General features: G+C 32.8%; 2 long non-coding RNA genes and 1 pseudogene across 3 annotated transcripts; 1 reads left to right on the top strand and 2 right to left on the bottom strand.

The window, feature by feature from the left end:
- Positions 1-23799: 23799 nt before the first annotated feature.
- LOC114740201 (transcriptional corepressor LEUNIG-like) lies at positions 23800-42140 on the bottom strand (annotated as a pseudogene).
- LOC114740202 (uncharacterized) lies at positions 40680-55798 on the top strand. Its single transcript, XR_003739673.1, has 3 exons — positions 40680-40863; positions 48863-48870; positions 55789-55798. It is a non-coding gene; the product is annotated as an uncharacterized LOC114740202 (long non-coding RNA).
- A 10895-nt stretch (positions 55799-66693) lies between these two features.
- On the bottom strand, positions 66694-71297 carry LOC114740200 (uncharacterized). Of its 2 annotated transcripts, XR_003739671.1 has the most exons (4): positions 71193-71297; positions 70968-71103; positions 67319-67408; positions 66694-67196 (listed from the first exon to the last, which is right to left on the bottom strand). It is a non-coding gene; the product is annotated as an uncharacterized LOC114740200 (long non-coding RNA). The 2 variants fall into 2 exon arrangements; XR_003739672.1 differs by lacking the exons at positions 70968-71103; positions 71193-71297 and adding an exon at positions 68071-68434 and having other exon boundaries at positions 66711-67196.
- Positions 71298-72089: the final 792 nt, after the last annotated feature.

Below are 72089 nucleotides of genomic sequence, written 5' to 3'. Positions count from 1 at the left end.
CTACTTTACCTCATACATGTAGCACTCTAACAGACAATAGCCAAGGCACATAAAGCAAGGAGTATAGCTACATAATCATCATCATCCTCATCATTTAGTTCAACCACATAATAGCACATGAAATTGCATAGCAATCAATGCACATTCAACATTAAGGTCAATTAAATCTTACTACCTTAATCCAATACTCTTTGATTTTCTTGTTCTCTTATCTTGCTTCCACAAATGCCAAACCCTAACATGGCAATCCAAAAAAATGGCAGGAAGAATCATTAACCATTCCACATAAGAATCAATAACATAACTCAAGAAACTCCTAAACCCCTTAAAGCTTCCATCTTTGTTTCTTGAATTTTTAGAGTGGGTTTCCATAAACCCTAAAAATTCCCTGTTGGCTCATTCCTACATGATTTTTCATGTAGATTCCAAATATCTACTTAGATTTAACAAAATAAATTTCCTTCTTTCAGTTTCAGCTTGGCCGAACCATTAGGGTTCCTTAACCAAAAATTTCAACTTTGATTCTATGGCTTCCAACACTTGTTCTTTAGGTTTACCCTACACTATTTTTCATTTTGAACACAATGGAAGCCTGAAAACTTTGAAAAACTCATCCTAGGGTCCAGATCTAGCTTTGGCTGAAATGAAACTCAAGCAACATGGCAAAGAAAATACTTCAAAATTAACCTACAACCACTTGTAACCACTAGGATCTATCATGCTTTGAAGTGTTCTAACAAGATTGAACCATAAAACTTCCTCCTCTACAATATATATGTTTCGGCCAGCAGCAAAAGAGAAGGGAAACTATAATTTTCAACCATACAACTCAAGCACAAGGTGAAGAACAACTTAAGACTAAAAACTAACCTTGAATCCTTGATTAAGTGACCAAAGTTGATAGATTTTCCTTGGTTCTCCTTCAAAACCCTCTCTTTTCTCTCTTCCTCTCACCTTGGTCGAAATATGATCTGAATATGGGGAAAGAAAAGCTCATTCAATGCATACAAAATATCCCACCAACCATTATTAATGTTATGCCAAGTGTTATAAGCCTACTTAGTCTTAATCCTCTCTCTTAATTAACTTAAATCATAATGTAATTAAACTCCAAAGTCAAGATCCTCTCCATTGGTAGCTTGACACTTGGAAAGCTTTAATTACCATCCATTGAAGGCTTGACAAGTGGCGACTTATGGGCCAAGCAAAGTGCAAGACTCCGATTAACACTTTATCGGTGCACGTCTATTTCGGGTTTAACTTCTTTTCTATAATTACAGTACTCTGGCCTTTGTAATTATTTTCTGTCAGATCCATAAATTATTCTCTTCATTTTTGCCTTCCCAAATTGCCCTCTTTGTCTCAAATTTAATTTCCCAATAATTAAATAAAAAGGAAAACTATTTTCCTTCTCTTTAGCGATTTTTCCTCTTTTCAAAGGAATTGGGAAAAATCTTGGATACTTGGGGGTCTTCTTTTAATTTCATAATCTCTTATAATTTCTTGGGATGTCATAGGAATTTTCTCAGGATTTTATTCTCCTTAAAAATGTTTATTTGGAATTTTCCAAATAAAGGACCTTAAACTAGCTTAAATTGCCCTTAAATTCCTTTGTAATTTCTCTAAGGGTAATTTTTTCATAAAACAAATTTTATAATCCCATATAATTTTCAAGGAATATTGTCCTTATTTTTCCTTAATTTTTTGAGGCTTGGAAATATTTTTTCCATAATTATTCTTGACCAATTTTCCTTAATTAGTCAAACTTTCTATAATTGGCTTGGAAAATTATAATAATTATTTTCTACCAAAATTCTTCTATTTCTCCTTGTCATTTTTGACCCTTAATTATTTAGGAATATTCCTATTCTGTAAATGCCATATTACTGGATGTGATATAAACTCTACGTAAGATTAAATTATAATAAAAGAGCATTATAATACAATCTTTAAGTTGAAATCATGTGTCACCAAAGCATGTACATTAATATTAGATAAAATGATATATTATAATTTTATTGCGAACAACTATTTACAAACTCATGGGTATATATTAATATATGAGTGGGAAGCTATTGACAAGTTAGTAATTATCGGTTGATTAATAAATTTATAGGATAGTATAATCTCCACATAAGATGAAATTAGAAAAAATTCTTCTACTCTTTTGTGATAATTTGATGTTATGTGATGGTTATATTATCTTATAAATTTAATTGTTAACAAACACTCTTTGACTTGTCGGTAGCTTTCCATTGTCTTGTTAATTCGTACCCATAAGTTTGTTAATGGTTGTCCATAACAAAATTATGATATAAACCCATTATTTCATCTGATATTCATGTGCATGCTTTGGTCACACATGTTTTGACCTTAAAAATTATTATATAATACTCCTGTAATAATTTGATCTCATGTAAAGATTATATTATTTCATTAATTTAGTTGTCAATTGACACCCTTTGACTTATCAATAGCTTCTCATTGACTTGTTAATCCATGCCTATAAGCTTGTCAGTTGGGATAGGGACAATGATGTAATTTTTTATGTAGAATATATTACTCTCAAATCCCATAGAACCTCTTATTTATTTTGAGATTTCTAAAGATCTTAGATTAATAAATTATGTTGTTTAGGAACTGTGTGAAATTAAAAAAAAAAAAAAAGGTTTCTCGCAAAGTAGCCTTGCTGGGTGCAATTTAAATTCAAATTTAACATTTTCTTGTTCCATACTTGTATTCGCAAAACTTGTCTAAACATTTGGTTCGATCTTTGGTTCATAGCATTTATTTATTTGATTTTTTTATACGCATTTGTTTATTTGTAGACGGGCCGAAGAGTTATTATCGCGTAACCCAAATAAATCATGAGAGCCTGCGAGCACATTGCATGCACAAACCCACATACTCCACATAGGATTTATTTGAATTAGCACTAGAAAAAATAACTTACTTTTAATTTGATTTTTAGAAAAATCAGATTGGATAAAAGTTAAATTGGGTAATGTGATTTATGTTTGAATTGACTTTTATAAAAGTTAGTTTTTAAAGTAGAAAAGTTGCTTGGATTATAATTGAATAAGTAAGTTTAGTTTGTAGAATGACCAAAATGAGTATGATTTTTTATTAAATAATTAAAAATAATTAAAAATATGAATTTACAAAATATAATAATTTTAAATTGTTATTATAATAAGAAGAAATTATATTTAATGAATGAAATAAATTTAAATTAGAAATCGTAATAATGGGAAAATTTTTAAACCAAATAATATTATATAATTAATTGGACGATATACTATGTATGATTTATGTATAGATAAGATGAAAAATAATAAAGTAGTAAAATGAATTTTATTAAATAATATTATCCCCGGTCCTTAATATAAAAATTATTTAGAAATTTAATTTGGTTACAAATATAAGATCTTAATATATTTGTCTTCAATATTTATCTATTTTGCCCCTAACTAATCCTTATGCTATAGTGATTATACATGTTAATAAGTTTTCATTAAGAGGTAGCTTTCAATGCACATGATTTATGGGACTATTTTATGAAAAATAACATCCATTTATTACATATAATTAATTAAATTAATTTTTTTTAATATTTATAAATTAGTTATATTTTGTACTAGGAAGAGTATAAGTCTAAGTTTGAATATAAGTAAGATAGTATAATGTGATTTAAGATAAATTCTTTTAAAGGAGTGTGGGATGCAACTTTTTTTTTTTTTCCATCTTCTCTCTACTTTTCAAAAGTGATAACCTCTAAATTTTTGCTTCTGACTTACGGTAGCTTTTCATCCAAAAGTTAACTTGTTTTAACGCCATTACAAACAGTCAATCTGCTCCGTCATGCGTTTTGACTCAATAAGTTACTTTTGTTCCATGGAAACGCTAAAGCAAACAGAAACAAGCCCATAGTAGGCATGGGTGAGCATGTAAGAGGTTCTTTTCTTTTTTGTTTTTTTTTCATAAACACTTTAATCATCAAGCATCCCTAGCGTGCATCTACTAATTATGGAGTCGAAGACTGTTTGGTCTAGATGCGCCCTTAATGGCACCAGGTTTGGGGTTTGATTTCCACTCATATTAATCAGGCTCTATGCTTGTCGTCCAAATCCACAAAAAAGAGAGCTACAAACTATGGAGTGAAAAAGCTTAAACTGCTGAAAACCAACTACCAACAGTAGAACCTTTCACAAGAGTTTTTTTAATAATACTGAAGACTTTACTAATCAAAATATCCAACTAGTACTATCCTCCTTCATCAAGATCTACCCCTCTCGGGAAAGGTGGAGATTGATCAAGGGAACAAAAACTAGCTTTCATGTCATGAGAAGCTCTTGCCAACTTATCAGCAGAGGAATTGTTCACTCTATCACTATGTAAAGTAAGAACTTGCTATTCTCTATGGACACTACTCCTAACATCATCAACCAAGTTCCTAAAAGGATGATCACTATCGCATCCTCTAAAACAGAAATTAATTGCCTCAATACAATCAGAGTACACTACAATATTCTTCAGCCTTTTTCCAACAAATACTGAGACCATTAATGATACCAATCAGCTTAGCAATGGGCTGAAGGAACCGATGAAAGTTTGCACATGAATCCACCAATCCATCTGTTTTCCTCGTCATTTATAACACCCCCAAAAGCACTTCTTCCATTAGTAAGTACCGAGCCATCAGCCATCAATTTGACACGACTTGTTGGGAGAGTAAATAGAATAGGATTCTTCGAAGAGCCCTCTCTACAGAAGCTGCATTGTTCAACTAGGTCTTTATCCTAACAAGATCTTAAAAAGGTATCCTGTGCAGTAGACTGATTATTTCCACTGAATGATCAAACAATTTGTTGCATCTAGCCACCCAAATATGCCAACAAAGACAACCAAAAAGAACATTCCAACTGATTTTCTTTGCGTTGTTGTTTCCCACTTCATGAGATAGATTCCATCTAAGCCACTCAATGCCCTGTAAGGAGAAGGTCAGCCAAAAAGTGGGGTCAATGATAGACTGCCATCCGAGTCTCGCGTTTCTCTAAGCAAATGCATTGAATCCTCGTCAGTCATGTATTCAAAAGGACAGTTAGCGTTGTTTGAAATGCACCTTCTCTTGCGTAGCTCAGTTGTATGTGCCTGTCATGTGCAAAGAACCAGATGAAATTTTTGATTTTCTCTGGGATCTTCCACTTCCATACCATCTTCCAAATGTTATCTATCTCTGTCCTTGTACCTGCAGTCAGAAAATTATAAGCAAATTTAACTGAAAACACACTGTTAGTGGATAGTTTCTAAAGAAATTTATCCTCTCCTCTCCTCACTAGTAGGTATGCACACACGATACGATTTACCATATCATTTGAAAACCAATGCTGAAGCTTCGCAATGTTTTGGTTACCATTAAGGTCAATACAATCCCTAACTTTTTCCTTCCTGTTAATGTAACCTTCCCATCCAGGAATAAGATCAATGAGGGTACAATTCATGTTTGACCAATTTTCGAACCAAAAAGAGGTTGAGAGACCATGCCTAACTTTCTTGCCAAGTCCTACCTTAAATTGATTCCACACTTCACAAATGCCCTTCCATGACCGTGAAGCCAATAAATTAAAAATATGGTATGCAGATCCGAATCGGACCAGCCGGTTCAGCCTACAAATCAGTGAATCGGCCAGGTAACAAGTTTAATTGACTATGCAAATCAAAGTCACATTGGCTCGGTTAAACTGGACTAACTCGAGATCAACCTAATTAACCCGCCTGAGTTGGTGGGTTCACCTGCTTTCTTTTTTTTTTGAAAAAAATTATTTTGAGCTAAAAACTTTTTCTTCTCTTTTAAGCTATTGATAATGATTAGTTTAGTGATTAATAGATTATAAGGGGGAATATTTTGCTATCATATATCTATTTTGATAGTTTGCTAGAGTTACTAGATTAATGTATGGTGATTTTTTTTAATATGATACTCTACTATGACGTCAACTTGTCAAATAAATTGTAAGTATATAATTATTTTATTTGTAATTCAAAGTAATGAACCAATATTTAGTTCTTAGATGATATGATAAAAATTTAAATTATTTTTTAATTTTTTTATTTCTCACCGGTTTGATCCCCAGGTTGACTCCAGTTTAACCTATTAACTCTTGACTCACTATCTTGATCGGTTAACTGACCCATCTGGTTTTCAGTACCTTGATTAAAAACCAGACTGGACCAAATGGTTGGACCGGTTCTGTTGGTGATCGGAGCCACTTTAAGCCACGATTTGGACCAAAACCCAGCATTAAACTGAGAACCAAAGTGGTTTTGCAAAAATCAGATAGCCTGAATCTGTTATGCACTATGGAGTTGTGGGTTGAAAAAAAAACTAGATCTGACTTGAGACCAAACAAACCAAAGAAGAAGAAAGGAGGTTAGAGAAATGGAAGAACATAGCATTAAAGGAGGGGGGAAAAACAACCTCAAAATACTCAGATCCTCCAAGATTGCAAGCTGTGATGGCCATGAACGAGAAAAATGAAAGCTGCGATGGCTTGAGAGTTGAAGCATTGACATTTGACAAGGAAATGGTCGCCTAAATGTCTGGTGGTATGAAATTGCTAAGAGAGAAAAGTTGCTTTGACTACTGTAAAGTAATAAAAGTAAATAACCTTCATCTAATGCCTGCCATTGTCACACATGTCTATCAAGGGGTCATTTTAATATAAAGTTATATATATTTAGTATATTACTTTCTAAGTTTTGTGATTTGAGATATATTAATATTATGTGAGCTTGCTAACTCATTATAAAATTGAGATTTTTAAGTTTTTTGTTAACTTGTTTAAGAATTTTACATTTTATTTCTTATACCTATGTTTTCATATAGGTATACAATATTAATTTTATTTAATTATTATGTCATTGCTCTCATCGGTTTAATATTTGATTCGATTTTTAAAACATTATGTGAAGCATTTCTTTTACTTACTTCAAGTTTATCCAAGTTATTGCACTTGTTCTTTGATCTTAAAACTTTTACCTAGAGAGATTCATTATCTGTGAGCAGTTTCCAACAAAGCTTAAATATGAAAGAGTAATTATGCCTTCTTAAATTTCTGATCCCTAGTCCTCCTGTCTTCCTGTCCAGGTTAACTTGATCCCAGGAAATAAGATGTACCTTCTAAAAATTTTGGTCTTCCCCCCACTAAAAAACTTCTGATTTGCTTTTACAACTCATTCACAAGGTGTTTCGGCAACAGCATGGATTGCAGGTGATAAAAGGGAATGCTATTCAGCACCGATTTGATCAACGTGGCACTTCCTGCTAGGGCAAGGGATCCCTTTTTCCATTTTGACAACTTAATACCGGTGTGCTCCAAGATGGGTGCAAACATGAATAATGAAGCTCTATTGTGCAAGAGGGGGATTCCCAAGTATTTTCCCAAGTCCCCAGTAAGACTAACCCCCATTCTGTTGCTCAGTTCTTGGGCTCTAGAGAAGTGAACATTCTTGGAAAAGTAGATTTTGGTTTTATTTGAATTCATATTTTCTCCAAAAGCAACACAAAACTTATTTATACAACTGATCATCTCATCTACCTGGCTGGTCAAAACTTCCCAGAAAGAAATAAAAACTAAATCATTAGCAAAGAACAGATGGGATGTTGGAGGACCCCTTGCATTAAGATGCATAGGAGTCCAACTACATTCATTAATAGAGTCACTGATGATATGATGAAGCTATTCCATACAAAGAATGAAAATATGAGGAGAGATGGGGTCTCTTTACCAAATGCCCTTGGATGGGTGGAAATCCTCTAAAGCCTCGCCATTCCAAAGAACTGTGAAAATAGAAGAAGTGATGCATTCCATGATGATGTTGGATAAAGATTCTTCTAAGCCTGCCTCTCTAATAGTATTATCAATGAAAGACCATTCCAGATAGTGATAACTCTTTTCCAAGTCAACTTTCATAGCCATCCACCCTTCCTGTCCAGTCTTAGATCTCATAGATAAAGCTATGCCAATGGTTATTTGGTTCAGTTTTAGTCTAGAAACTGAAATAACCAATCACCGAATTACAATATTTTTAAGCACCAAACCTAACTGAACCTCTATCACTAACCAAATAGAAACCTAATCGAAATATTTCGGTTCGGTTCAGTTGGTTCATTCAGTTAATGCTACTAACTTTTTCCCCTGTTTAAACCCGCCATAAAATCCCAAGTGTGAGGGAGATGAGGAGATATGCATAGCCACAGTAGCAGAGATTGTAGAGAAGAGCAGAAGCATCAATATGAAGATGAAATGGAGAAGAAAAGTGGAGATGAAGCATCAAGTAGACACCGCAAAGAATAAGAGCAAAAGCATCAATATATTGTTTTTGAAGAGAGAGAGAGAGGGGTGCTATTGTGTCATTAATGAAGAGTAAGAGACTGTGAGGGAGAGGGCAACAATGAAGAGTAAAGGAGTGTGAGGGAGACGGCATTCTACCTAAGATCGATGAGTGAGAAGATGATGGTATTGTTTTTGAAATTGAGAGGACGCTGGGAGGAGGCTGCGGTAGGAGAGAATGAGAGATGATGAGCTATCTTACATTAGCTTAGGGTTTGAGATATATTGGGTTGGGTTAAGAAGCATCCCTTGGGCCTGTTAGTTGATGGCTAACTTAGTTTCATATTATATATAATATTATATACCTTGGCAAAAAAAAAAAAAGCATGCACACATATATTTCGGTTTTTTGGTTTAAAACCAAATTTTTTTTAATAAATCGAACCGAAAACTGAACACTGAAATTTAATAAATAAAAACTGAAACCGAAACCTAACACCATAACTGAATGGAAAAACCAAAAATACATTCAGTTCAGTCCGGTTATTGGTTTTGGTTTGGTTTTGCTCACTCTTACTCATGGAATGGATAACTTCTTATGCTATAATAATTTGTCACTGCTCTGTTTGCCTACAATAGAACTGGATTGGTGGTTTCCTATGATTTTTGGGATAATGCTCTTCAATTTTTTACTAATCAACTTAGTCACAATTTTATAACTCACATTACATAGGGAAATGGGGCAGAAGTCTTTTATGGTACTTAGGCAACCAGCTTTTGGAATAAGTACCTGATTTGTCTGGTTTACCGAATGCATTTGCTCAGGCTCCCCAAACATACCCTTAACAATTTCATAGATTGAATCCCTTGTAACATTCCACGTTTCCTGATAGAAGAACGCTTGAATACCATCTGGCATTGGCGCTTTGAAGCCCCCCAAATTGAACACTGCACCTTTAATCTCCTCAGTAGTGATCCCAACTGAGAGAATTATTTTATCATTTTCACACAAAGGAGAAAAACCACTGCAATTTACCACTGTATGAGTAGAAGATTGCTCTCGGCTAAACAGCTTTTTGTAATGGTCTAGAGCTAAAAACTTCAACCCTTGTTGGTCAAAAATCCAAACGCCCTGCTCGCTCTGAAGGCCCTCTATTTGATTTTTCCTTCTTTTAATGATTATAGAATCATGGAAGAATTTTGTATTTTTATCACACCATCTAAGCCAATTGCATCTAGCCCTTTGAAACCACATTAGTTCTTCTTGGTTGAGAACTTTATTGTACTCCTTCCACAACTGTTTTTCTGTTTGTAGAAGATATTGGCTATCCCTATGCCCTCTGGCTCTTTCCACTCTCGTTATTCTGTTCAAATAGTATACTTCCTAGGGATATTGCCAAGTCGGTTTCTACTCCAATTCTCGGCTTCCTGCGTGAAGACTTGGATTTTTTCTTTCCAGGACCCTTCACTCCAACTAATTTGAACTACATCAAGAAAATCTTCTTCAAGGAACCACGCTGCTTGGCATTTGAAAGAATATTTGGCCCGTCATTGTTCAATGGAGGTAGAGGAACTAATAAGAGGCCTATGATCAGGCCCCAACTTGCACAAGTGGAAGAGTTTGCAGAAAGGGAATAAATCATTCCAACTATTATTCACAAAAGCCTGGTCAATTTTTTCCTTCATAAGATTGCGTTCCCAAGTGTATTTCTCCCCTACTGCATCCATAACCATTAAGTTAGTATCGTCAATGCACTCATTAAAGTGTCTCATAGCTCTGAAATTAGGTTGGGCTGCTCCAATTTTATCATTAGCTGAAAGATAAGCATTAAAATCACCGGCAAGTAATTACGGCTCATTAATCTGATCACTCAACTTGGACAAGTCATTCCAGAGATCCTTCCTTTTAGTAACACAAGGTTCAGCATAAATATTAGTAAACAGAAAGTTGAGATCGTTACTGCTCTCATGAACTCTGATATGGAAGTACTGGGTGGATGAACAGGTATACTGCACAGAAAACTCATTTTCATTCCATAAAGCCCAAATGTCTCTAGCATGACCGGTTGATTCGACCCTTGTCCAATTACTAAACCTAAGTTTGCTTACCACTTTAGAAGCTTTATCCCCACTCACTCGGGTCTCCAAAACAACTATAAGACCCTTTTGCAAGATTTTAATGACTATGAATTTAAAAAATATTCTTTTGAATTTATTGATTTATTGATAAAATTTCAATCGAATTTATTGAAGTAACAACCTTCCTATTCCTAGATAGATCCATGGCAAGCCTTAGCTAATTGATTCTTGTTGTTCATAAATAGTCTAACAATTTGATTGCCATAACATGCTTGACGAATTCTTGTCTTTTATATCTATTAATTATTCCTTCTTGTTGCTTATATTTAGGGCAAAAAATAGTATTAATTAGCACTACCTCCGCTCCTTAATATAAGAATTTATTAATTTTTATTTTAATCCTAAATATACGACCCCAATCCACTTTGTCTCTCATATTTATGTATTTTTTTCAAAGTAATCCTTCTAATAATGGTAGTTCTAGCTTATACACTTGATTAGTAAGGATATTTTAGAAAAGACAATACATATTTATTACAAATAACTAACTTAACTTGTTTCTTTAATTTCTTCAAATTAGTCAACTAGCTCTTATAATTAGGACCGAAGGTAATATTTGATTAAAAATGATTAAAGACTTGTTTTTAATACTATTTTGTTTTCATCAAAATATATTATTCAATTCCTTCAGCTAAGTAAGGAAAGTCTAGACTTCCTACGAGTTAAGCCATAGCCCAGACTTCCCAACAAAGTATATCATTAGTCTTTCCAGTAAGGTTAAAAATATAAAGAACGTGGAGTTCAAAGTTTTTATAAATGGATCCCCTACCTTGCCATCTCTTTTCGCTACAAAAAAACAACTATTACCGACAGAATTAGCGATGGTAATTATTTCGGAACTAATTTTTGATGGATTATTGATAAAAATTCTGTCGCTAAATTTAGTAATGGAATTCGCTAAATTTAGTAATGGAATTAGCAAAGGAATTTTTTTCTGTCAGAAATTAGCCACGGAATTACAACGGAATTTTTTTCATTAGAAATTTCCGTTACTAATTCTGTGGCTAAAATTTTATAATTAAAATTAGCCACGGAATTTTTTTCATCGGAAATTTTTGTTGCTAATTCTGTGGCTAAAATTTTATAATTAAAATTGGCCACATAATTTTTTTTGTCAGAAATTTTCGTCACTAATTTCGTAGCTAAAATTTTATAATTAAAATTTGTGACAAAATAATTTTCCGTCGCTAATTTAGTAACAGAATTAGCGACAGAAAATTATTCCATTGCTAAAATTTTATAATTAAAATTCATCATGGAATTTTTTTGGTCGGAAATTTCCATCGCTAATTCTGTGGCTAAAATTTTATAATTAAAATTTCCGATGGAATAATTTTCTGTCGCGAATTTTGTGACTAAAATTTTATAATTAAAATTATTTAATTTTTTTATATAGAATAATCTATTAGATTTTATTATGGTAGCCATTTTTTGAATAAAAAGATTTTTTTACTGATTATAAAATGATTTTTATCAAATATATAAAACAAATATAGATAATATAATATAATATAATATAATATAATAAATATATAATTAAATTATATATCTTCTGAATGTTAAATAAAAAAATTAAATTTAAAAAATATATTAATGAAAAAATTATTTAAGATTTAAAATTCCAAATTAGTGTCATTAGAAATTAATATGATATTAAAAATATTTTTTTAAAAATAAAGCATTATAAAATAAATAGTAAAATAAATATCTAAAAATTATTTTGTTACAAAAATAGTTATGATTAAAATTATCATATAGTTTATTTTTAGTTTCTAATAATATATATGTGTATATATAACTGTTTGTGTAAGAGAATATTATATATATTTAATTTTACATAATAAGTCAGTAAGTTTATTGCAGCTTAACTGGTGAAGCCGTGCGTGTGTACAAATGAGGTCATTGATTCGAGCCGTGAAGAAGTCACTTTGAGGAGAAATTATATGGTGGCGGCATGTGGCGATATAAGGTGGCATGTGAGATGGCGACATGTGGCAATGGAGGTGAGGTGGCAGGTGGTAGAGGTGCCATGTGGCATTTTAATTTTTTAAAAAAAATATGTTAATTGGTGACAGAATTAGCGACGGAAATTATCCATGGCTAATTAAGGACGGGAATTCTGTCGGTAATTAGAGACGGAAAAATTCCATCGCTAATTCTACCAGTAATTAGCCACGGAATTTCAATTCTGTCAGTAATTAGCGACGAAATTGAAATTCTGTCGCTAATCCAATTAGTGACAGAAGAATTAGCGGCAAAATAAATTCTGTTGCTAATATGATTCTGTCACTATTCCGTTACTAAATTCCATCGCTAATCACATGTTTTTTTGGTAATGGTTGATTCGCATCCTGATACTCAGATAAAAAGATGCCGCTAATTGCTTAATAGATGGTGTGGAAAAATTTAAAAACTAGAAGCACTGTATAATGTTGTTGCATCAAGATTCCAAGGAACCAAAAGAAAAACGGTGTCAAAAAGGTTGAAGCAGAATTTTATACTATAACAATGAGTAATCCACCACCATTAACTTTTGATTCTTAATCCCAAAGCTACTACTCTTTCTCTTTTTATACTACCTCCGATCCTTAATATAAAACTCAGTTAATTAATTTGAGGACATTAAAGAGGTTACCAAATTACTTAATTATAACATATATTATATTATTTCTTTAAAATACTTATGTGTATCATTATATTATTTGTCAGTTTATAAATGAGAGAAATTTGTTTTGATAAAAATGATAAATATAAATATTTTAAAGTAATTTTGTAACTTTCTTAATCCCCAAAATTGGTTAGTTGAGCCTTATATTAAAAATTGAAGGTAGTATAATATTTAGAGAAGGAAGTTGTCTCTCCAACATTATGACCAAAGTGAAAACATGAGCAGTCAGATGTTGCTAGTGGAAACAGTTTTGCAAGCTGTGTCCAGCAATATCTATTTTAATGTATTGTATATTTCTGTAAGTTAAAAATCTATAATCCATTAAAATGCAATAATTTTAAAAATTATAAAGAACATAAAACATAACTTATATTTTTTAATATGTTGGCAAAAAAATATATTTTTCAATATAATTTATATAACGCTTTATGTTAAAAATTTGATAAAAAATTTATGGATCTTCAAAGTAGTTCCTTAATTATGTCCAAATTGAATAATATTTTGTATAAATCATTTTCCTCTTATGCAACTTAATTTTCTTTTTGTATATGCGCAAGTTTTTTTTTTAAACATTAAAAACATATTGCTTTGATGAAAGGGTTTGTTTTTTTAATTTATTTTTTTTTCTGGTAGATGAGCCAAATGATTATTATTACCTCCTATCCTTAATGTAAGAGCTAATTGACTAATTTGAATAGATTATAAAAATTAGTTAAGTTAGTTATTTATAATAAATAGTTTTTTTAAACTATCTTTGTTAATTAAGTGTATTAGCTAGAATTACAATTATAAAAAGACTATCTTAACAAAAATAGATAAACATAAGAAATAAAATAAATTATGATTTTATATTTAAAATTAAAATAAAAATCAAATTAGTTTTATATTAAGAAGAGGAGAGAGTACGATGTAAACTAAACAAACCGTGAAATCTTATGAAACAGTAGATATCATGACGCATATCAAGCAATGCCCCAGACCCATGAAATACATTGGACGAGGGGTCCACACCCACGTGCCCCACATATGAGGGTGTAAATGTCACAGGCTTTTTTGTTTCCTATTTTTTTTTGAGCTAGTTAAAGGGTTAATTAGTTTTAGTCTTAATTATAAGATCACTTTATCTCTCATGTATATTACTTTCGCTCAATTAATTTACCTAACTTATAAGCTGGATAACCATTTGTAGTCTTAAACATGATCTGACATAGAAAGAAATATTTTAAAACGAATCCAGTATCCTCTAAATTCACATAAAAAAAGAGCACAATATGGTTAGAGATTTTTCCTTAATTAGAAGCCTCCTTGATATGTGCAATTAATGGAAATATTTGAGTTAAAATACTATAAATTTGAAAGACAATAAATTGAGATTTTATATTTAGGGTCAAAGTAACCCTATCTAGTTCTTATAATTAGAACTGTGGTATTTAGTTTCGTGTATTTTTTTCGTTTTTGTCAACGCTATCCTTGCGTCTGTATGTTAATATTTAGTCCGTTGCACAAAACAAGATATAGGAAAATGTTGGTGACAAAAAATCTCGCAGAGTAGTGTTGCTGAAGTTTGCAATTTAATTTCGAATTTAATTTAGGCCCACTCATGATTCCATTCCATTCCCTCCATTTTGGGCTTCTTTCCTAGGCAAGCAAACGGCACCTAATCAATCCATTATTAATTATATCCCGTAAAAAAAAAAAAACCTAATCAATCCATTATTAATTATATCCTGCAAAAAAAAATTATTAACTATATCCATCCTGCCTCATGGTCAAAGTAAATCTATATCTATCATCAATAAACACAATGTTAGTTACTGCAACGTGCTTCCTGCTTCACCCGGCTTTCCATTTTAGACGTTCTGAGAGCCTGCCCACTAAGATATTGGTGAAAATGCATTAAATCAAATAATGTTAACTAAAGTATATGTTTTATATCTATATCAAGTTTCATTTCATCCCCTTATATTTGTAAAGTGCATTTTAATCCTTCAATGTTAACACAGTTAGTTTCATTCAAAGGAAAATACTTATTCATTAAACTTTCGAGTGATGACTGGACAATTAAATGTTGACAAAGCATATTTTAATTTTTAATATTTTTATTTTGACAAAAAAGTAATATTTTAAAATTTAAATTAAAAATAAAACAAATAAAAACACAAATCTGGTTTAAATTAAAAATAAACTAGGCAAAAAATGTAATAATTTTATGTTAAAAAATAAGATTTTATGTTTTTATCTGGTTTTTTTAATTTAAATATAAAAATTAACTTTTTGCCAGTATAAAAATATTGAAATGCAAGAGTATTTTATTGCACAATCATTGCTTAAATTTCATTAATAAACATTTTCCGTTTAGTAAAACTGTCGGTGTTAATGTTAAAGAATTAGAAATATACTTTATAAATTTAAGGGACAAAATGAAACTTAGCATAAATATAAAGGATTAAATGTTTACTTAACAAAAAATATTTATTTATTCGTAGATGGGCCGAAGAATTATTATTGCGTAACCCAAATGAACCATGAGAGCGGTGAACACATCGCATGCACAAACATGCCACCATTCCCGATATTTATAAAGTATATTTATAAACTTTTTACACTAATTCAGTGTTTGGCTTGATAGAAGGAATGAGAGGAGAGAGATTTTAATAAAGGAGAGGGGAGGGAAAGAAATAAGAGGGTAGCTACAGAGGGGACTAGGGAAGGGTATGGCACGCGAGGGGAAGGAAGGGATTTTAATGAAGGGGAGAGGAGGGGAGAAATTTTAATGATAGCTTGTTTGATTTGTAAAGAAAAGAGAGGGGAGCTAATTGAAAATTGACTATTTTAATGTTATAAAATTAAAAATGAATTTTTTCACTTTTCCATTTTGTCAAGATATAAATATGTATAATATAATTGACCAACTTTGACTTGCCATAATACAAATTATTTATGACTACTTATTATTTGAACAATAATTAAAAAATAACAAGAATTATAATATTTTTAATTGAACTAACCTTCTTGAAAAACAAATTAAAAAAATGGATTGAACTTATCTTCCAATATATATTGCAATCAAAATAAACATCTACATTTCCAAAATAAAAAGATCCATGTGAAAAAAATTCACAAGCAAATATATCATCCACATTAAAAAAGAATTCAAATACCGAAAATATGATATAAGAATACTCCTAATGAGAACATGAAGAAGATCCATAATTATTGCTTTACGTGCTAGAGGTGGGCATTGAACAACTAATCTCAACTTGTCAACATCACTCATAAGATACTTATAAATTCAAGGTTTTTTATCATCATCAAATCAACGTTCACTTATCAAATGCCAAATCTCTTCACCTGACATGGGTGGAATTTTGTGGATAAAACTCTCTCTTTTTATAACATTTGACTCATGTAATAAATCATTTCCTTGTTTCAAAATGTCATGAATTAAATCATGACCTCGAGCTAATGCTTCATTACCTTCTCTAATTGCCATCGCTATGTCAAATACCACGCTCTTCACTATGTTGAGATTAGTCTCCTTATCTTGAGCATGCTCTTTCCTTCTCCTTTTACCACAATCACTAGTTGCTCCTTGTGGTTGTTTAGAAGGTAAGGAATTTTCTTTATCGGTATCACCATCACTTAAAATCTCAACACCATCTAGTGTGTACTCCTTTTGTGAGATAAGTTGATCCAAGTTATTGATAGTTTTATAATCTGCTTCCATAGGAGATGAATGGCGTCGTTTTTGCTTCTACTTTGCTGTTAGGGACTCTTCTCTACTAGCTCTATCAGCTCTATATAAGATTATCATCTTATTGTAATTAGAAAACAGAGTATTTCGCCAAATTGTAGCCTCTGGTTTAGACTAAGACAATACATAGACATATTAAAAAAAACACACAATTTAAGTTCCACAAAAAAAAAAACCATGTATAAAATGTTAAAATCATACCTGAATTAGAGCCTCCCAAACTGAAGGCTCAACATCCCATAATTGAGTTGATGGATCCCAAGCAAAACTACTCAAACCATTTTTAAATATATCATAAACTTCTAAAAAGTTTCTTTTCAACGTCTTCCAACGATTTTTTATTTTATTTTGTCCTTGTCAACCTTCCTGCCAAATTGTGCACTCAACATGTAACATACTGTTTAAAAAAAAAAAAGATATCAATTAAGTAAAATAATATAATAATATTATTTTATTATTAAGAAAAAAAAATAGATACCCAGCTTTCCACCGAATTCGGTGGAAAGCCTGGGCATCATTTAATGAAACAAAGAATAAGGGGGGGGGAGGTGTTAATGGCCGAAGAAAAAAAGGGGGAGTAGCAGATGGACATAGAAAATTGGGTAAGGGGCGGTGGAAAAATTTGAAACGTGAAGGTATTATATATATCATCATCCCCCAGTTATCTCCTTCAAGTAAGAGCAAGAGAGTGCGGGAGAAAAAGAGAGAGAGCAAAAGAAAAGAGAAGAGAGAGAGAAGCATAGAGAAAAAGAGAGAGAGAGCCGAGTTGCAGAGTACCTGACGGTTTTGGAGATCATTTAGGTATACAAAACTACTTCTTGTTATCATATTTTCTTTATGAATATTTCCTATATATTTATAGCTTTATATTATTAGTATCATTATCATGTTTAGAGAAAATTTTACCGTTTGAGTATAGAGTAAATATGGAGTTTTGACAATATATGACCGTAGAAATTTAAAGATCCATTATTAAGGAATTTTAATCGGTTTATTTTTGTTTAATGATTATTTTGAGAATTTTAAACTAAGATTTTAGTTGAAAAGTTTGTTATTTAGACTTGTAATACGTTTTTACCGATTAAATTTGAGTTAAATAATTTATTTGAGTTATTTAATATATTATTGATGTTTTAATCGGTTTAAATATTGAATAAGTTAAATATATATTTTTGAAATAATTTTTGAAGGCTTGAAAAATTATAAATTGAGAATTTTGTAAAAGTAAATAAAGCTACAGTTTGTTTATAATTAAAAATATATATATATATACTTTTGTTAGATTTAAATAGCCTTATATGTAAATTATTTTTCAAAATAATATCTATTATAAATGCCTAGATTTGGGAGAGTTAATATATTTATGTAATTTTGGTTTAGAGGGTAGTCTTAGAATTTTAGAGTAGCTTTAGAGTAGTTTTGAGTCTATATTAATAAATATTTATGTGCAATTTTGTAGACTTAAGAATTTTGGAGTAATCTTTGTGTGAACATTTGTAAGCTAAAGAGTACCAGGTAACTCTGAAAATTCTTTCTTGTACATGTGAATTGTGTATGATTGTATTATGAATTTACTATATTTTTATATATTGAAATATAATATTGTGATTTTTCAAATGAATGTTTTGGTATGTTATTTGATTTTGTTAAGATTTATTGCTATTAATTATGATTAATAATTAAATATATTGATGGCTATGGAATTGTCATGAGTTGTTATTAAATGGTATATAAGTTTTATTACTATCTTATTTTTAATATATTTGAGGACGTATTCATGATGTAATATTATTGGCATCTGACATGCATTGTTGGGCTAAGGATAGAAGGAGATTGCATGGATATAAAATTACCACGTGGTATGCCATCACTCGGTGCACAGTGGATGGCACTTGTCAGGGCCCCTTCTTCCATGTTTTCCTTTGGCCGGGAATTCATTGGAGCTGTGGGACATGTGACACCTCCCTATTCACAAAGGAGGGGAGCCATATTCCGAGCTTGAGCTCTATATCTTTGGCCAGATATATCTCTAGTGTCGGTGAGCTTGGAATAATTCAGTAAAAATGGATTAGTTCCTATCGGACTATGTGTTAGCCTATGGCTCCAGTCAGCGGTATAAGGGTGGATGGTGATATAAGGGAGGCAGCATATTGCATTATTTTTGGATATATTGAAAAGAGAAAAAGGAAAATTTAATTGAATGTTTTAAACTCGTGATTTTTAATATATGCATATATACAGACATATAAACAGATTTTTGGTTTATCATATATGATTTGCTTGTATAGGTTAGAATTTCAGTAGTTACTGAGACGTTTGATCTCACCCCCCCTATATTAACAATTTTCAAGCGAAGGATCTAGTAGAAATCAAGGGAAGGCACTAGCGGAATGAGCCGTGAAGGCTTTTGTGCTTCTCAAGCACATGCTATGTTATATTTTTATTTGCCATGACTATAAGACTTTAATAGTTTATGTGGTTAAGCTATTTTAGAAATGTTTTGAAATTTTGACTTAATTGCAGTTAAAAATATGTATGGACTTTTAAATTAAATATTTATGGTGTATATTGATATAATTATGTGAGGTGTTACACAACACTTGGACAATGTTTTCATAAGCTGTAGTGGTAAATGTCCCATTAACTTTTTGACCATGTTCGTACTCATACATGAAAGCATCAATAAGGGCATCATCCATAGCCCTTGTCTAATTAAGCAACTCCTTGCCATTGTTTGATCTTGTTGCCATTTTATAGGCATGCTTATTATATAGCATAATAAAATTTCAATTGAAAAAAAAAATAGAGATAAGTCTAGACTCAATCAAATTAATATTATAAATCATTTCAACAATAACAAATATAAGTACTAAAAAATGAAACTCAATGAAATTAATACCATAAAATGTTCTAATAATACCAAATATAAGTACTAAAAATGAAAATCAATCAAATTAATATTATAAATAGTTCTAGCAATAATAAATATAAGTACTAAAAATGAATCTTGATTAAATATATCAATTAATCAATGAGCCTGAGGTTGAGCTTGATAAGCTATCCACATTTGATTGGCTATGTTTTCTCTAACAAGCTTGCCTTGAGCAGCTTCCGCACCCTCATTATTTGGAGCACAACTGTCATCATTTTTATTTGAATTTGCAAGTTCCTCATCAACTTCCCTAATAAGATCTTCATCAAGTTTTGTAGTCATCAAGTAATTATGAAGAACGCAACATGCAAGTATTACTAATGTTTGAGCTTTGACCCCATAAGTAGGCTATGATGAGCTAGATAAAATTTGAAATCATTATTTCAATACTCCAAATGCTCTTTCAATTGCATTTCGTAATAATGCATGCTTTAGATTAAATAATTTCTTGTGATTTTGAGGTGGATTTCTTGAATATTCTTTTAAATAATATCTAACCTCTTTATAAGGTCTGATAAGTCCACTTGTTAACGTGAAACCGGCATCCATAAGGCAATATTTTCCTATAACGAATGAAAATAGTCAATATGAATGTGCGACAATAACTTGATTTGGATTAATTTTAAAAATTACTCAAACAAATACCTTGGGGGATTTTAAGCCTATCTTCTCGAGTCAATGCATTCTTTAAAATTCTTGAGTCAAATGTTGTGCCTTCCCACCCTGGGAGCATATAAGTAAGCCTAAGATCAAATAAGCATGCTGCTAAAATATTTTATGTTGGGTACTCCTTCTTACCACGATATCGAGGGACATCTGCTGGAGATACTTTAACATGTATATGTGTCCTATCTATTGCACCAATGCAATCTTTGAAAAAAGGGAAGAATTTACCCTTATTACGAATCTCAAGAGGCATTAAAGAACCATTAGGTTGTATTAGAAATTTTTCTTCTAGTTCAATAATAGCATCTAATACTTTATAGAGATGACGACTAATTGTCTCACTAGACCTTTGAAAAATAAATTTAACTACATGATTTTTTGCTTTGTGTGCCAAAATATAAAGAGTCTTAGCTACTTGTTCTTCCACATTTGCATATCGTGCAACTCGTAAGCCTTCTTCTCTCTCTCACATGCTACATAATTTTAAAAAGGTTTTAGGACCCATTCGAATCATGTCTCGACCAATACCATTTCTACTATTGGTTATTCAAGCTATCACTTCTTCATGTACTCTTTCTCTTCTTGAACTCATATTATAACATATTTTTTCATTATTGCACATATGAGTTGCGTAGTACTATATAATAGCACAAATGACCTGAACTATAGCTCTTTGACGCAATTCCAAATATTGACGAACTAACATAAAGTATTGAATCAGCATTTGGCAAACTAACATATATCTATGCCTTACCAATTCCATCTAAAAATAATAAAAAACATAATTATAATCAAATCATAGATACCTTAATGTTAGTTATCAAAATCTACTCATGGTCGAGGACAAGGAGGTGGTCACATTTTAAGGAATATTTTGATGACACTTTGATAAAATTTATGTTATAATGTTGTAATAATTATGAGATGATGGATGGTTGACTGTTTGATACTTGTAACCTATGAGAATATGCTTGATGTGTACTGTGAATTATGATTCAAATGTGCTTGAGGTGTTGAAACTGAGTTGTGAAAAACTGAACACTTAAGGGATAAAAGTTCACTTAAAATGAGCCAAAGTTTGCCACATGAGACTTTGAACAAATGAAAGAATTCGATCCTGAAATTTGACCAGTCAATAGATTTTATTTTTAGCTTTAAAATGAGTAGTAAATCGTAAACATTAGAGTTTTGTATAAAAAGTTATACCTTTTTAAAGTTAGGCATAAATTCTAAAAAATTAACAAAATGAACAGTATATTTTGACGTGGAAATTGAGCACACATAAGCTGAGATCATAATCTAGAAGTTTTTTTTTTTTTTGCCTTAAAGATCTTGTTGAATGCTTCAAGTAGGACTTGAAACCATGTCATTTTAATTTTTCTAAGATTAGTTATGATTTTTCAAATTTGAGCCAAATTTAATGTTACAATGAATAGTAACTTGAAAAAGAATTTAAAAATTCAAATTTTTTCAACTTACGGACTTATTAACTAGTTCCAATTGCTTTCACTTAACATAAAATTGGGTGATAAACTAAGGTGTTACACATCTTCTCTTCTATTACCCTTTTTATATTTCTAACTAAACTATTATACTTCTTTCATTAAACTGTTCTTGTTCATTAATTTTATATTTTGAGCTTCTTGTGATTTTCACTATACTACTAAAAGGTTTTTGTTTTTAATTAACACCCACTTCACCTCTCGTGAGTGATCAGCCATTCTAACATTTTCATTTTAAATTTTAAATTAAAAATTTTATTTATGCTAAAATCAAAGAATACTAATCACGAAAAACAACTTTTGAATTGTAAATATAAACTTGCCGTAAAGCTCATAAACCATGTTTAGTAAGATAATATTCATTTGTATTTAGAACCTATAGTTTTCTTTAATTTTTAATTTAGTACCTATGTGTTTTTTTTCTCATTAAGTCTTTTAATTTTACTCTTTTAACACCACTATTCTCTATAACTTTGTTCTATTTTTGTTCTATTAGTGTTATTAAACCATATACAAAAACTAATTGTGCTAGCAAAATAGATTTAATATGGAGAGAAAAAAATTATATATACCAAATTAAAAATTGAAAAAAATTTATAAGTACCACCATCTCCATCCTTTACCCTCCCTCACGATGGCCCCTCAAGTACCACCATCTGTATTTTCAGCAACCACCACCGGTGAGCTTCTCACCACCAGCACTGGAGACAAACCTCCATCTTACAACATCTCTTTAGATCTAGCAACCATTGTCAGCGACAAGCCCATGGCTCGTGGTTGCAAATCTAAAGCCTCCGAAGCAGTGTTTACTCAATGCCACACTCCTGTCAGATCAATGGGGTCTCGATCTATTTCCGTTTTCATTTTCATCAAAATCGATTCCAACTTACCACCACCGGGTCCTAAAAGAATTGTAAGACTGGCTCATTTTCAGCTCTACGAGACCGGCCTTTTTTAGCTTGACTTACCTTTTAAGGTCCCAGATCACAAGCCCATTCCCCATTTTAAGCAGGTCAAGCCTGTCTCCATTTTCTCAGATCTAACTCTAACCACTTCAATCTGACTACGTATTAGGGATATAAAAGGGACATTTTTTCTTCCATTATATAGTAATGAAATATATAGATATATCATCCACATAACCATTCGTAATATTATTTAACACTGACTGTTTTTTTATATTATTTTTTAATCAAGGGACACGCAATATTTAAATTATAAAATCACATCCCCTCCCCCCGGGGGCCGGGTCTTTCATTTCCTGTCGTTAACATCTTATTCTTAACAGTCCCTTGGCAATTGAGGAGATGCATTAAAATAGAGAGAAGTAACGGAGGGTGAATCCTTGTCAAAGATAATTCCATATTCACTGATAACCATTAACCAGAGTTCGCACTTCGTCACAATTATAGATAATCACTTATAAACAACTTCTTCAGGAAAAAAAGGGGGAGGAAATTTTCTTAACGCAATATATAGTTATATATGACAAGTACTAAATATCATCTCTCAGTAAAGCTAAAAACTGTTCTTCTAAGGCCTAGCACTTTGATTATATACCAATTTGTAAGCCTTAAAAAAAAAAATTGGGAAAAAACACTGCAGCATTTCCCGTCTGAGTGGCATCCTTAGTACATTGGTTAACAAGAAATGGGTTAATATATATACAGATATATAGATTTAGATGTAGATGTAGATGTAGATGTAGATGTAGAAGGTACTAGGAAGACCCTATAGAGAAAGCTATGATATGGTTAAAGTATACCTATATTGCAATTGAAGTACATCAGGAGGCAAGATTGCAGTCACTTCCAAATCTTGACTTTGTGATGACTAGCTGAGGCCACCAACCCAGTAACATTTGACGCAGCCAAAGAAGATACAAGATTGTCATGTGCAAGTATATATATTGTCTTGTTTTCACTGAAGTTCCAGAGCACAAGAGTCTGAAACATCACATGATTCCACATGTGAAAAACAACTTCAAGTCAGCAGAAGAAGATGCATGTCAGTTCAAAGTTGGCAGTGAATTTGACAGGCTGATAGAACACGCTGATCAAATATATTTGGGAAAATTAATTTGCATGTCCTTCTAGTTTACCTTGATTTTGAATCAAGTCCCTCAACTTTTGTTTTTTCCCCTTTTTATTGGATCCTTCAACTTTTAATTGTTAAATTTATTGGTCCTTATCATTAAATATAGACTCACACTGTTACAAATTTAGCTTAGGTGGCGATCGAGTTTGACAAGCTCTCCTCTCCCTCAACATTGTCTTCTTCCTAACATTCTCCAGACATGTAAATGGCTCACCATTCCATCCCACATCTCCATAACACCTTTCCTACCTTCGGTTGCATAGTCATTGGGACCCTCTTCAGCTATCTTTGTGGTCAAATGAATATATGGAGTCGGTCAGGGCTTTAAGTCCCCAAGCCCAACATCTCTATTTGTGAATCGAAAGACTGGCTTCAATATGAGTATCAGACAATTTTGAATGAGATGTGGAACTTTAGTGCTATGTTTGGGCCAAACACAAAAGGATCGATTCTTCATTTTGTTGGACCTAATTCACGTGCATCATATATATTCCAATTCACGAGCAATACATCTTTGTTTTTGTTAGCTACGTGTATATTATATATGTTCAATATTCAAAAGCTAAAAATGGTAGGTTGAAGGAAAGGGTGAATGGAGAGGAGGGAAATAATAAGGGGATAAAAGCATCAACGTTAAAAAGGGAGTATAAGACATGTACAGTGGCTTAAGAGCACACACATGCGACAGTAAACAAGAGGCTTGCTGGTTAGAGCATATTGGGTTGTCGTTTTTAAGGGACAAGTGCCATTGATGGTGGCTGTGTTTTTTGTGTTGGAAACAGAGTCAGAGTCTTTATTTAACAAAAGTGATTATTCCTCCCCTACTCAGTTAGACTAATCACGATGGCTAATAAGGGCCACAGGAGAAGGTGGAGGATGATCAATTATGTCTCACTAAACGCGTGATATTTTTTATGTGTTGCGAATGCCGTATGTAAGGTCATTCTTTCGTCTAATTAAATAGAGATGTTGGGGTTACGAAGTTGAGCCCCGACCAACACCCATGGGAATAGATGAAGAGGTTCTGGTGACCATGTGACTAAGGGAAGGGAAGGTGCCATGGAGATGTGGGAAGGAATGACGAACTATTTACATGTGGGGAGAATGTTGGGAAGACGATGATGTTGAGGAAGAGGAGAGCTTGTAAACCATGTGCCATCTAAGCTAGATTTTTAATGGTATTAGTCTATATTTAACAGTAAGGACCAATAAATTGAATAATAAAAAATTAAAGGATCTAATAAAAAGGGGAGAAAAAAAATGTTGAGGGACCTGATTCAAAATCAAAGTAAACTCGAAGGACCTGCAAATTAATTTTCCCAATATATTTATAAAAGATGAAGAATCTAGCTAGAGTGTAACTCTAAGCTAGAATAGCTACCAATTTCTGTGAAGTAGAAGAGTATGGAAAAGGGGGGAAAAAAGCCTTACTCAGGTTACCTAGCTTCCAAGAACCAAGAGTCTCTCCCTCATAATACTCACGGTTTGCTTAATTCCCACACTAAACCCCTCTGTCCAAATATATACATCATTCGGCCTCTTTCTCTCTCCCACAGACTTCAAACACTCCTCACTTAGGCTTGGCCCACCCATTAGTTATGGGTCCATCACAGGCTTTCCTTAAATTTTACTGAAACTATAAGAGCCTTCCCAAAGTTCAAGAGGAACTACACAAACTTCTTTATTATATTTCAAGAGAGGTTTGTGGATATTTTCAAAATAAAGAGAAGGTATGTGTAACTTTGACGTACTTAAAAGAAATTTGTAAAATATACTCCACAATAAAAAGAGGTCTAAACAAGACTTGCTCAAGTTTAGAAAAATTCGAAGTTTGCATTTGATCTGAAAAAAGGGAAATGTTTATATAATTTATTATAGCATATATAATTTGTAATAATTGGCGAGAGTACAAAAATGACAAGAAATGGGCAGCTAACCTCATGGCAGCCAATAATCAACAAGGGATAGGAAGGATGGGAAACACAGGTGTTGAATTGCTTGCCAGACGCATTCAACTCTTGAATGCATTCACCTTTGCCGGATTTAACAGTGCACACTCAAACCAAGTTATCGCTCAGAGATGCTAAATATTCTCCAGAAAAGTCCCAGCACACAAAACGAGCGGGGTTTTTCTGGCCCTAAAATAAGCATCAAAGCATAATTGATCATTAATAATTCAGTTAAAAGTCCATCAGGAGGGATAGGAGGAGATGATGGACAAGTTTCAAATCATATTGAGGAAAAAAAAAGTGTGGTAAGTTAAGATTCCAAATATCAGCCACATCTGTCTCTGGTACCACCAGAAATAACATTCTTCCTCAAATCATGAACTTTGTTCAACATAAATAACCCCAATTCACAATTAGAAAAATAACACTCACTATGTTTTTATTAGGTTGAATTTGTGCAGTCATCGTAATTGGAATAAGTGATATTTTCAGTCAAACAGTAACAAAACAAGATTTAATGACAGTGTTTGGCGCAAAACTCATACTTTATTCTCATGAAATAAACCGGTACATATAGAGGGAAGAAAGGTTCGATCAGATCTGATCAAATCTAATCTAAATTAATGATAAGATAATGAATCAGAAAAATATCTAAAAACTCCCTAAAAAAACTATGAAGATAATATTATTGCTTGATACGGCAGTTACTAATGATACTAGGGCTTGCTGCAATTGGGCCTCTATTGGGCCTACTTCCAACACTCCCCCTCAAGCTGGCAAATAGATGTTGATCATTCCTAGCTTGCTTGTGAGTTCATCAAACTTTGCCCGAACTAGAGGCTTTGTCATCATGTCTGCAACTTGTCTTCTAGTAGGAATGTAAGCCAGATCAATCACTTTAGCCTCAATCTTTTCCTTAATGAAATGACGATCAATCTCAACATGTTTTGTTCTGTCATGCTGAATAGGATTACTAGCAATTTTCAATGCAGCCATGCTATCACACCACATTTTTATTGGTATAGTTTCAATCCCAAGTTCCCTCAGTAGTCGTACAACCCATATCCCTTCACAGATTCTGAGAGCTAAAGCTCTGTATTCTGCCTCTGTAGAGCTTCTAGATACAACAGGTTGCTTTTTACTCCTCCATGTCACTAGGTTACCCCACACAAAAGTACAGTAGCCCGTAGTAGAGCGCCTGTCATCAATTGCACCTGCCCAATCAGCATCAGTATATACTTCAATGTCATTGTCTTCTTTCAAACCAGAGTTCACCCTTTTTCTGTCTGTATATATTTCCACATGTTTTTTATTCCCCTTAGAGAAGAATAATCCTTCCCTAGGTGTATTTTTCAGGTACCTGAGGATTCGGTATATAGCTTCCATGTGCTCCTTTTGAGGTTTACTACTGAATTGACTTACAACCCCTACAGCATAAGAAATATCAGGTCTAGTATGTGATAGGTATATGAGTTTACCTACCAATTTCTGATAACATTCTTTGTTGTTAGCCTTCCCATCTGGTGTGATTTCTAGCTTACAGTTCAGCTCCATAGGAGTCTCGGCTGGTCTGGCTCCTAACATCCCTGTCTCCTTTAATAGATCCATAGTGTATTTTCTTTGTGACACACTAATACCTTTAGGTGATCGAGCAATCTCCAGTCCCAGAAAATATCTCAGATTTCCAAGGTCCTTTATCTCAAATTCTGTAGCTAGCCTTTGTTTCAGTTCTGCAATTTCTTTGACATCATTCCCTGTTAGCACTATGTCATCCACATAGACTATGAGCACAGTAATTTTATGATTAAAATGCTTCACAAACAAGGTATGATCTGCTTGGCATTGTTTATAACCAAATCCTTTAATAGCACATGTAAATTTTTCAAACCATGCTCTCGGGGATTGTTTAAGTCCATACAAGGACTTGTAAAGTCTACACACCTTATTCTGATTATCAAGGCCCCGTAATCCTTGCGGTATTTCCATATACACTTCCTCATCTAGGTCCCCATTTAAGAAGGCGTTTTTAACATCTAATTGATGTAATTGCCAATCTAAATTGGCAGCAAGAGATAATAAGACATTTATAGTATTGAATTTAGCAACCGGAGCAAAAGTTTCAAGATAGTCAATGCCATAAGTTTGTGTAAAACTCCTAGCCACTAGTCTCGCTTTATACCTATTGATGCTTCCATCAGGATTGTACTTCTTGGTAAAAAGCCATTTGCTACTTACAACAGACTTTCCTGGTGGCAAATCTACTATTTTCCACATCTGATTCTTAGCTAAGGCATTCAGCTCATCCTCAATAGCCAACTTCCAATTTAGATCACATATAGCTTCATCAAAAGATCTTGGGATTTCTTCTTTGTCAATATTAGCCACAAATGCCTTAAAGGATGGGTTAAGCTTGTCATAGGAGACATACCTGTTGATTGGATACCTGGTACAACTTCTCTTCCCTTTTCTTAGTGCAATTGGCCACTGTAGATCTTCGGAAATAGACTCAGGTTGGGTTTCATGACTCAGCCTTGGTAGTGCAATGGACTCTTCTCTGTTGACTGTTGTCTCTTCCTCTGTTTCATGTATTTAAGACTCAAGGTTAGGATCACGGATAGGTATATCTTCAAGGTTTGAAGATGGTTGGACAGGTTCGGTGATGGATTGTTCAGGTTCCATATTAGGCTGTTCAGTTTCGGTAATGGGCTGAGCTGGGTCATAGTAGGTAGAAAACTGATTTGTGTCAACTGGGATAGTGGAAGAGGATGTTGTTTGGGGACCATAACTAGGTGTTGTTTGGTTTTTACAATTGATTTCACTGATATGACTCCCATTACTATCACGAATTAACCATTCTCTATCACTCTCCCCCTGAATGGGTGATTCGGAGTAAAAAGGAAGAGTTTCAACAAATTTAACATTGAGAGTAATGTAAAAACGTTTAGAAGTAGGAGAATAACATTTGTAACCCTTTTTGGTAGATGAATAACCTAGGAAAACACATTTTTCAGACTTAGAGCCAAGTTTTCCACCCTGGTCATCAAAAACAAAAACTGTGCATCCAAAAACACATTTGGGAAGTGTGTTGAGGAGATGAGAATGAGGATAATGCTCCAAGAATTTTTGAACAGGAGTCTGGAACTTTAAAGTTTTAGAAGGCATTCTGTTAATCAAATAAGCAGAGGTAAGAATAGCATCCCCCCAAAACTTTGTAGGAACATTTTTATCAATCAAAAGAGCCCTTGCCACTTCTAAAAGATGTCTATTTTTCTGTTCTGCTACACCATTTTGTTGTGGTGTATGCACACAAGATGTTTGATGGTGAATGCCATTTTCAGTAAGGTATTTTTGAAAATTCATATTAACATATTCTTTGCCATTATCACTCCGAAGAATTTTTATTGAAGTTTGAAATTGGTTTTTGATAAACGCATGAAAGTTCTTGAAGAGAGAGAAGACTTCTGATTTTTCTTTCATTAAAAACACCCATGTTAGGCGAGTATGATCATCAATGAATGTGACAAACCATTTAGCATTAGAAATATTTTCAGTCCTAGATGGACCCCAAACATCACTGTGAATTAAGGCAAAAGGATGTGTAGGTATGTAGGGAGTTGGCAAATAAGTTGAGCGAGTTTGCTTTGCACGATGACAAGTATCACAATGAAATTGAAAGTCTTTATTGATAGAGTTGGGAAACAAGATTTTCATGTAACTAAAATTTGGATGACCTAACCTAGAATGCCATAGCATAATGTCATCATGGGACATGGCAGAAAAAACTGAACTTGAAACAGAAGAGGAATCAACCATAAAGGTCTTGGAGTTGCCTTAAAGATAGTAAAGTCCATGACACTCCTTAGCTTTGCCAATCACCCTCCCCAAGGCTAAGTCCTGAAAATCACAATGAAATTTGTCAAATATTGCACGGCAATTCAATTGATAGGTGATACCTTTAACATACAGTAAATTACACTTGATTTCGGGAACAAAAAGAACATCATATAGTGTAATAGTTGCTGAGATAAACAATGCTAGAACCCATGACCTTTGCATATGTATCATTAGCCACTTGAACTCGAGAATATTCAGAATAGGGCTTAAAGTTAGAGAATAATTCACGGAATCCAGTTATATGATCTATGGCTCCAGAGTCAACCACCCAAGCATTCTTTATTTTGTGAGTAGCCAAGAAAATCATACCTACGTGGGCTAGAGTGACTTGAGGAGTTGTTTTCTCACTTGGTTTGTCTTGAGTATATTTGTCTAGGATTTTTCTGAGCATAGAAACCTTATCTGGGTTCAACAACTCACTGTCTTGCATGTTGGTCACTATCATACCTCTACTATCCTTGTCTCCTTTTGTTCGGTGCCTGAGGTGGACTGGTTTTTCATGAATCTTCCAGCAGGTATCTCGTGTATGACTATTTTTATTGCAATGGTCACACCTTAGCAGTCTTTTCCCTTTATGTTCACCCTCAGGATGACCACGGGTGACCATGGCTGAGACATCAATAGAAGGTGAAACTAGAGGAGCTAGTTGCAGCAATGCCTTACAACTCTCCTCATTTTTAACCATATTAAAGGCATCTTTAAGTGATAGGAGGGGCTTTATACCCATAATTCTGCCTCGTATATCCTCATAAGTATCATTGAGACCTAGGAGAAAATCATAGCACCGATCCCGGTCAATCACTTGTTTGTATTATGACTCATTGGTGTGGCAGGACCATTGATGAACATCATACAAGTCAATCTGCAACCAGAGTCGCATGAGTGCACTGAAATACTGTGTCACCGTTTGCTCTCCCTAAACCAGACTACGTAGAAGCCGTTTGACTTGAATTATGGCAGCAGAATTTTCTTTGACTGAATATGTTCGCCTCGCAGACTCCCAGATTTCACGAGCTGAGCTGGCAAGTAGATAATTCTCGCTGATTTCTGGGGTCATGGAATGTACTAACCAGGTCATCACCAAGTTGTCTTCGGCTCGCCATGTATCGAATTGAGAATCCTCAGCTGTCGGAGGTTTGGGATCCCAGGTGAGATACTTCTCCTTATGTCGACCCCGAATAAACATAAGCACATTCCTGGACCATTGTAGATAATTATTCCCATTGAGTTGTGGGAGATGGTGAGATGAGAGAGTGAATCCGACGCTGAACCCAGTGATGAGAATTGGTTCACGGGTCGATTAACTGCAGCACCGATCTCGCTGTTTGAGCCATTGCCAATCGCAGCCGAAGGTGGGTTTTCCGGACCGTCGACAATGAAGGCTCGTGGGGTACCCATTAGCTCCGATTTGAAGGCCATATCAGCTCTGATACCATGACAGTGTTCGGTGCAAAACTCATACTTTATTCTCATGAAATAAACTGGTACATATAGAGGGAAGAAAGGTTTGATCAGATCTGATCAAATCTAATCTAAATTAATGATAAGATAATGAATCAGAAAAATATCTAAAAACTCCCTAAAAAAACTATGCAGATAATATTATTGCTTGATATGGTAGTTACTAATAATACTAGGGCTTGCTGCAATTGGGCCTCTATTGGGCCTACTTCCAACATTTAAAGATGCTAAACAAAGGAGGTAGCCACAAAAAACCTAGTAAGGTTCACCATAAATGATCATGAAAAGTTCCTCAGCAGGAGATGTAGATATTCAATTTAACTATGGGAGAATTTATAGTAATGACAAAACAATCAATCATCCGAAAAGAAATAGATTCCTTGAGATAGGAGACAAAAGAATATTGGCCATATTGAAACCTCAGTGTGATTGAATCTCAAGCGTCACTAGAAACATCCACAAAAATCCACGTAATTTCATCATTAATTCAGCATGCTCTCATCTACTATTTTTCTTTGTTGAAAACACACTAATTTATCTTCTGAGACAGATAATATCAGATAAACAGCACAATCGGCTGAAATTTCATTATGAAAGCGTGTTTCATTGAATTATAGTTAATGAATCCAAGACTTGAAAATATACATTTGAGCCATAATGTCCTTCAAATGAAAATGACAATACCACCCCATTTCTGCAAGCTTAGATTCATTTTAGCAATTTTTTTCCCAATAAATAACTGATTAAAGCCCAAAGATCCAAATGGGGAAATGAAATTATCATTAAATGTTTCCTAGAGAATCCTAACATGCTAATAAGGTAATATAAAGCTCAAAACAAAGATTCAAAGAGAACCTATAATTTAAGGCTCCAAAACGGATTTTCTACATCAATGATAGATATATAATTATCAGCTGTAGCAGAAAGAAGCGTTTCCAAAGGTTGAAATCTCATCTGAGTAGCACCACCCTAACAAAATGAGGAACAAACTAACATTCGTGAAAATTATGCTTCAATAAGCTTTATAATGATGTCAATATTAACGGTATTTTACCTTCAAAACCCCAGCACAATCACTATTCTTGATACTCCAGTATCTTATCTCACTATGATTATAATAAGAGAAGATAAGGTCCTCTTTACAAGCATGAAAATCCAGTGACTTTACAGTTGATGAGTGTCTGGTGAATGTACGGAGTGAATAAAAAGGCTGTAAAGAGTAATTCAATTTCAGCAATGATTATATCGCATATAAGAGCACTGGAACAGATAAAAAGATTGTTCATGCTGCAGTCAACAGCCTGAAGAAATGGTGAAAGTGAAAAGCTACTAACAAGATATGCATCACAATGTGATTTGGTGGAAACTTTCAAGCAGGATACGCATCACAATGTGATCTAGTGGAAGCTTTCAAGCTAATGAACTTTTCCTGCCAAATGCACCCTATCTTGTCAGAGGATTGGGTAAAAGATTTACAAGAGATCTCATCTTCCTTGACTAATTTCAGTTCACATGATTCACATTAGGTAAAAGACTGCTGCCAGAAGTAGTAAATTAAACCATGTACTAGGCATAAGAAAGTAAGAATTAGTTAGAAATCAGAAATGAGATTTAAAATGATCCGAGTTAAATATAAAATGATCAAACAATTTGTAAAGCATATATGGAGCTATGGAAACTGAAATTAGGTTAGAGGATTTCAAATAATAGCTTAGCCCCAATATTTAAGAGCATATGTGTGCATAGAAAATGATAAAAATTCAAGCAGGGATTTCCCATAAACTTCATCAACAATTATGATTATTGTAAAATGCTTCTGAAAATCTACAATGCTAATAGACAAAGAGGGGATGATTAGCGTGTGTGTGTGTGTGAGATAGACACATATGGAAAGTGTTGGAAGACAAAGCCCAAGCCCAATAAGCTGTGTTTTATTTATTAAGTCCATTCTTTGTATTCAGTTTATCAGTCTGATTAAATTTATCAGATAGATTAGGATAGATCTCTTTGATTTAGTCATTTATCCTAGATTTAGGTATCTTAGCAAGTTATATAATGTACTTTACTGCTTTAGTAATTATATACCGATTAAAACAATTGCTCTCCTCTCTCAGAAAGAAAAGATGCAAGTATGAATGATACGAAATTAAATATAAAGTGGCATTGGACATGGGTTTGGGTTGAAATGAAATATAGTAATTTCTCGAAACAGTTTTACTAATTAAATTAATTCTATCTCTCAATCGCAATTCAACCAAATTCAATATTACTTTTATCAATTCAAATTTGAATTTTACAATTATCATAACTAACGCTACCAACATCCCAAACCCTAACAGTTTTGTCAGCTGAGGATGTAGCAATGTGTGACGCGTTTGGACTAAACCGAACATCAGTTATCCATTCAGTCTGCTCTTCATGTGCAAACTTAAAATCAAACGAGTTGGCCCACCACAATGAAGCCTGTACCACCAAATAACAGCAAACAAATTGAAAATTTCCATTAGTAAGTTATAGAATTTGTACTTGAAAGGAGAACACAGTTGAAGTTCAAGGAACACAGCAACTACCTTTTTATCACGCCCAGCAGTAGCAAGCAACTTTCCATCAGATGAGAAGTGGCAGCATTCAATTTGATGTGTACTTGCCATTACAAGATTGGTCTCCTTAAATGAGAATCCTAATGCACAGTAAATCATTAAATTTTAGAAAACACATGCTTATACTTTGTTCATATCTTGCATTTATGAAACTAAATTTAAGGAATTAATTATTCATTAATTAATTATGTCTTTATTCTGTTCTATTTCCTTCCCAGCTCCTGATATTCAGTCATTCCTTCTATATTTTTTTTTTAAAATTGACCATTATTTTCTTGTATAAAGGGATTTAAGTCCTCACCATCATAAGTCACTCACCTTATTTAATCTGATTTGTCTCCACAGAATAATAAATACTGTTTTTCCGTGGAAAAGGAAGGAATAAAATTTTGAAATGCATTTGAAACACAACCCCTGAAATTCCAGAATTCCACACATTTGTAGTCACAAAACTGATCCAGGCCATAAAGTTCCCTGGGGATTTTTTTTTTTTGCTCAATCAAAATGCAAATACCCTCCTACCCTCTTAGCACCATTCATACAATACTCAACTTTCAAAACAGAAAAATAGCCCAAAATTATTTCAAAGTTCTTTAGGGACGTTTTTGCTTGGCAAAAATGCCAATACCCTCCTTCCCTCTTAGGACCATTCATAAAATACGCACTCAACTTTCAAAACATAAAAATACCCCCAAACCATTTTCCTTCACAATTTAGATCCTTCTGTTCAGCTTTTTCATTAACAATATTAACTGGACGTCACTTCAACCTCTTTTAATTGTCACATTCACTCATCCACATATGGTTTACTCCTCAGAAGTTCCATTTGGCTTTCGAATCACAAGAAGTTGTTGTATTAGAAGATTTTCTGATGCGAACCAAATTCTCTTGGATAGAGTGCAAAATTTCATGGAAGCCACTATAAAATGGTGTGTGACAAACGAAGGTATCTAAAGTGGCATCTTAGCTAGTCGTCTTAGTTGGAACTGGATAAAAGTTAGGGGGAATTTTTTCTTTCTTATTCTCTTTTTTCTTTTTTGGCCCCCAGGGGGGTTACAAGGAGGCTCTAGGGGGCATCCTTTGGTTTCAACTATATAGAGGAAGTTTGCAAATGACATAAAGTTGAAGGGAGATAAATGCATCTTTCGTAGTTTTTTTCTTTTTCCATTCTCTGGAGCAGGGAGGGCAGATGATTGTGTGATACTGCATCAGAAGCTACCATACCTTTCCCAGATCTACTTCTAGGATCTGCATCGTCAAGAGACAAGAATGACTCAACGTTGTCACTCAGATCCATCAGCTAAAATCCAGTCCATGCCTTCCTCCAACACAATCAGTTATCTTACTACAATATTAGGGTGCTACAGTCATTTCAAAAATAAAAAACCGCATATTAGATTATCTGCAACAATAAATTAGATAAAGTATTATATACAAGTCCCTAACCAATTGATCCTGTGCTGACGCAAATGAGCCAAGACCATCAGAACCAAACATAAGAGATAACTTAGGCAAAGGAACATCCTATTGCAAAGTTGACACTGACACGAAGTCTACTGTTTGTGTAGAAGGTGTTGCTGGTGAATTACTACATGGCCCCGTGGTATTAGCAATCCCAGAACTATTGGCAAGACAAGAGGATGATGCTTGCTTCCGCTTTCAACCACTATGAACTTTGGAACCCTTAAGGGAACAAAAACTAGTTAGAAGACCTATATTGTTTGTACACTGTGCATCTGCCAACATTAATTCATAGGTAGCTGACTAAAAACCTGGTCATTTCCCTGAAACATATTCAGTATGCTGCCAGTGCCAACTATTTTGTCTTGCTGCTCAAGATTCTGAGACTGCCAGCTAGAAAGAATATAATTTGAATATTGTTGAACTTGTTGAGTGCTCTGTTGCACTTGTTGCTGCAGCCCAAATTCAATAGATGCAGAGAATACTTCAGCTTGCCAGGATAGCGCGTGTGAAAACCAGTTAATAGAGTTTATGAATGACGAACTATACTTGTATTTTCTATTACCATCCTTGTGTTAAACCTAATCTTTTACCATAAACAGACACAACAGGTACCTAGCTAATCAAGTCACTCATCTCATTCAAATTTGCCATTTTCCCCCCTTTCCCTGTAAACCCCAGCCCAACAAAAAAAGGGGATCAATTTTGTTTGGAATTCTACTCTAAGACACCCCCCCAACAAAAAAAAAAAGAAGGGAATCCTATGGCTAGAAGCCACCAAAATCATAGAGATAGTGACCCAGGGGCAACACATGTTAAGGTTCTAGGGACTAAATTTGACAGGTGGTGATATTGAAGTAAAATAATGGTGTGTCTTGGTGAGAGCTTGGATTAGAAAGGCTTGATCTTTAGTGGCTCTGTTGTAGTATTGTGATTAGGAAAGAGAGAGCAAGAGGGAGAAAGAGAGAAAATGGAAGGAAAATGAGAGAAGGGAGAGAGATAGAAGATATAGACGAGAGAAAAGAGGGACATAGAGAGAAAATAGACTCAATCCATTAGATCCATCACAATACAACAAACACTGCAACCCCCCCCCCCAAAACAAAAAGCCTTATTTTATTTATATACCTTTACAAGTGTACCTAGATCATAATAATGAGCTGCCTAACTCCCCTAATACCCCAACTAACTTAACTAACTCCACTTCTTTTATTACCCTTAGGTACTAGGCTCCAAGCCAAAAAGGCATTTTTCCAATTTTTACTAAGGGCAAGAAGTTCAAGAGACAACTCAAGAGAATTAGGTTAAGAACTTAAGGAAGGTGTGCCAATATATGAGACATTACTGATGAGAGCATCTGGGAGAATATTCAAGGGACTGCTTATGGGAAACAGTCAGAATATTAGGAGTACCCAGGATAACATAAGAGATTATATAAGTTGCCAAAGTTCTGGAATTGATGGTTAATTGAAATGTGACATGAGAGAGAGTATAAGCTGCTGATGCTTGAATAATTTTCAACTTGAAGGGTGGTGTCAATTTAATGTGTCTATGATGGCTTAAGTCCCTTGATGACATGTTGACTAGGCTAGCGGTTGTTGATATTGTCTTGCTACTTGACCCTATTTATAATTTGTAAATGGACACACAAGGAGCCTATCTAAGTGAGCCAATGAAGATCACATTCAAAATCCTCTATTTGTTTTCCCCCTCATGCTCCATTCTAGAAAAGCCAGACTAAACCACTAAGCAAATTAACTCAGCTTGGTGAATAATGCAGATGATACCTTAAATGATGTATTCGAGTCAAGCAATTCATGAACAGTTGTTCCAATATTAGGAACTAAATCGCCAACAGGATTTGGAATGCCATCTTTCACAGGACCCATATTTTGATTATTAAGAAACATCTGAAGTATCCGGCTATCCAGATTGTTGATAGATGTGTCTGCTAAATTCTGTTGTGCTTGGAGCATAAGTTGCTGCTCCAGTGAAAGTTGATTGAAGGACTCTGGAGACTGCATCAATGTATTCTGTGGGAGAGACCCAGACCAAAGCCGATCCAATCCCTGAAATAATTGAGATCTGATCAGGATAGAATATGGATAGCTGATAACAGCTAAAATATCATGACCATAACTTTTTTCATAGAAATCAAATATATAAAATTTTAATGTTAAATGTTTAGTTGAAAGCACAAACAACATTATTGCATCTAATTTACATAGGAAGATGCAAGTAAAGAAAAGGAAATTTTGAAATTTCATCTTTGGTATCTGTATTAGGTAACTCTGCCTATATTGTATAGTCAGTCCCAAGCCTAGATAAAGGAGGAGGGTTGTATTAGGCCCTCGAAAGCCAATGTAAAAACTCGTCAAATCTCATGAACATTGATCAACGAAGTAATTATGCTAATGCTGGGTTGTTGCCCAGAAGTGACGTACTGTATGACTCGAGTACAATGATAAGTGAGCTAGAGCTGCTATATCATCATCCAGATGTAGTGTTAAATGAGCAAGGGCTACCACACTCTCTTGGACGGAGGTGGCTAAAGAAGTTAGTTCAAAAGAACAAGATTAGATTTGGCACTTAGAATATTGGGACGTTGAATGAGAAATCTATGAAGGTAGTAGGAGTTATGAGGGACAGAAAGATTAATATTTTGTGCCTCTAAGAGACTAAATGGACTAGAGAAGTTGCAGCAGAACTTGGAGGGTATAAACTTTGGTACATAGGAAAGGTGAGTGCAAGGAATAGTGTTAGTATCATCGTTGATGGAACATGAAAAAGGAATGTGGTGGAGGTTAAAAGGTTTGAGGACAAAATAATATCTTTAAGAGTAATTGTTGGAAAGGATACTATCAATATCATTAGTGTCTATGCACCTTAAGTTGGGGCAGAGGCACACCTTAAAAATAAGTTTTGGGAAGATATGGAGGGGTTGGTTCAAAGCATACCACTTAAAGAAAAAAATTTTATTGATAGGGATCTTAATGGACATGTCGGCAAGGAAGCAGGACAATTTGGTGGGGCTCATGGCGGTTTTGCTTTTGGGAAGTTTAATAATAGAAGACAATCTATTCTTGACTTTTCTCTTACATATAATTTCAAGATTGTCAACACTTGTTTTAAGAAGCGAGAGGAGCATTTAATCACGTACAAGAGTGGTGCCTCAAAATCACAAATTGATTTCTTTTTGGTTAAGAATCTAAACAGAAGATTGTGTACTAATTCCAAAGTGATTCATGGAGATAGGGTAACTGCCCAACATAGAGTATTTATCATTGATGTACGTTTTAAGAGTTTCAGACAAAAGTATTATCAGGTGATAAAACTCAAGATTAAGTGGTGGCAGTTAAAGGGTGAGAAGCAAGAGTTTTTCAAAAGAACCCTTTTGGAGGAAGGGATCTGGAAATTGCAGGGAAATGTGAACATGATGTGAGAAGAGATTGCTACAAAGGTTTATATGGTAGCTAAAGCAATTTTGGGAAAATCAAAAGGTTGTCATCAGAGAGATAAGGAGACTTAGTGGTGGGATAAGAGTGTGCAAGAGAAAGTCAAACAGAAAAGAGATTGTTTTAAGACCATACATTTGTGCAATAGTGCAGAAAACTGGGAAAAGTATCGTTTGGCTAAAAAAGAGACGAAGAGAGCAGTGAGCAAAACACGTACTAAAGCATATGAGGGGTTTTATCAGGAGTTAGGAATAAAGACGCAGGAAAGAAATATTTACAAAATTACGAAGCAAAAGGAGAGGAAAAAGAAAGATCTAGACCAAGTGAAGTGTATAAAGGATAGAAATAGTAAAGTGCTAGTTACTGATTGTGATATTAAGGACAGATGAGAGGCTTACTTTTACAAGTTATTTAATGAGGAAGCGAATGTGCGACTCAGGACTTACAAGATTTGCTAATTAACGAAGATGATCAGAATTTGGCTTTTTACTGTAAGATCCGCATCAAAGAGGCTAAGGCAGCCCTCAAGAAAATAGACAATGGTAAAGTTGTTGGGCTTGATGGTATTCCTATTAAACTTTGGAAATGTTTGGGCAAGGAGGATGAATTGTGGCTAATTAAGCTTTTTAATAAAATTTTACACTCCAAGAATATGCCGGATAATTGGAGAAGAAGCATTTTAGTTCCTATTTATAAGAATAAAGGAGACATTAAAAACTGTGCAAGTTACAGAGGGATAAAACTTATGAGTCATACAATAAAGTTGCGGGAAAAAGTACTTGAACATAGGCTGAGGTTAGAGACTTCTATTTCGAAGAACCAATTTGTATTTATCCTGGGAAGATCCACAACTGAAGCAATCTATTTACTAAAAGGGTTAATAGAAAGATATAGGAGTAAAAAAAAAAAAAGAATTTACATATGGTTTTTATTGATTTGGAAAAATCTTATGATCGTGTGCCAAGAGAAGTACTTTGGAAGGCTTTGGAAAACAAAGGTGTATGGGTTGCTTATATCAAAGCCATATAAGATATGTATGAGGGGGTAACTATTAATATAAGAACGCCTGGAGGTGAGACAAAGACTTTCCCATTAAGATTGGCCTACACCAAGGATCTTCTTTAAACCCTTATTTATTTAATATGGTTCTGAATGTTCTAAACGAGCTTATCCAAGAAAGAATCTCTAAGTCCATGCTTTTCGCGGATGACATAGTCCTCATGGCAGAATCAAAAGAAGAGATTAACTCTATATTGGAGTTATCAAAAAGCCTTTAGAGTTGAAAGGTTTTCGCTTGAGTATAAATAAAACAGAATATATGCATTGCAATTTTGGGAGGAGGCAAAACAATGGTGATTTGGATGTAAAGATGGGGGATTAAATCATTCCTCAAGTATTAAAGTTTAAATTGATAGAGACGTTTCTCATAAAATACAAACTCGCTGGTTAAAGTGGAGGAAGGCTACCAGAGTTATTTGTGATAAGAAGGTACCTGAAAAGTTTAAGAAAAAATTTTATCAGATTGCTATAAGACTAGCTATATTGTACGGTAGTGAATGTTAGGTGATTAAGGAAAAACAAGAGCACAAAGTTAGAGTAGCAAAAATGAGGATGTCGAAATGGATGTGTGGTTATACAAGAAAAGATAAGATTCAAAATGAAAATATCATAGCAAGCGTTGGTGTGGCACCTATCCAAGAGAAAATGGTTAAAAATCGCTTAAGATAGTTTGGACATGTGCAGAGAAGGCCATTGGAGGCCCCGATAAGGAGGATAGATTAGACAATATGGAGTCCCATAAAAAGGGGCAGAGGAAGACTGAGAAGAACGCTCAATGAGGTCATTGAGTGAAACCTCCTAGTCAACAACATATCTAAGGACTGTGTTGTTAACAGAGCACGATGGCATCGTGTGATTCATGTAGCCAACCCCACCTAGTGGGATAAGGCTTGGTGTTGTTGTTATTGTTGTATCTGCATCTGTTTTTACTATTTCTTCCTCTGGACCCTCATTTATTCATTCTTGCAGCATAGATCTCACAACATATATCAAGCTATAAGGTCATATGGCCAAAGGTACAAGCTTATTGTTTCAGGATAAGTCAAAAAGAAAATTGTGAAAAACCAGATAGGCCTAAGCCAAGCTCAAGCCAAGAATATTTTCAAGTTCAGTACAATCATACCTATTATGTAAGCCAGTAATATTTTCAGCAATTACTCCACCCAACAAGTGCATTCAATCCAAATACATCTAGCCTAATAGTTGAAAATGGCCAAATACATGAACCAAGAAAGATGGATCAGAAAGGAGGAAACATATTAATGGACATAATAAACAGTATGACAGTCTTATCAAGGAGAAACAAATTAAGTCTTACTGCCAAAGGCCATCCTTTCAGAGTGAAATTGCTGCCGCCTGATTACATCCTAAAAATTGAGAATAATCATCAAAACCAATAGCCATATACAATCTACAATTGTACGATTAAATCAAAAGTATAAATCAAAGATAGATCAGCTGTGATCTGTCATACAATGCAAGCATGTATCAAATGTTAAGTCTGATGAGAACGGTGAGCAAAGGAATAAAACATCCTCATTTTTACAGACAAAGAATAATATATCATAATGGAGATAATGTTTTGGTTAGCTAAGAAATATTTAGAAATGCCTTCATAATATTATTTGCACCCAAGAAAATGGGAAAAATTGGATGCTTCCAAAATATTATAAAAACAAATATGAGACCATCGATGATATATGCACAATTTGGAAGTTTATTATGATTCATTCATATTGAAATAGGAGTGTTCCATATAAACGAGTTTGTTGGCTCTAGGGATAAGCAAACCAATCTCAAAAATAAAGGAGAGAATCAAATAATCAAATAAATACATAATAACAACACAAGGAAATGAAAAAGAAAAGAAATCTGTTGACTATAACCTGCAAGTTGCTGGTTGCAACTCTGAACATGTTGAAGATTCCCTGGTAATCCCCTAGGTGCACCAAGCAATGTTTCACTGCAAACAAATTTCAAAAACTTAAAACCTCGACCAAAAGGAGAAAACTACCCTGGATAAGATGACCAAGTGAAAGGCACCCGGCAGGACGTCCAACAGTTTTTGTCATAGTTGCTGCTGTTGCTCTCAACAATGAGGCATTAATAGGTCTGACAAGTTGACCTACATCACCACCAATTTTATGCTGCATAGAATGTAGGGTGAAAATGATACTAAATAAAAACAATGGGAGTAAATACCAGAATCTCAAAAATACCCTGACAGGTGCATTATCCAAGGTATCTCCTTGAAGAGGAAATTTCAACCTCTCTTCATATTCTGTTGTTGCCATGGCATTTACGGTCGCATGATTCTGCCTCATTAAAGGATTGATTCCAAGAGGACTAGTGGTACTATCTCTGACAATTTGGGTCCCACCTCTACATCTCTGTTGCTGTATTTGTAGTTGTTGTTGGGCATGTCTCTGCAAAAGTTGCTGCATTTGCATTTGTTGATGTTGATTTGGCTTCTGATGCTCTTGCTCTTGTTGCTTCTGCATCTCTCAAGCCTTAGTTTGTAGGCTCTGTCATTTTGAAATTTACAATGAGCTTGTTATGGTCCATGCTACATACTCAACATAGAGAAATAAGGCCTCAAGCCATAGCACAGAAATTGAAGCATAAGGTAGATAGCATAGAACCTATTAATCATTTTTTAACGATGACAAACTCTTCTTAAGTTGGGAGTAAAACTAGAAATCTTAATCATTTTAATTCACTACAAAATAATGACTATATAGAGAAAAGGTGCTTATTAATTACCAGCTTGGGCGACAAAGATAAAGGTCTGACACAGACAATTATCAGCATCAATGAGAAACACATTTAGCATTTGCTTCCACTGCTACAAGCAGTTAACAACATTTACAACATATATTGGAATGTACACTTAAAGTAGCAAACAAATGAAAATTGATACAGGGGGAATTAATCACACGAGGGGGGGGGACTCAGACAAATGCAAAACCAAATATCCACCTCAATGTAAGATAAATGCAAAACCGCTAGGCGCATCTATAGCTGGATCAATGACCAAACGAAGGGGTCAAATGGAATAAGTGTAGAAGAGCTTTTATATATCAAGTTTATTTCTATTGAAAAATGGGTATCTTACCTACAGGATCTGTTGAGACATTCCCTTCAGCCTGAAATGCCCTTGCAGAAGTGTGCAGTTTTCTTTTCATGAGATAATCATGGATATACACATCTAACCTGTCCCCCACAACACAAAAAAAGATCAACATTCAAGAGTAATTTAATTAGAGCACAAGTAAGTATTAAATAATGAAATCATAGTAAGACAATTTGCAGATAATACATACACCCCAAATGAATCATATGAAACATAACAAATACAAATCTCAATCCCACAGGACTGGACCCCTGAACTAAGGAAGGAAGGCTGTGAAGTATTTCCATTTTCAAAATGAAAGATTAAAAAAAACAGAACTATCGAATTATACACATTCCGGATAGGAAAATACCGTAGAAAATATAATGCAAAGTCAATGGTCAACACATCGTTAATTGTTTGCGTAAAAATTTCATCAAAAGGAACGAGGAAAACGGGAATGAGCGAACGCACACTATGTCTTAAAAGAAGCTTAATTTCTTAGAGCGTAAGGTACGGGAAAACGGCATGCCCGAAAAAAGGGTACAGAAACACGGAATAAAGAGCTTAAAACATTTGTCTAAAAGATCATATTTCTTGACCTTCCATTCTCCTAAACTGCAACCAAATTGAACACACGAGGAACATTTCGTAGCAAGAGATGAGCATAGCCAGGGCCCAGCGTATATATTTAAAAATTAATAGAACAAATCGAGTAAGTTTTATATACGCACGTAACATAAACTCAAATTAAAGGCCAAGAAAATGTTAAAATTGATTCCTGCATGTCATCTGAAAACAAATGAATGAAAAGTTAACGAGTCAAGACACATAAAAAAAAAACTGAGAAAAAAGAAAAACAAGGTTGAAACCCCGTCAAAAATTGCATTGATTAATTAAGCAAGGAAGGGAAAAACCATTTCAAAGAAAAGACACAGCTGAATACCCAAACGTGTGTACTGCTTATAATGTTCGTTCACTTAGTGCAAAAAAGAACTAAAGAAATTTTAGCAAAGAAAAAGCTAAAACACTAAAGAAATGACAACATCATCAGCACTGAAACCAAACCACAAACCAAAACCTCAGCAAAGGGTAGGTACCAAAGAAAACCCAGAAAACTATGGATTTGCAAAATAGGGGGGAAAAATCGAAGTGTAATAAATCACGAAGAAACTGTCGTGGTCCTCACATTTTATCGGCTTCCCATAGAGAGTGAGACATGATTTCAACGCCGAAATATGATTGGAAGCGTCACTCGGGGAGTAGGTGTGAATGTGACAGTAGAAGAAACAAGTGCAAGGTGGTGTTTTTCCCGCTATTCTCTGTTACACTTGCACAAAGCCACAAAGCGGCTTGTAGATGATCCCCAAAGAAACTACGATCTTTAACAACCCAAGAGAGAATTTGGCAAACCCTCCATGACGACCAAAAGAAATCTTTTATATTTTTTGAGAAAAATATTTTCACATATAAATATAAATATATAATTATTCTATATAGCGTAAGATCGCCAAGTAATGTCAACACTCATGTTTGAAAATCAAATTTTTCTTTAAACAATTATGTGCTGCTTTAAATGAAAATTTCATTTATTAAGATATTTATAAAGTATGGAAGACAATTACGGAGTGTTTGGATGGAATCAAAACCATAATTTTAAAAGTATTTTTATTGTATACAAAATAAATATGTGGAGAAATTTATCTCGATTTGTAAAAAATACTCCTGGGAAGCACTTTTTATGGTGCCCAAACACCCCTTACATCTTGATCATCTCAATTATGACCACTTGTGATAAAAGTCATAGATTATTTTGGAATATTTCTTATGAAGTACTACCTTCTGTCTTAATTATAAAAGCTAGTTGACTAATTTGAGAAGATTAAAAAAACAACTTAAGTTAGTTATTTGTAATAAATAGGTGTTATCTTTCCTAAAATATCCTTGCTAATCCAGTTTATTGGCTAGAACTACCACTATTAGAGGGACTACCTTGAGAAAAAATGTATAAATATGATAGACAAAGTAGATTGGAGTTTTATAATTAGAACCAAAATAAAAATTAAATAAAATCTTATATTAAGAACCGGAAGTGATAATTGAAAAATATAATATTAAACATTACTTTAAGGGTATCAAAAAGAAAATTTGGGGTACTCCGCACATGACCCTTGTCCAGAAAATGAGACTTGTCTAAATTTTATATTCACTTATTTATAATAATGATTTATATTTTATATTATCAAAAATAATATTCTAATTTTTAATATAAAACCTAATTTTTAAATTGATTTTAATTTTAAATATAAGATCTATTTTTTATATTTGCTAATTTTTTTAAATATCCTTATAGATATTCCCTCAACCATAATTAAGTAGAAAACAGAAAGAAAATATTAAGAAAGATAACTATGATATTTTAAAAATAATATATAATATTTTTTATAATTAATTAACTTAAATAATTTTTTTAATTTAATTTAATTAATTAAATTAATTTTATATTAAGAATCTCTTCAGCACACCCTTACCTGTCACCTCGCGAAGTTGTACGACAATAATAAGAGGGAAAAAATTGGTTTGACAGGCCTGCAAATTTCTTCGCAGGAATCGTTGTCCCATTAAAGACGGCACATTTTCATTTTCTTAGCAATAGAATAAAGAAGATATCAGTGTGACTTGACCCTTTGAAAAGTTTTTGGACCAGTAATCCTTACACCTGAAGATGTAAAAGAAGGAAAAAAAATCATAGAAATTTAACTTCACTAAAACAATTTATTGTTGAATATTCCCATCACCAATCAGGTGATCAATCTTTCCATTAGGATCAGCAAAGAAATCAGCAATATCCAAATGAGTGACATCCATGTTGCCATAATCAGAATCGCCCTCTTCATCAACAAAATTGGTTTCTACCCTTGGCATTTTGCCGTTGCCTTTACTTTTATTTTTAAGCGATTCTTGATAAAGGTCAACCAAATGTTTCGGTGTACGACAAGTACGTGACCAATGACCATTCCCACCACAACGATAACACGAGTCTTCAGAGTGGTTATTACTTCCACTAGTTTTTCTCTTGCGATTCTCATCATTCTTTGTCCTCTTTGAATAGGAATTTGAACCACCTCGATTATGACCACGACCACGTCCACGGTCAATGCGACGGCCTCGTGCACGTCCATGTCCTCGTCCACGACCACGTGTTGGTCCATTTACTACTACATTCGCTTCGGGGAATGGAGTGGAGCCGGTTGGACGGGATTCATGATTTTTCATTAGAAGCTCATTATTTTGCTCAGCTACAAGAAGGCAAGAAATAAGTTCAGAATACTTTTTGAAGCCTTTTTCACGGTATTGCTGCTGCAGGAGCACATTGGATGCATGAAATGTGGAGAATGTTTTCTCCAACATGTCTTCATCAGTGACTTTTTCTCCACATAATTTCAGTTGAGAACTGATTCTAAATATCGCAGAATTATACTCACTAACAGATTTAAAATCTTGTAGACGCAAGTGCATCCATTCATAACGAGCTTTTGGGAGAATGACAGTTTTCTGATGGTCATACCTTTCTTTCAAATTGTTCCAAAGTACGAGTGGGTCTTTAATGGTCAAATATTCCATTTTTAGTTCTTCATGTAAATGATGGCGTAAAAAGATCATAGCTTTAGCCTTTTCTTGACTAGATGCCTTATTTTCTGCCTTAATTGTGTCTCCCAGACCATTGGCATTTAGGTGAATTTCCGCATCTAGTACCCAAGATAAGTAATTCTTCCCAGTAATGTCAAGAGCCACAAACTCAAGTTTTGTAAGGTTTGACATGATGGCACTACCACAAAAGAATATAATATTAAAAAAAATTGTTATGTATGGAAATTACATTGCTCTTTGTTAATGAGAAGAAAATAAAAGAAAAGAAAAATTATAAATTACCAAAAGAAAACAAATGAAGAGAAAATTTGAATGACTTCTGGTCATGAGTTAAAAATTATATGGCTTCTAGCCATATGTTAGAAAATTAAAATTATGGCTTCTGGCCATAAGGAAGAAAACAAAGTTTTATAGCTTCTGACCATAAAGTATAAAATAAAGTTTTTATGACTTCTGGCCATAAGAAAGAATAACAAAGTTTTATGGCTTCTAGCCATAAGAAAGGATAATAAAGTTTTATGCTTCTGGTCATAAGAAAGATAATAAAGTTTTATGGCTTCTGGCCATAAGTAGAAACAAAGTTTTATGGCTTCTGGCCATAAGAAGCAAAAAAAATTTTATGGCTTCTGGCCATAAAAAGAATAATAAAGTTTTATGGCTTCTGGCCATAAGAAGCAAAACAAAATTTTATGGCTTCTGGCCATAAGAAAGAATAATAAAGTTTTATGGCTTCTGGCCATAAGAAGCAAAAGAAAATTTTATGGCTTCTGGCCATAAGAAAGAATAATAAAGTTTTATGGCTTCTGGCCATAAAGTAGAAAACTTTAAACCATATAGCTTCAAGCCATTTAGGAAAAGAATGGAGAAAAAGAAAAATACTCATAGTGTAGAAGAGTATAGAAAAGTATAGAGGATAGACAATAAATCATGAAACATAATGTATAATAATAAGATCGGAATATTATACCTTTGTTAGAGCCCTCGTGCTGATAACGTGTTGTAAATAAAAAGAAGAACAGAGAAGAAAGAATATCAATAAGAGAGAGTATTTCTCTTTATATTCAATAGGGTACTGAATACATTGTACATGGCCTCTATTTATAGGCACGGCTTTACATCTTTGATAGAATCTACAGATATAAAGATAATTGCAGATAATGGGGATAATGGGAGTTACTGAAGATATTGGGAGATAATGATAGATACATGGACATCTATAAAGATATTATATTCATAACAATGGGATTTTTTTTTTTTATTACGGCGATGGGATTTTCAAAAGTGTTAATTAATACTGTGTTGTCGCATGGGAAAGTAACTGCTTAAAAAACTCAAATATAAAAAAAAAAATGACTAAAGTATATTGGATTGTTATATTATGCAGATGGCTTTAATTTATTTTAATAGAAGTTGAAAACAATAAATATGAGATTTAATGACAAGTTTTTTTTTTCCCGAAATACTTCATGTCATTCAAATTTTTTATTTAAGTATTACTTATTTTTGTTGTTTTCCTTGCGCTTTTGAAGTTTTTTTTTCAACATGAATATTATGTTTATGTTTCATTTAAATTATATTTAGAAAGTAATTTTTATCTTTATAAAAATAAAAGTTTTCCTAATTAGCTTTTGTAACTATTCAAAATGAATTACATAATTTTTATGAATATATTTTGGACATGGTTAAAAATTTTCATCTTAGCTAAAGAAGCACATTCTAGTTTTGTTAGTAATAGAATAAATAAAGAAGATATCAGTGTGACTTGACCCGCGATGGGATTTTTTTATTTTTTATTACATCGATGGGATTTTCAAAAGTGTTAATTAATACTGTGTTGTCGCATGTGAAAGTAACTGCTTAAAAAACTCAAATAAAAAAAAGACTAAAGTATATCTTTAGTTATTTATTTTTATAAAAAAATTTAATTTGATTTTTAAATTTTAAAAAGTATATTTTTTATTTTTAACCTAAAATTATGAAGTTTAAATGATGATTTTTTTTGTTATAATTGTGGTTATTTTAAGAATTAAACTTAATATATTAATATTTGAAAATGTTTTATCAACATTTGAAATCTCAATGTCATTATTTTTATTAATAATTTTAAAATTAAAAGACTAAAAATATAGTTTTTAAAGTTAAGAGACAAAATTAAAACTTTGTATATAATTAGAAGATCAAATGTATACTTAGCTCAAAAAAATATGAAAATATATGATATACAACGTTGTGTTAAATCATACAAAATCCCTGAGATTTATATCATAAATAAATAATTTTTCTAATCTTGAAGACTTTAAAATAAATTTTTCTAACTGTTTACATTTATGTTGATAATTCATATATCACTAATTGTTTTCATTATTTATTTGTAAATGATTTAATAACGTTTAAAATACTTATTTATATGTAATTTAAAATTTGACGGGCTTTTTTATTTGTATATATATAATTAGTTTGAGACTATCTGTATAAACTTGAAAGTTTAAAAAAATTATTAATGAGTTTTGAAATTAATAAAATTATTTGTAAATGGTTCTAAGTGCAGAAGAATTTCATATGATTTAGTCAATTTTTTGGTAACATACGAAGTTTACATTTTTATATTCTTTGTTTCTTTATGAATCCATCACATGCTGTTAAGTTCACATTGATCTTATAAGTGATGGCATTTATCTTTCCATAAGATTTAGTTTCGAGCATTGTATAAAACATATTATACATAATAGCAACTTAATTAATTGAGTAAATTAAATAAATTATATAATTTTAACAAATATGACATGATCTTCTTAAAATATCTTTATATAACATTATGTTATATATTATTTTATAAGTTAGATAAATTAATTTAAAAATAATAATAAATACGAGAGATATATATAATGCATTATGATGAAAACAAACTCCCTGACTAACTTCTACATTTAAGACTAAGGAAGTAAAATAATTTGTCCCATATAATTAATAAAAATGACATATTGACAACAATTCACGTATATTTTTATTTCAGATGCTCATAAGGGATCTTTTTAATTCTCAATTGGGAAAATATCTAAGAACATATGTTGTTGGCAAAACATATATTTAAGGGAGAATTACAATGAGGTCCCAAACAAGGAAAACAATTGAAAAACAAGTCCTAGAGGTTGTCATTCTTATTATAGGACTTGTTATTATAGACTGTTGAGGTTGTTATTAGAACTTTTTTATAATTATTTTTCTTCCGTGGGACTTGATTGTAATTCCCCTTATATTTAAAAGGAGATTCTTGTTAAAATTGATGATGGATTGGCAGGATGGCAAAGAAAACTCCTCTCTTAGTTTTGTTTTTAAAAATAGGCACACAAAAAAAAAAAAACAAAACAACTCCTCTCTCTCTCTCTCTTTCTCTGTGGCGAAATGGTGGTCATCAAGAATTCACTTTCATAGCTCCTTGTTTATCCTCTTTCTAAAGGCTTACGATACTATGTCTAGTTTTTAATATAAAAGTTAGTTGATTAATTTAAATAGATTAATAAAATTTGTTAAATTAGTTACTTTAATAAATAGGTACTATCTTCCTTAGAATACTCTTACTAGTCATGTATAATTGTTAAAACTATCATTTGATGAAACATTTAACATATGTAACTATTGTAAGAACTACTTTGAAAAAATAGATAAATGTGAGAGATAAAGTAAATTGAGGTCTTATCTTTAAACCAAATTGAATCTCAAACTAGCTATTATATTAAAGACCGAAGCTAGTATATCAAAAAGGTAGAAGTACCTAGAACTAAGTATATCAAAAAGTTAGAAGTAGCTAGAACGAATTAATTTGGCAAAATTCTCTTGACTATAAATAAGAAATAAATAGGTGTTGTCTTTCCTAAAATATCTTTTTCGTAATCAAGTATATTAGCTAAAATTACTATTATTACAAGGACTGCCTTGGAAAAAAATGGATAAATATAAGAGACAAAGTGGATTAAAATCTTATATTTAAGATCAAAATAAAAGTCAAACAAACTCTTATAATAAAGACCAGAGGCAGTAGTTTCTAATTAACGGCCACTGCCACCGACTTCAGAGCAAAATGCTGTCCAGTGCATTCATATTTCTCTATGTTTCGTAATTTGAATCTTCTCATTCATCTTTGGTAAATTTCTGTCAAATTATAATTTTAGGAACTCGAGTGGTTTCTCTCAAATTGCATGATGCAAAAAATACATGTTCCCAAAAAACAATAAACAGACTTAGCTTTTAAAAAATAAGTAAACTATTACCAGACTAAGCTGGATATTCATCATCCATAAGAATTGAACATATAATAATATAGAAAGCTATAATAAAGTTTGAGTCAACTATAGTACTGAATTCCTCCATTTCATATCACAAATCTAAGGGGCTTCAAGGACTACAGATGCAACCAAAACGTTCAATGGTTTTGTGTATTACTACCTCCGGTCCTTAATATAAGACCCTGTTTGACTTTTATTTTGGTCCTAAATATAAGATCCCAATCCATTTTGTCTTTCATATTTATGCATTTTTTCCCAAGGTAGTCCTTCTAATAATTATAGTTCTAGCTAATGTAGTTGATTAGTAAGGATATTTTAGGAAAGACTAACCTAACTTAACTTCTTTCCTTAATCTCCTCAAATTAATCAACTGGGTCTTATAATTAGGACCGGAAGTAGTATTAGAGACAAGAAATTTGGAATGCAAAAATGATCATACTTTAGAGCAAGGCTGTTGAACCTGGGTGTTGCAACCAAAAACAGACACAAGGCTGCTTTCATAAACGAAACCAATACAGTAGTCATAACCAGATGAAAAGTTGTGGAACTCTTTCCATTTCTTAGTGGTGAGATTGAACAGCTTAAGAAAGTATTTTGGTTTACCTTCCACTTCAGCCTCACTTCCTCTGTGGCAGCGAACTATTTCATTCCTCCAAATACGTAAAGGTTTTAAAGCATATGAATATGTGTCAACGTTATATTCTTCAACACAACTCAGACTCTTACCAGATTCACTAGCAACCTCCTCCATTACCCATATATCCATTAAATGAGATCCATCATGACGTGGATGAAGTATAGCAAATTTGTTCTGGTAAACAGCAAGAGTAGTGTAAAAAACACGAGGCACAGATGGTATTGGAATTGATGTTAAGGTAAACACTTCTGTGGCTATGTCAAAAGAAACTAGCACAGGAAATGAAGAATCCTCTACTCCTAACCCAACCATAGTTCCGTCGGCAATGACTTTTATTGATAGAATTGTTGTATTATGTAAAACTCCAAATTCTAGTTCCTTCCATGAACCTGTGCTTAGTGAATACATTTCCACCGCATGATACCTTAGTAGGGAGGTCTTCTTTTTACGCGATTCTTGATGATAAAATCTCAGTATCTTGTAATCATTAACGACGCTGCAGAACCCAAATCCATAATTGCATGTGCCCCAACAATCATTGCTTCTTAGGGGTTTTTCTCTGACCTCTCTAATTACTGGGTTCCATAGCCATAGCGAGCAATAATTATCATGATCGATTACAACACAGAGCAAGCCATTGCAGGAACCAACGATTGTCCAATTATCTCTGAAGCAAAAGATCTAGGTATGCTCAGAACTTCAACTGTTTCCATCTTATGATTAAGCAAACGTAAGGACGAATACAAATCTTGGCGATTCGATTCATAGAGTAGAATAAAATGGTTTTTGTGACCAGAGTGGTGGAAATGTTCAGCGATGAAAAATGTGGTTTTGAAGAGATTTTTCCAGTCTCTACACATGCATTGAAAATCGAAAGATAGATTTGACAGGAAGCCTTTTCAGAATCTTGATGATAATCTCAAAGGGCAGAGGGGATTTATCGCCTATACTCGCCATCTGCTAGTCGGAGGGAAATAGGGATTCCGAATTCGCATTCCTAGGAAGAAGAGTAAAGAAGCAAGGACATTGCATCTTCTAATCTTGGAAGGAAATAAAGAAAAGTAATGTATTCGTGTTTTATCCATATACGTATATTTGCCAGAAGTTTTATCCCCTCGCGTGTGCATATATATGTATATATGGGTTGATACTTGATGCAAACTTTGGCGTCTTGATTTTTGTTTTGGCCACTTAAATTTTAAATCATTAGTTTTAATTTCTTACTTTTTTTTATTTATAATATTGATCCTCGTAATTTAATAAAAACTTGAACTATTTTATCTTTTAAGAGACCAAAACATACAGTTTGAAACTTGATAGACTAAAACCAAAATAAGAATAAAGTTACGTGATGAAAAATTATATCAACTTTATATATATATATATATATGTGTGTGTGTATGCTTGCTTTTAGGCACAAGCTACGGCTATGTTTGGATTACAATTTAGACTGCAAAACGTGCCTTCGAAAACACGAAACGTGGGTTGGGGAGTTATTGTTGGGACTGTGTTTTCTCCATTATATGGTAGGCTTCAAATTGACTTTTTGCTTTCACTGTTAAGTGCGTTGCGGTGAATCGGACCCAGTAACGTGTTTTAGTTGTTACTAGAATTTTCTCCCCCATGCGATGCATAAAATGATACATATTAAAATAGTTAATACTGCTAAAAAAATATTTTATTATATTCTTTCCCTTTTAATCTATTGTAAAGAAAATTTAACTTTTGTTATTTACTCCCTCCAATTCAAAATATAATATAAACTTTATCTCCCTATTTATTAAGAAATTAGTTAAAATCAGTTTAAAATAATAAATATGTAAGACATTTTTTTTAAAAATATACCCTTGCTAATAAAAAGAATAAGTAAAAGACGCAATAAATGAATAAAAAAAAGAGAATATGTGGGAACGTAATTAGAAAAATTTATTAGATGCTTAGACAAAAGTAAGTATTATCTTATAAAAAAAATCAAATCCCTCTAATAAAGTTTAGGTTATATTTTAAACCGAAGGGAGTATTTTTAAAAATATTATTTTTCTTATATATGAATTAGACAATGAAATATAATATTCAAGTATTTAATGTTGACAATTTTATGACAATACTAATTGCACATAAAAATTTTCAGTAAAACTACCTATAATATTATTCTCCTTGATAAAACATCAATGTTTAGTTTCAAAGAAATCTAAAAAATGCAGCCACAATTATTGTGTCATTAAAATAATTAAATTCACAAAGGTAGAGAACAAATAGGTTGAATGTCAGTTTGAAGATAACGTACATTGCATAAATCAGATGTTAATAAATTCTGTAAATAATTTGTTTGTGAAACTCTATTTCTGTTTTTTCTAATAGTGTTTATAATGCCCCTCTTCTATCATTATCATAATATTAACTGTCAATTAAGTGGCCATTCAACTGCTTAACCCAACCCATTTTGACATCACCGGGTATTACAAGATTATATATATAAAGTAGATAGATACTTCTCACGTGTGTCTTTGTGCAGGTGGGAGAGAAGGGGCCAACGCGTATATTTTTTTCTACCAACAATGACCAACATATTTATATTGTTTATTATTTAAATTAGACGCCATGCCCCCTATGTTGCATGGGCTAATTTATGCTTAATAGTCTTTATAGTTAGATCTAATTCGATTGTAATGATTATTTTTGTGGTTAATTTTGAGATATCGAAATAGATATTTTCTAATTTCATTCTACATTAATTTGTAAAAAAAATTAGAATATGTAAATTTTCCTTTTCTGAGTTCTGATATAAAATAAAATTAGAAAAATATCTATCTCAATTTTTTATTTATTTACTGGTTAAATTATTATATTATTGGATGAAATCAAAATATACAAGTTTTTAAATTATAAGAGTATTTGTCTCTGCTAATAACTTAAATTTCATATAAATTCAATAAAAATACTTCGCCTCTCATATTGCAATAAAATTTCATTTCCCCCTCCTATAAAATTTATTTATTGCTATATATTTTAAAGGATATAATTTTTCCTGTATAAGAATTATATTGACTCGTCATCTTCTTTTTTTCCCTTCCTTATTCTTGGCTTTTTCGTCCAAATAGTTCAGAATTTATTTTCCAAGCACAGTTTTGGCCCTGGTTTCCATTATCACGTATGTGTTTTCATCAAGAATCTTTTTACTCACCAATAGTTGATTCATTAAGATTTAAATTTAAAATACACATTATTAAGTGTATTTTTCAAAGTATATTGAATATGTTAAATTATCATGCCAAGTAACAATTAATGTCTTATAATTATAAATAGATAGACGTTTTGTTTTATAGTAGATTTCAATATAAGAATGGCATCAAATGCCAATACTTTTTTGTATAAAAAAAAGAAAACCATACCATAAATTAAATAAATTTGAGGTAAGCATAATCCTATATAATGTTGACATATAACATTGTTAATTACTGCGAGATAATTATCTCTTGAACAAATTATTTTGCCACCCGTATTTATTCAACACATGAATAAGAAAAGCACAAATATGCTTGTTACGACAGTCATAAATCTATGTTGAAGGTTATAGAGTTTTTTTCCCCCCCTGTGAGTGAGGAAGTTTAAGTCTCCGAACAGCCTAGAAAAACTTTCATTGATGTCCTTCGAAAAATTATCTTTTACTACTATTTTATTTATTATAAAGCATCTTCTAGGAATATTTTTTTTATCTTAAATAATTGTTATTTCTTGGTATATTTAAATTAGTTAGAAGTGCTCTATAATAGAGATAAGATGAAGTGTTAAGTTTTACCATGTAGTTAAACAAACCTATATCTCGGTTAGTGAAATAATCCTTCCCACCATTTTCTCACAGAGGACTGCTCCTATTGCAACAAATTATACTAGATTTTTTTAATTTTAAATGTAAGAATCAATCTATAAATGAATTAGAATTGAAGTGAAACTTTTTCATCCCTTAAAATAAATAAGTATGAATCATATTGCCTATATTAATTGATAAGAACTCACCGTATTTTGGAATACAAAATAGACAAATATATAAATCATACGCATTATTGGACATTCATTTATATAATGATATCTATTGAGTGTCTCAATCTCATCAACTTTAAGGTGCTGAAAGAAGCGTTGATGCTCTCTCCATCTCTATAATCATAGCAAACTCGACAACACATGTGCAATTTTATAATCCACAGTCAATGCATGATATAAATGAGATCTTCGGCATCGTACGTGATTCTTAAATGATTTAGAAATATATTACTCCGATTCCAATTTTAATTTATAATCAAAGTAATCTAAAAGGGAGAAACTCAATAATAAAAATTCAGTTATATTAGATGAAGTAAATTGTTGCAATGCATTTCCAATCACAAAAGACATGAAATGCATAACAAAGGAGCCTTATTATGGACAACAGAAAATAACCACACAAAAAAAAAGATCTAATTAGAATCTTTCTTGTGACAATTATGCTTCCACTTGACATTCATTGTGAACAGATTAATGCGTGGTGATAGTACAAAAGCTCCAAAAAACATGGCATAGCCAATATTAAAAAGAAAATGCATAGGAATGTGTTGCTAATGGAAAATAAATTTATGCCATTGACCTTCATTTCAAGCTGCTATAGCACAACAATTCGGTCTACATAGGCAGTGAAATAAATTCCCAGCAAAGCAAAATGAAAACAAAAATTTGAGATAATATGATCATTTACTTTGTAAGTGCAAAGATTCATGCTAAAAAAAGATATATGACAGAACAAATTAATAGAATGCATACCTATGCTAGAAGCTCTGAATTATAGCGGCGCACTTGAGATCAACATCCTTTGGAATTTATTTATAGCCGCTGGCTCATGAACCCAACAGCTCCAATCGCCTGCAAGTATCCTAGAAAATCCTTTGTTCATATTTGAGCCCACCATAACAGACAGTTACAGGGGGAAAAAAAATGTCTATGACAAATCAATAGGATGAAATATCAGAAAGTACTGGGGAACAAATTCGTTAATAATAAAAATGGCAGGTCCCTATGATCCATCATCAATTATTAATAAATAGAAATAACGATCATATTGATTCTAATTTATCCACGATGCCACACTAAAATAAAGGCACAGGCAATCATACTTGCAGAATCGCCATCCAAGCACTCATCAGCCTAACACTCATAATGAAAACAAAGCACAATTCATAAATTGGGAAGCGGAGACAGTATACTGAAGCAATATTTTTTTAAAAAAAAAAAACAAATCTCCTTAAGACAACTATTGAAATTGCAACAACTAATCGTCGAGGGAATATATATGGCATAAATTTAGGGCTTTAACCATGAAAAGTGAAAACTTCGCCGTTCTTTACTTCCAAGTAAATGCAAGAAGAACTGTGAACAAATGAATCGTCTCTTTCATTGCTGCCTCCACTAGAAAGAACCAAACAAAGCTCAAAATCAACTTATGACGGAACATAAATAGTAGACGGAGAAGTCTAATAAATCAAACATACCTATCCTTGCCTAGGTTGAAAAGGGATCACTCACGATGCTGTGGAGGAGTTCTTAGGGTTTGTTTGGTTGGAGGGGAGGGGAGGGCAGCCCCTCCTCTTGTTTGGTTAAAAATTTTGGAGGGGCCTTCCCCCCATTTTAGCTCCCCTCCAAATTAAGGGTTTTTAGAGGGAAGCCAAATTTTTGGACTATTATACCCGTATAGATTTTTTAATATTCCACTTCTACCTATAAAATATATTATTATAATATTTATTTCAAATAAAAAATATATTATCCTAAGTAAAAAAAATAAAAAAAATACATTATTATAATTAAAAATATATTATAAAAAATTATTTTTAAAAAATTATTTAAATAAAAAATTATAACATTATAAAATTAATTTTTTATAAATATATTATTTATTAAATATATTTTAAAGCTGGAAAAAAGATAGCCTAAAGAGAATAAAATTTCATTTTTCGTAAAGCATATAAAATTTGTTAATTTGATTATTTTAAATATATTATTATATTAATTAGAATAAAAAATTACTGTACCAATTTTTTAATACACATATTAACATGATAACACTGAATTTTTATTAAATTATATAATTTAAATTAAGATGTAAATTAATTTATATAATATATCAATAAAAAACATAAACTAATATGTAAGGATAAAATTGTAAATTGATTATTACTATCCCTCTCCTCCTCTCCTTAAACCAAATAAGGGATCATTAAATATTCTCTCCTCTCTTTTATTTTAATCAAACCAAACAAAGTGAAGATAAAATCTTCCCTCTCTTTTCTTACCTCTCCGTCCCCTGCCTTCCTCTCAAACCAAATAGGCCCTTGGACACTGGACAACCAAGCCGCCAGTCGAAGAAAGGCTCCAAATCAAATGCGCCTATGACTTTCCAGGTGATAAAAGGGTTGTACAAGAGATAATTGACCGTTTCTTTTCCTTAAAGTACACGCACCGAGAATTGTGAGGAAGTCGATCCACAAGTTTGGCAGTCCCCGAGGGAAGGCCTTTTTCGGTGTTACGTGTCATCCCTACCATACATTAATGGTGCCCCGAATGTCAACGCCAAAACCAATGGCATAATGAATTGAGGGGCAATGCCAGCGGCAACACGGGAGTCTACCTTCGCATCCACGAGGGCCAACAGATGCAAGCCGAAAAAGGATTATGTCTAAAGGCCTGAATCGATCGATGCATACCAATCACAACGTGCCTAAAAGGTTTAAAACAGATACTCTTCCGGTTTTTAATATAAGACCAATTTAACTAATTTGATTAGATTAAGGAAGTTAGGTAAGTTAGTTAATTATAAAAAAAGTGACACATTTTTCCTAAAACACCATAATCATCTTTCTTAATATCTCCTCTCCTTCTTCTACTTGATTATAGTTGAGGGAGTATCTATAGGGGTAATTTAGAAAACATTAATAAATATGAGAAATAAGTCTTACATTTAGGACCAAAACCAACTCAAGAATTGGGTCCTATATTAAGAACCGGAGGAGTAGATAGATTTTAATAAATATAATAATATTCTCTAATTAAATTTAGTTTTTTTTGGAAAAAATTGTAAAATTTAATGATAAATATTTTAATAATGTTATTTTATTTAATCAAGTGTTTATTTAATAAGATACAATTTATTTTTTTAATCATTTTATATCTAAACTTGCATTTCAATTAATCATCTAAACCTACTTTTTTGTATAATTTTGATTTTAATATTTCTCCTAAAATTATCCCATTACATATTATATATATAAGTTAATAAAATGTATGATCTTTTTAGTCATTTCACATATAAACTTACTTCTTCATTAATCATTTAAATAAATTTCAACTTTTCAAACCGATTTTTTTATAAAAGTCAATTCAAACATAAATCACATTACATATTTATCCTAATTTATATTTGTAAAAGTCAAATGAAACAAAAAATCACTTTTTCCATCATCAATGTAGTCACACCCTACATGTCTAGGATGGCATTACTAATAAAGGACTTTTGTCCCAAAACCTCAGTCAAAGATTAAGCCAAATTTTCCTACTTCTGGGCATGACACGGTGCGGCAAGCTATTTTTATCAAGGAAAAAAAAAAAACTAGACTGAACTGGCCTGTGCAATCTGGAAACCGGTGAACCGATCAGTGGTCAAGTTTTATTTGGATATTGAATCGGTTAAGAGTTGAACCGGTATGAAACCGGTCAAGAGTCGAACCGGTATAAAACCGATCAAACCATGGTAAACTAGTGAAAACTAGTGATGAACTGATTTGAATCATTATCTCAGTTACTATAAATTTAAATGAATTTTAATTGTAATTATAGTATTAATAATTATTAATTTTAGTTATTGATGAATAGTAAATATAAAAATTCTCAATATTATTATAGTTTGTTATTGTTATAATCAAACTATTGTTATATTTCTTTGAATTTTATTATTAGTAATTATTAATATGGTTGTATTTTGTTATTTTCAATCAAATTATATTATTTTAATATATAACTAGTTTGATCTTGACTTGATTTTAGTCTAACCAACTAACTCTTGAAATATCTTAATTGGTTTAGTATCTGGTCCTTTTTTTCTTCTTCTTGATTTTTATCAACATTCAATGCTCTATGAAAATTAACTCTGACCCAAAAAAAGAAAAAGAAAATTAACTTACGAAACTGCCCTTCTGCTGTCTCCCTTTTTTCTCTTCTCACCTGCGATTTTAATATTTTACTGTGGCAGCTAGCAATTTTTTTATTTGTTCAATAATAAATTATTGATAATTTTGGTATTGCATAATTTTTACGCCAAAAAAAGAATGTTGATAAGGGAGACTATCAGGACTTCGGCAGCATTAATTGTGGCTGCTGCTAGAAGATTTTCCCATTTTCTATTATTGTTTTTTTCATACTTCTCTTAAAATTTTCATAATATGTAAATACAATATATATAATAGTTAAAAATATATATTCTCACAAAAATATGTACTCCTCCGGTCCTAAATATAAGACCTTTAGGTATAAGAGTATTATATTTAAGATCGGAGAAGTATTATTTAATAAATATAATATACATATTCTACTAAAAAAAAGAAACATATTATTATTTAATAAAAATCATGCTATTTTCAGCCATTTCACAACTAAATTTTCTTTTCCAATAATAATCCAAACAATTTTTTATTTTACTAACTGACTTTTTTAGAGAAGTCAATTCAAATATAAATCACATTACACTATCTGCCTTTTATCTAATCTTATTTTGAGCCAAATAATAAAAAAAAAAAACTTCTGCCACCGCCAATCCAAACACGCCTTATGCTTGTTTGGATTGGCTTTTTCTCCAATGGGCTTTTGGAAAAAACGCATTATATTGCCAAAATTAAAAATTTGAGCTTTTTGGGTTTTTACCATGGAAAGAGAAACAAATGAGGATATGAAGAAAGTAAAAAGCATTTAAGTGAGTCCTATCTTAACCCAATAATTTGATTTTTCTTGCTAGTAATAATTTTTTAATACTTGCAACTTTTTTAAATAATATATTAACTCTTTTTATTTTGAAAAAAACTTAAGTCAAATTTCTTATATTTATTATGCTAGGTTCTCTAATTATTTATACTCATATATTATTTTGTTTCATGTGAATTAATAATTTGATGTAAGTATCGTCCTCTCAGTTTTGTAATATTTATTTTAATTTATTATTTTTTAAAATTTATCAAATTATATATATAAGATATATGTTATAAAATTTACACCCTTTTTAGTTATTTTATATGTAAACTTATTTTTTAATTGCTCATCCAAACAAGTTTCAATTTATCAAACTGACTTTTATAAAAAAAAAAAATCAATACAAACATAAATCACATTTTACTAACTAATTTTTATCCTAATTTACATTTGTAAAAATCAAATGAAATAAAAGTTACTTTTGTCATCGTTAATCCAAATACACCCTATAAAATCGTTCGATGTGCTTTTTGAAACTTCGACTTGTTTGCTGAAAAAAAATGGAAACTTCGAGTTCAAATGTGCAAGATTATGCCTTTCAATTATCTAGGAATCAAAATTACTGTTTAACAAAATAAAAGATAAACTCTTTTATCTTTAAATTTATAAGTTGTAGATAAAAATCACTTTCAATATGTGGGAAAGGATAAGATAAATTTTAGAAAAAATGACACTTAAACTTGAAATTTTCAAAGTAATCACTTGAATAAGTAAAATCCCAATTTAGTTATAAGTGACCAAATTGAGATTTACAAATTTACTAAAATGACCATATTACCTTTTATTTAAAGAAAACCAAATACCCTCATCAGCCTATGGTTGTCGGAGCTTTGGGGCCAGCGATAGACGCTAGAGTTCAGGAGATCAGCTAACGACTGGTTTAGGAGTTAACAATTTTAGTATAGTAGTTAATAAGTTCTGTAACGCTATTAACAAGTTCAGTATAGGAGTTAACGACAAATTTTTCGAAAAATTCAAAAAGTAGTAGTTTTACAACTTCAGTAAGGCTGTTAACAAGTTCTATAACTCTATTAACAAGTTCGGTATAGCATTTAACAATATGTTTTCTAAGAAATTCAAAAAGCGATATTTTTATAACTTTGATAACGCAGTTAATAAGTCATGTAACAATATTAACAACTCTTATAACCATAATGCTGCCTAATAAGTAGGAAAATTTTGTTGTACAACCTTCACAGGGAGTTAATATTAAAAACATCAACCTTTATGAGAATTGTTAGTATCGTTATATGACTTGTTAACTGTGTCACTGAAGTTGTAAAAATATCACTTTTTGAATTTCTCAGAAAACCTATTATTAAATGCTATACCAAACTTGTTAATAGAGTTACGGAACTTGTTAACGGTGTTACTGAAATTGTAAAAATCTTACTTTTAAAGTTCTTGGAAAACATATTATTAACTGCTATACTGAACTTGTTAACAGCATTACAAAACTTATTAATTATATTATTGAAGTTGCAAAAAATCTCAAAAAAATAATTACTGGCCGGTCGCTTGGGCTCTGGTGACTATGGCCACCTGAAATCCAATGGCCACCACCAACATCGTAGCTTTGACGATTGGCTAGCCGATGAAGGTATTTGGTTTTTTGAAAAAAAAATAAAAAAAATAAAGAGCAATATGGTCATTGTGGTAAATTTGCAAATTCTAATTTGGTCACTTATACTTAAATTGGGATTTTGCTTATTCCAGTTATCATTTTGAGATTTTCAAGTTGAAGTATCATTTTTATGTCATTTTTCCTAAATTTTATTAAAAAAAGGATTTCAAAAAATAATACTCAAATAATTAAAGATCCTCCATATGATGAGTTTGAAAATTGACCCAAGAAGAAAACTATCGAGCTATAAATTTATAGCATGATGCCAAACTTTAGATTTCAACTTGCAAGAGTACATTACTTTAGTTGATAGTTGGATAGCTTGAGGTTGAGTTTTTGTGGGATCTAGAGACAAAATTTAAGTGTTGTGGTGCCTTTTAATGCAAACCACTATGAATTTATAACGTGAAAACAAATCTTTTTAATTAGGACGGGACAAGAAGAATGAATAGTTTGGGAGTGTGCCAACAACTCGCCCATTTAATATTATATGGATAAAGGCCGACTTGTACTTGTACAGAACATATTTAAGCCAATACAAATGAAAGTTGGGCGCAAAATAGAATCAATGATAACGCCTTGCGCTCTTTTTGAGTTTTGTTAGTTTATTTATTTATTTATATTCAAAATTTATCCCCACAGCCGGGCCAAAAAATTTAAACAAGTAAAATAAATAGTAAACCTATAATAAATTTGCAGTTTTACATTAAAGAAATTTGGACACTATTTTAGCTTAACAAGAGAATGAGACTCTTTTCCCTCAATATTTTGAAAGGTTTATTACATTTTGTGATTATTGTTTAATAATTTTTATTGTAATTAATTAGAGCACTTTTTTTTTTATGGGTTATGCATATATACCGTCTTATTGGAGACAATCCTATCTAAGATACCGTTAGAAACTAAATATGAGAACTTTTTCCTACAAGAATTCGAATATTGATTCATTACTTTGTGAACTATTAATCCTTTCCGGTTGAACTCAACCCAATTAGTAAACACTATTTTTATTTTCAATAAAGAAAGAAGCAGAACTACAACACTAGATCAGAGCTAAGAATGTTAAAAATAAACTCAGGAGAACTAAAGGAGCTAATTCCCTCAGCATAGTTTAGAGCACTTTTCGTTGGAGCATCTGCCGCCATGTTGGTCTCTCTACTACACCATTCCACGGTTGCCTTCCACCCTATCCCGTCACCATTTGATCTCGTTCAGGAGACCTCCATCAGGATGATCCTCACTCCAACCAATCATAAGGAGCTCGACAAGTTCCCGGCAATCCGTCTCAGTAGCTACTCGACTCCATTGCATAATCCAGGCTCTCTTCATGCCCCTAAGCACCGCCCATGCTTCAGCATGGAAGCTGCGACCTTGAATACAAAACCGTCAACCACCGTCCCATCATGATCTCTTGCTATACCAGCACACGCAGCCTTCTCGGTTCCCTTCATGTAAGCACTGTCAACGTTATACTACTCTCAGTCCTTAAGATAAAAGTTAATTGACTAATTTGAGTATATTAAGAAAAATAGTTAAGTTAATTATTTTTAATAAATAGGTATTGTCTTTCTTAAAATATCCTTAATTAAGTGTATTGGCTAGCACTACTATTATTATAAGGACTACCTTAAAAAAATAGATAAATATAGGAGATAAAGTGGATTAAGGTTCTATACTTGGGATTAAATAAAAGTCAAACAAGTTCTTATGCTAAAGACTGCAAGTAGTATTTAATATACCCTAAATAATTGGCAGACCAATGACGTTGTACGGAGTTAGAGATATAGCTACTACCCATAACAATCTCCGAGCACATTACTGTTGCATGAGCTTGTGCAAGGACTGAGCAGTACCCTTTCGCCCTATTTTAGGTACAAACTGTTTGGGTAACCAGGCATCCTCCTAAAAACAAATCTTAGCACCGTCTCCTAACTTCCACCCAATTCCTCCCTTTGATGCTTCCCACGCCACCTTAACACCCTTCCAGCTCCGTGACTCCTCTTTCCTACCTTCAATTCTTGGGATAGCATCCTCCCCACATTTATATTTCTCCCTCAAGAACTTCACCCACAAAGCATCTCACTTTTTCACTGAGCCCCAACCAAGTTTCATCATGAAAGCAGAAACACTGTATTTTTTAATTTCCAATTGAAACGAAGTGAAGAAAGGGACATCCCAATCCAACTTGTTATCCTTCTTCATCTGTCATTAATATTCCTTCTCTACTCTTTGTGCCCTACTTTCACACGGACACGGTGACAATCAGTGGGTCGTAATTAATATAGACATCTAGACATTAATAAACAATTTTTATAACAGAAATATTTCCTTCGTTCCATAATATAAGTCATTTTAGCCAATTCATCAATATAAAACAAAATGACATTTAGTTCATTAAATAAGTTTTGAATTGAATTTTTTTTTCAACTTTACCCATATTAAATGAGGTTACATTTCAATATTAATTGTTGGGACAAAATAAAAAATAATCATTAATTACTCTTTAAGTGACTTATATTTTGGACCAAACAATTCTTTTACAAGTGACTTATACCGTGAAAGGAAAGGTGTAGAAATTTGTCAGTTCATTAATGCATTACATATAGACAAATTTGCCATCAAGTGATTTTGGTGTTGGGAGAATTTTGCTGTTCATGATCAGTATATACCGGATACGCCATTTTAAGAACATTTCGGTGCAATGGTTATTAAGGAATCAAACTATGCGAACACGTTATTAAGAAATTCAAATGTGTGTTTATCTTTAAGTATACAATTCCATTTATGATATAGATAAATATTTAATTCATTATATTGTGTTGTGATTTTAATATTTATTGATAGATCGCAGGGTTTCAACTTCTAAATCATTCCAGACTATATTTAATGACCCGGCTGTCCATCCGTTGATTGCCTGGATTTGTCATTACTCTGAGGATGATAATAAATTTTTCAAGTCTATATTGATCTAAAAATTTAAATTAAATTATGATAACAACATGATGCAAATTTTTTTATTCAATTTAAATTCCACGAATATTTTTATTGTATAATTCTTTATGGGAATGAAAAGTTATCCAAGACTTTACATTAATTTTAATTTTTAATTATAAAACAATCTGAATCAATCTAACATACAAACTGATCCGACATACTCAAATAATTTAAGTATATAAAAAATTGAAGTAAGTATATACGAAGGAACACCCAACATCAGGAAATTTTTTTTTCTCTTATATATTTTAAAAGTTTTATTTCGTAGTATTTTTGCTCTAAACCATTATTCGCCGTTAAGTTTGATTGTTAAAGATACCAGTCAAACAGCATACTTGAACAGTAACAGTAAGGGTATTTTTGCTAATAAAATAAACTTTTAGTACATATAAAAGCCAGAAAAACTTCTAGATATTGAGTGCTCCTTTATGGATACTTTCAAGATATTTAAACACCTTATCTATTTAAAAAATCCCAATTAAATTCAACGAAGATACTTAACTTTAGTTTTTTTTTTAAAGAAAAGCTATGGAGGGAGATCATGGTCTTTTAATAACTTTCAAAAATTCCTTATTAAGCATCTTAGCCTAATTAGAAATTCATATTCAATAGACCTATATACTTTTTTTGCTATGCATAGATATCCTCATATTAAAAACAATCCTATTTAAGACATTTTTAAACACTAAATGTAAACACTTCTTTTGGTAAGGATTCAAAACTTGGTTTGACACATGATGAACTAAATCCTTTGATTAGATCTAACTCTCGTTAGTATTAAAAATGTAAACTAGAATTTAAATTTTGGTATTTCAACTGAACTTAATTAGAATTCTCATTTTATTTAAGTTTGTAGTAGAATTTGCATTACTTTAAACCATTCCAAAACCTTATCATATGAAAGGAGACAAGGAATCTCCTTGTCCAATTCCAACTGGTCCAAAAACTCCTACGTCATCCTTCCATTATCAAGAAAGTGGTACGTAACAATGTATAACGAAATAACGACAGTAACTGATTCCCTGGTAAAAATAAAATAGTAACTATTTGTTCATCATACACTATTGACTATTTACATATTCTTCAAGTACTTAATATAAAATCTAATAGGTAAATTAATATTAGTCCTATCTATAAGACTTATTTCACGTATTTATCAATTTTTTTTCAGATTAACCCTATTGATATTCACTAAACAATAATCAAGTCAGAAGGAGAGAAAGTGAATTAAAGATGTTTCGAATGTTTTTAGAAAAAACATATCATAGTAACAAACATCCTTAATCTAGTCAAATTAGTTAATTAGGTCTTATATTAAAAACCGGTTAAAGCAAGTGATGATTTGAGTGAAGTGCTTAGTGAAGGATTACTGTGAGTTCATTTTGCCAAAAACGAAATGTCTTTTAAGATCATCTAGGAAAAATTAATATCAATCTAACTTACAAACCGATTCGACATACCCAAATAATGAATAAGGGGGAAAATTGTATATTGGTAACTTGAGAGAGGGTCCCCTTCCCAGCTACAGCACAACCATTATTGGAGAATGGGTCAAACATAATCCTCCAATCAAAATTTCTCAGATCCTAAGAATGAAAATCATAATTGGGAGAACTACGTGGGACCTTAATCCCAGATAGAATATTAATAATATCCATAATTGCGACTCACCCCGTTTCATGGATCCTCAATTCTAAGCTTTGTCACAGAGTACGACTCCTGAATTCAAAATGATGGAAACTTCCCCTCCGCTCTAAAAGATAACACAAGACACAGAAATAATAATTAGGATGAACAAGAAATTATTATTCCTCGAAGTCATCCTTATCATCAAGGGGAATTGGCCTGTTCCTCCAAAACACAGCAAGAGCACTGCCCCCAAGCTGCATCGCAATGGTGACAAATCAAGTCATCCGTACATTTCTAATCCTAAAACAAGGATTGGACAAACAAAGAAACGATGAAACAATTTGCACATTCGCACAAAAATTGGAATATATCATACCGCCATGCAAACAACACTCACGGCAGAAGGAACAGCTACGAGTGGGTTTGAAAAGTGCTTCTGAGCAAGCAAAAATCCCAGTGCAGAGCTCTGCATATCAGGAGTTAGAAAACGATGAGCATACAGTTTACACTAGAGTAATTACTTACTTTTTTATGAACGAAATCTTCAGCACATAAAAGCAGACTTTAGATCATCTACAATAATCTAAAAAACATCTAGAAAAGGCCTACTTCTTTTATTTACAGTTACTCTTTAACTTCTCTCTGTCTTTTCCTAAATATATATTGTATGCTACCTCCAATTCTTAATATAAGAATTAAATAACTAATTTACAAATATTAAAAAAATTAGTGAAGTTATTTATTTGTAACAAATGTATATTGACTTCCCAAAATACCTTTCATAATCATGTGCCTTATAACTAAAATTTGATAGAAAGCCTCTTATTATGTGCAATTAATGGGGATACTTTGAAAAAAGAACTATAAATTTGAGATAGAATCGAGTGAGGTCATATATTTGTGAAAGTAAAACCCTTGTCTATGTCCTATATTTAGGACTGGAGGTAGCATTTATTTTCTAAATACAAAAGATCCAAACTTCATAAAATTCAATTCAATTCCTTTTGTACATGAGGTACATGAGGTATATAGCTGTACATCTCCTTCAATGATTACCTAGGTTCATATTACCAAACTAGATAATTAACATTTGTTGAAATATCCAACGAGCCAATATTAATCACATACCCTTGTACAGCAGCCGCAACAAAGTTAATACCAAGTAGCTCCCATCCAACCAACACTGACTAACAATTCATGTTTAGTTACGGTTCAAGTCTTGTTGTAGCTCACCCCTTTTCATGCCAATCAATTAGTCTATATTTTCTTACAGTATGCTATAAGGGCAAGCATTCAAGACAGGTTCTCCTCAGAGTACAAGAGACCAGCCAAAGGCTTAAACTGTAAAATGAAGGGTTAAAATATTTGCCTACACGACATAGCCTTACTCCTATTTAACTATTGTATTTATATTGTTTTTGGCATATGCGAAGGGAGAAAAGAGAGAGAAAGAGAGAATAGACGGAAATTCAACAGAACAACCAAGTACACGTGAGGTAATATTTATAACCTGTAGTTTCTAGAATCCAAGTCTGCTACATCAATTAGTTTCTGCCAGCTATCTACCTACCTCTTGCTAGCTATGGGTCTAACTTCCAGCCAGCTAGGTATTTACTAACTTAAGCTACTGCTAACACATATCAACACACTCCCCCCCCCCCCGGCCAAAAAAAAAAAAAAAGAAAAAAAAAAAAAAGAAAAAGAGTCCTCGCCCGCAAGGATTCCATGACTTTGAGGAGCATTAGTTGGAGCATCAGGGAATTGAGCCTGAATAAAAGGCAGGTATTCCCACATTACGTCTTCTGGTTTAGTGTGCCACCACCGAACTAGCACTTGGGTCACTTGTAAGTTTCCTTTCCTAACCGGCTTCCTTCCCAATATCACCATATGTTCCACAGCGAAGTGCCCATCTTCGCCAACAAGTGGCAATGAAGTACTAACAGTAACATCTGCTTGAGAACGTTTGAGGAGGGAGACGTGAAAAACAGGGTAAATGCGAGACCTCTCAGGGAGCTTCAATTCTATGCAACTGATCCCTTTCACTTCAATATCTCAAAAGGGCCAACGTATCAGTTTTTATCTAAATTATTCTAAAAACTAAATTACTCTTCAGTCATATGCAGATGGCCCCATCCTTTTGTACCCATACATTTCTTTCTAGTGACAAATACAGAATTGCTCAAGGGAAACAATATCCCATTAAGCCCTATTCAATTATTTTCCTAATCTTAGTATCAAAGCTATCAGACACACATCACAGAATCCCACACACAAAACCCAATCCTAATCCTATGGCTGATCTCGCTCCACTACCTAAGCCTAACCCCTTCGCCGTCCCCACTCTTGCTGCTTCCCACAACATTATAACTAACACTACTCCTGCTTCCCATGCGGGCACTACAACGCCATCGTCATCCTCACCTCTTATCATCCTGAAGTCTAACTCTCTCAACGAAGTTAGTTTGATCAAATTTAATGGGGTCAACTTTATTGGTTGGGAGTCTCTCTGTGTTTCAGTGATAAGAGGACATCAACTCAAAGGTCACTTACATGGCACCAACATCATTCCTCCAGAATACATCTTGGATTCAACTGCCAATATCATTCCCAACCAATCTTATGATGAGTAGGTGGTCATTAATCAAATTTGTTTCCATTGGCTCTAAGATAGGATGACCATAGAAGCCCCATATCAAATGACACAATGCAAAACTTCCCATGATCAATGGATAGTAGGGAAGAACATGGTTGGCACGAACACAAGGTCCAAAGTACAGTTGTTAAAACACAGGAGTTTCAATGCACCAAGAAAGGATCAGCGAAAATGGAGGAGTACTTGACCAAAATGAAGTCTTTACCTGATAAACTAACCCTTGCAGGAAGCACATTTGCTACAGAAGATCCCATTTCACAAGTTTTATCTGGTTTAGATGATGAGTATAATACCTTAGTTGTTTACTCTCAGACAAGGATAATCTTAGCTGGGTTGAATTCCATTCTAAGCTACTAACTTTCGAAGCTCAACTAGAGCTACTCCAATATGCCACTATTTCTAAAATGACTAACACCTTTGCTAGTGTAGTTGTGAAGTCTGAAACATAGGACTCAAAAAGTAGTGGAAGGTGTTCACGGCAAGGACAAGGCGAACGAAGCAAAAGATGAAATGGTAGAGGAGGTTTTAAACTATGGCATCAAGGTTCAAAGTCTGGAAATCAAGACAAACCTTGGTGTCAACTCTGCAAGAATTATGGTCACGAGGTGGTAACTTGCTACTAGTGCTAGGACAAAGATTATAATGGTCTCGAATGCATGAAGTATAAAGATTCTAGCATACCTACCCCTGCTTCAGCTTCTGTAGCTTTAAATGACACTAGGAATTGATAACAGAAAAGAGAGAAAATGCAGAACTCATTCGGCAAAAGAAAGGGTAATAATGCAGGTACAAGATATATCTCTCTCTCAGCCTGTAACTAACTCCCTAGTTATTTATGAGAATACCCTTTGTAAAACCTCATCCTATCAAATATTAACAATATATATAAAATAGTATATATCAATACTCCCTCCCTTGAAAAGGATCCTTGTCCACAAGGATGGTATTGCTTGGAGGGTCAGTGGTCTAAAATTGAGGAACTTGCAGTTGAATCAGAGAAAGATCCTCCCAAGAAGCATCTTCAACTTGGGAAAATTTCTACCGAACTAATATTTGTGTCACCGGTAATTATGGTGCTTAGTAATCTTACACCCTAGAATTTCTTCAGGTTCCAGCACAAATTGCCCTTGATCATCGATAGGAGGTAATGAGGGTGCTACATTTATGTCCGGTCCAGCATGATTTTAAGAAGCAAAACATAGAAAACCAAATGTACTCTAGTCCCTGGGGTAAATCAAGTTCCTAAGCAATGACACCAATCTTCTTAACAACCTAAAAGGCCAAATAACCTAGCAGCAAGCTTGTGTAAAGACAAGTTATTAACCATATTCCTTCTAAAAGGATGAAGCTTGAGGTAAACCATGTCACTGACCTCAAAATGGTGCTTAGTTCTGTGTCTTGTTGGATCATTCTGTTTTGAGCACGCAGTAGGTGCTGCTTCAATATTTGTAATGCTAGTTCTCGAGCAAGACAAGATCAATCAACCAAATCATTGGGAGAATCTCCAGCTATATAAGGTAAATAGACCAGTGGTGAAACCCCATACACAGCCGCAAATGGAGACATTCCAATAGCAGAATGATAAGAAGTATTATACCTGAGTTCAGTGAGTGGCAGCCACTTAACTCATTGTTTAGGATAATCCCCTGTCATGCACCGGAGATAGCACTTCAAGCACCTATTAAGAACTTCTGTTTACCTATCTGTTTGCAGATATAAGCAGAGAAGAGTAGAGCAAATTAACTCCATATAAACGAAACAACTCCTAAAATTTTCCACAGAAAGTAGGATCTCTATCAGTCACAATTGATTTGGGAAAACCATGCAACTTGATCACATTATCCATAAATATTTGTGCCACATCCATAGATGTGAAAGGATCCTTTAAAGGCATGAAATGTGCAGCTTTAGATAATTGATCAACTATCACTAATATTGTGGTTTTAGAGTAAGATTTAGGGAGTCCCCTAATAGAATCCATAGATAACTGAGCCCATATATGCTCAGGGATAGGCAAAGGTTGAATCAGTCCCGGAGAAGCCACTAATTCAGGTTTAAACCTTTGGCAAATAGTACATTGTCTAACAAAATTTCTAACATCTTTCTTCATTCCCTTCCAATAAAAAATGGAAGAGAGTCTTTTAAATGTTGTATGCATACCTAAGTGCCCTCCAATTCCTTCAACATCAAAATAATTAAGTAAATCATGACAAAGGCCACGATTTGTTCCTACTACCAGCTTTCCATTACGCTTGAGCAACTGATTCTGCCATGTATACTTGGCATGAGAAAATGGATCCAGCTCCAATTCTTTGATTAATTTCTGTAATTGCTTATCAATCAACCAGGAATCAATCGACAAGACAAGACATCTGCTCCTGTATTGTCACTTCCCTTCCGGTATACTATTTCGTGATGCAATCCCCACTGTTTATGGAGCCATTTAAACTGATCCTGGTTCAAATCTCATTGCTCCAGCAAGTGCTTCAAAGGC

Source organism: Neltuma alba, unplaced genomic scaffold (genome assembly GCF_004799145.2).
Source record: "Neltuma alba isolate B1F8T4 unplaced genomic scaffold, ASM479914v2 tig00003079_pilon, whole genome shotgun sequence".
Lineage (NCBI taxonomy): Eukaryota > Viridiplantae > Streptophyta > Magnoliopsida > Fabales > Fabaceae > Neltuma > Neltuma alba.
Note: the sequence above shows the minus strand (reverse complement) of the source record. Positions and strands in the feature narration are given on the sequence as shown.